This window comes from Scyliorhinus canicula, chromosome 5, assembly GCF_902713615.1.
Source record: "Scyliorhinus canicula chromosome 5, sScyCan1.1, whole genome shotgun sequence".
Lineage (NCBI taxonomy): Eukaryota > Metazoa > Chordata > Chondrichthyes > Carcharhiniformes > Scyliorhinidae > Scyliorhinus > Scyliorhinus canicula.
Genome location: NC_052150.1, coordinates 54,923,835 through 54,995,923, shown reverse-complemented (window position 1 = coordinate 54,995,923; position 72,089 = coordinate 54,923,835).

Below are 72,089 nucleotides of genomic sequence, written 5' to 3'. Positions count from 1 at the left end.
CTCTGTTGTAAATGTATTAAAGCCTCTGTTCAGATCCAACTACGCGTGTTCGCTGAATTGATGGTTCCATCAGCCTGTATATTGGAAACTAAATTGTGATACTGCTTGACACTAGTATCGGACCGCTCGTGCAGAAAAGGTTGTTAGGAGTCCTTTGATGTGCTAAACAATAAACAGCAACGTTACAGCAGTTTTTTTTATCAATTTAAAAGTTTTGGGAGTGAAATTATTAATCATCAGAATGAATACTAACAAGCTTACATTTATGAAGCATATTGTCACCTATTTGGGACATCCAAGTACATATAATTCCTGAAGTAATTTCTTGCAAGTTAAATCACCGTCATTTTGTTGGCAAACTAAGCATACATTTGGTGCAAAATTAGTTACCACAAAAAACAAATATGTTGGGTTAAATTATTCTCTTTTGTTGTTGTTGGTTGAAGGAGAGATGTTGAACTGGAGTAACTACTTGCTGATCTTCAAATAATGGAGATACAATGAATAACGGCAGGAGGTGAATTTTAAAACCGTTCTGTTTCCCATTTGAAATCAGCAGTATTGAAGGCTAGCTGGCCATGGGGTGGGGGTGGGAGGCTGTGGTTTGGGTGCTAAATCTACAGCTCCAACCACAATTTGTGATCTGCAAGGCTCGGGGAAAGGGGCATGTTCAGATTAAAGGGGTGGAGAGCAAAGGTATGACACAGATTTTGTGTGTTTTACAGATGTACTTCTTGGCGAGGGGAAAAGGACTCCTTTTCCTCTTGGCCCAGAAGCAGTTCTTGGGCGTGATCCTCCATCGACCGACACCAAAATGGTAAAGGTGATTGGGCGGCGCAACGGTTTTGACGCCAAAATCGTGGTCGACGCCGGATTCACACCAAGGGTGGAATTCTCCGACCCTCGCCTGGGGCTGGCGTAAATCCCGCCCCGCCGTGGCCAGAATTCTCCGCCACCTGGGAATCGGCGGGGCCGGGAATCACGCCGCGCCAGTCGGCGGGGCCCCCGCGGCAATTCTCCGGCCCGCGATGGACCGAAGTCCTGCCGTTGTCAGGCATCTCCCGCTGACGTGGTTTAAACCACCTCTGGTGCCGGCGGGAGCAGGCGGCGCGAGCGGGCCCCGGGGTCCTGGGGGGGGCGCGGAGCGATCTGACCCCGGGGGGGGGGGGTGCCCCCACGGTGGCCAGGCCCGCGATCGGGGCCCACCGATCGGCAGGCGGGCCTGTGCCGTGGGGGCACTTTTTTTCCTCCGCCGCCGCCACGGCCTCCACCATGGCGGAGGCGGAAGATACCCCTTCCACCGCGCATGGGCCGGTGTGACGTCAGCAGCCCCTGACGCTCCGGCGCATGCGCGGACTCAAGCCGACCGGTGAAGGCCTTTCGGCCAGCCCTGACGCTGGTCGGCGTGGCGCCAAAGGCCGTTGCCGCCGGTCGGCAGAGCGGGAGCCACTCCGGCGCCGGCCTAGCCCCTAAAGGTGCAGAGAATTCCGCACCTTTGGGGAGCCCCAACGCCAGAGTGGTTCTCGCCACTCCGGTACGCCGGGACCCCCCGCCCCGCCGGGCAGGGGAGAATCCCGGCCCAAATCACAATTCTCCGGTGCCTCGATCGCCCCCTCAATGCGTATCGCTTCGCATGTACAGTAAAGGCATATCATTAGCGGGTCTGACCTAGTATTCTCCGGGGCCTCCGCGATCCTCCACTGCTGCCGGAGGGAATTTCAAACGGCGAGGTTCACTTGTGCTTTTGAAAATCGGAAAACAGTGGCTACTGAGGGGGAGAGAGGGGATATGGAAAGACGGAAAGTGTCCAACATCATGACAGTGTGCTGACAGTTGTGCCGCTTGCCGGGGGGGTCAGTTTCTGCCAGGGCTGGGGCGGGTAGCAAGGGTTTCCCAGGAGGTGGGCTATGGGGTCAGGGTGGACAGGCACGGAACACCATTGCCGCAGCCGGCAAGGCAGCCATGCAGCTTCCCACGGTAACTTAGTGCCACACGTCGTATGGGTGTACCCCCAGGCCACCCCCACTCGGTGCCTTCTGGCCACAGCCGACCCATCAAAGGGATGGGTGCGCTCCAGGGCAACTAGTGCCGTCATGTTGGCTGGGGTAGTGTGTGTGGGGGGTGCAGTGTGTGTCTGCAGCTGCAGCTTGTCAGCCTCCAGTGTGTCAATCAGGGACCTGGCAAATCTGGCACCGTTTCTCAGTTGAATCAATAATGCTCCACATGGTGCCGGTGCTAGCCTCTCAATGGTCGCTGAATCGGTTCAAGTGCGACGCCAGTTTTGCTGTCGTATCTTGCCCCGGCGTCAACACTTAGACTCAGGGACGGACATTCCAGCCCCTTATCTTTTGGATTTGAATTTCCCTTTTGCTTCAAATTCAAAATCCTTCAGTTCCCCAGTTTTCTGAGGCTTGTGAAATCCGGACTGCATGTGTCAAAAATTAAAATTACGAGGGCGTCATGTGGCACAGTGGTTAGCACTGGGACCGCGGCGCTGAGGACCCGGGTTCGAATCCCGGCCCTGGGTCACTGTCCGTGTGGAGTTTGCACATTCTTCCCATTTCTGCGTGGGTTTCACCCCCACAACGCAAAGATGTGTCGGTTAGATGGATTGACCATGCTAAATTGCCCCTTAACATAGAACATAGAACATAGAACAGTACAGCACAGAACAGGCCCTTCGGCCCTCAATGTTGTGCCGAGCCATTATCACCCTACTCAAACCCACGTATCCACCCTATACCTGTAACCCAACAACCCCCCCCTTAACCTTACTTTTATTAGGACACTACGGGCAATTTAGCATGGCCAATCCACCTAACCCGCACATCTTTGGACTGTGGGAGGAAACCGGAGCACCCGGAGGAAACCCACGCACACAGGGGGAGGACGTGCAGACTCCACACAGACAGTGACCCAGCCGGGAATCGAACCTGGGACCCTGGAGCTGTGAAGCATTTATGCTAACCACCATGCTACCCTGCTGCCCTTAATTGGAAAAAAAATTGGGTACTCTAAATTTTAAAAAATAAATAAATAAAAGTTACCTTAAAATGGAGGCACCCAGTCACCTTGAAATATTTTGAGGACCGACCCACCCAGTGAAAGCAGATTAGTTCCCCAACCATGGCCCACCTCTCTTAAAACAGGAAGTAGACAGGTTGGGATCAGATTGCCCATTGTTAAACGTTTATTTACCCCAGCTGCACTTGGAGGTTAGAAGAACATAGAAATATAAAAAATAGGAGCAGGGGTAGGCCTTTCGAGCCATTCATTACAATCATTGCTGGTCATCCAACTCAGTAATCTGTTGCTGCTTTCCTCTGTATCCTTTGATCCCTTTAGCACCAAGTGCTATATCTAAATCCTTGAAAACATACAAAATGTTTTGACCTCAACAACTTCCTGTGATAACAAATTCCACAGGATCACCACTTTTTGGGTGAAGAAATTTCTCCTCATCTCAGTCCTAAATGGTGTATCCCTTCTCCTCAGACTGTGACCACTGGTTCTGGACACCCCCACATCGGGAACATCCTTCCTGCATCTATCTTGTCCAGTCCTGTTAGAATTCTATGGGTTTCCTTGAGATCCCCCCTCATCCTTCTGAACCCAGCGTATACAATCCTAACCGACTCAATCTCTCCTCATACATTAGTCCCGACATCCCAGGAAACAGTCTGATAAACCTTTGCTGCACTCCCTCTATAGCTAGAACATCCTTCCTCAGATATTCCAGGTGTGGCCTCACCAAGACGCTGTATAATTGCAGTAAGACATCCCTGCTCCTGTATTTGAACCACAAGGGTGGTAATGGATGGGGATCTGTCTGCATGTGTGTGTGTTTCCTTCCATACATAGTCGATTGATGGAAAATCCAAAGCATGTTAATTACTGTCAGCAAATGTGCTGTTAACAAGTCATTGTTAAAGCATTTTATTTGTCTCACTGTGCAGCTGTATTTACAATCATTTAAAAGGACTGTTGATTAATTAATTGATTACCTGCTTGACAAACATGAAAATAGCCGAGGTTTTCAAACCCATGGCGACAAGAACCCCAGATATAGTTTGATAGGTAGAGGATGTGGTGATATGCATCACTGTAAATACACAAGGGGTTAATGTAAATACATGTAGGCTAGATAAACACTAGAGGGAGCACCAGAGACATGACACACAGATATTCAACCAATAGGTCAGAAAGATAGGACACGACCAATGGGCATTCACGACACACACAGAGGTGACACTATCACAGGAGGGCGTTACACCAACCCATATAGAAAGGACACAACACACATGATCTTCCTCTTTCCAGTGGAGACACTCAGTGAGTACATAGGGTTGATTTGGAACACATCACACCCACCACCTGGATTGTAGCAGACTGGTTCGTCAGTCTGAGTAGCTATAGCAGGATTAACAGGAGAGTCGAATCCAAGTAGGAGAATTGTTAACAGTTTAATAAATGTGTTTATTAAAGGAGCCTCAACTGCTTCACTGGGCAAGGAATTCCATAGATTCACAACCCTTTGGGTGAAGAAGTTCCTCCTAAACTCAGTCCTAAATCTACTTCCCCTTATTTTGAGGCTATGCCCCCTAGTTCTGCTGTCACCCGCCAGTGGAAACAACCTGCCCGCATCTATCCTATCTATTCCCTTCATAATTTTAAATGTTTCTATAAGATCCCCCCTCATCCTTCTAAATTCCAACGAGTACAGTCCCAGTCTACTCAACCTCTCCTCATAATCCAACCCCTTCAGCTCTGGGATTAACCTAGTGAATCTCCTCTGCACACCCTCCAGTGCCAGTACGTCAGGCGTTTGATAAAGTTTCCCATGGCAGTTTGATGGAAAAAGTGAAGTTGTATGGGGTTCAGGGTGTATTAGCTAGATGGATAAAGAACTGGCTGGGCAACAGGAGACAGAGAGTAGTGGTGGAAGGGAGTGTCTCAAAATGGAGAAAGGTGACTAGTGGTGTTCCACAGGGATCCGTGCTCGGACCACTGTTGTTTGTGATCTACATAAATGATCTGGATGAAGGTATAGGTGGTCTGATGAGCAATTTTGCAGATGGTACTAAGATTGGTGGAGTTGCAGATGGTGTCAGAGAATACAGCAAAATATAGATAGATTGGAGAGTTGGGCAGAGAAATGGCAGATGGAGTTCAATCCAGGCAAATGCGAGGTGATTCATTTTGGATGATCTAATTCAAGAGCGGACTATATGGTCAATGGAAGAGTCCTGGGGAAAATTGATGTACAGAGAGATCTGGGAGTTCAGGTCCATTGTACCCTGAAAGTGGCAACGCAGGTCGATAGAGTGGTCAAGAAGGCATACAGCATGCTTGCCTTCATCGGACGGGGTATTGAGTACAAGAGTCGACAGGTCATGTTACAGCATGCTTGCCTTCATCGGACGGGGTATTGAGTACAAGAGTCGGCAGGTCATGTTACAGTTGTATAGGACTTTGGTTAGGCCACATTTGGAATACTGCGTGCAGTTCTGGTCGCCACATTACTAGAAGGATGTGGATGCTTTAGAGAGGGTGCAGAGGAGGTTCACCAGGATGTTGCCTGGTATGGAGGGTGCTAGCTATGAAGAAAGGTTGAGTAGATTAGGATTGTTTTTGTTGGAAAGACGTAGGTTGAGGGAGGACCTGATTGAGGTCTACAAAATTATGAGAGGTATGGACAGGGTGGATAGCAACAAGCTTTTTCCAAGAGTGGGGGTGTCAATTACAAGGGGTCACGATTTCAAGGTGAGAGGGGGAAAGTTTAAGGGAGATGTGCGTGGAAAGTTTTTTACGCAGAGCGTGGTGGGTGCCTGGAATGCTTTGCCAGTGGAGGTGGTAGAGGCGGGCACGATAGCATCATTTAAGATGCATCTGGACAGATATATGAACGGGCGGGGAACAGAGGGAAGTAGATCCTTGGAAAATAGGCAACAGGTTTAAATAAAGGATCTGGATCGGCACAGGCTGGGAGGGCCGAAGGGCCTGTTCCTGTGCTGTAATTTTCTTTGTTCTTTGTTTTTTTAATTCTTTGCTCTAAGAGCATAACAAAACAGAGGAAACAGAATTTGGCAACTTTTATGATTATGACATGACACATGGCTGAGAAGACATTTCAGATCAGAGAGTATGTCTGGGTCATTGTCAGGTTAGCAACTTGTAACTAGTGGAGTGCCACAGAGATCAGTGCTGGAGCCTCAACTATTATGATCTATATTAATGGGTTGGATGAATTAATCAACTGTATTGTAGCCAAGTTTGTTGATGGTACAAAAATAGGTTGGAGGGAAAGTTATGAGGAAGATACAAAGGCCTGTACTTTGCAGAGTCGTGTAGAGTCCAGGTCCATTCCAAAATGGTGGTGGGACCTGGAAATCCTGTCCTCATTTCTAACAGATTCCATTTTTGCTGGAGGGGCAATGGGGACATGATGTGACGCCCTTCTTTGGGAAACCTGATCTCAGCAGAGCTCTTCGAACTCAATGCTGAGTTCAATGGGTGGCATGGTAGCACAGTAGTTAACACTGTTGCTGCACAGAGCCAGGGTCCCAGGTTCGATTCCCGACTTGGGTCACTGTCTGTGCAGAGTCAGCAAGTTCTCCCTCTCTGTGTGGGGTTCCTCTGGGTGCTCCGGTTTCCCCCCACAAGTCTCGAAAGACGTGAGACTGGATTTTCCGCGAGACCACGGCAAAATCGTGTTTGGTGGGGGGGACAGAGATCCAACTTCACGCCAAAATCGGGCCCCGCGCTGGTCCGGTGATTTTCCGGGACCCGAGAATCGGCGTGTTTGTGGAGTAAACCGCGTGGCTGGGGGGCCATTGCCAGAAGCCCACCCAGCGATTCTCTGCTCCTGACTGGCCGTTCATGACGGCATGGTTCTAACCACCTATTGCCGTTCGGGGGGGGGGGGGGGGGGGGCTTATAGGCAGCCGGGGGACAGATTGGGCTGGTTGGCAGCCGATCGGGGGACCTACATTTCTCATCTGCCTCCGCGGTCCGAGTCCGCTATGGCGCTCGGCGCAGCCGCTGGACGCTGCTATCGTGCACATGTGCAGACTCAAAACCGGAAGTGCGGGGGTCCGTATCAGCAGCTAAAGCTGCGTGAATCACTCTGGGTCCTTGTTCACCCACTTCAGGTCAGTGAATTGGCTGATCTTTTTTAAGGAATCTTCGGATTCCACCATTTTTATGCCGTGTGGAGACATAGTACCATTTTGGGAAAATCCAGCCCGTGCTGTTAGGTAATGTGGACATTCTGAATTCTCTCTCCGTGTACCCAAGCAGGCGCTGGAATGTGGCAACTAGGGACTTTTCACAGTAACTTAATTGCAGTGTTAATGTATCCAGCAGAAGGCAGCAGAGCAGAGCTTCTGATTGGCTGTTCCGGGGAGATTTGCATACGTGCAGTGTGGTCAGCGTAAGTTGAAGGTGCACCTGCATCAGTGACCCGAGGAGTTCGACGGAAGGCAAGCATCCAGCAGAGGGCAGCAGAGCAGAGCTTCTGATTGGCTGTTCCGGGGAGATTTGCATACGTACAGTGCGGTCAGCGTAAGTTGAAGGTGCACCTGCATCAGTGACCCGAGGAGTTCGACGGAAGGCAAGCATCCAGCAGAGGGCAGCAGAGCAGAGCTTCTGATTGGCTGTTCCAGGGAGATTTGCATACGTGCAGTGCGGTCAGCGTAAGTTGAAGGTGGTTTGTGAAGGGGCTATTCTCGAGTGACAGCTTAAAATTGGCGAGTCTACTACTGTTGCAGGCAGGGCGTTCCACACCCCTACTACTCTCTGAGTAAAGAAACTGCCTCTGACATCTGTCCTGTATCTACCACTCCTCAATTTAAAGCTATGTCCCCTCGTGTTGGTCATCACCATCCGAGGAAAACGACTCTCACTGTCCACCCTATCTAACCCTCTGACTATCTTATATGTCTCTATTAAGTCACCTCTCAGCCTTCTCCTCTCTAACGAAAACAACCTCAAGTCCCTGAGCCTTTCCTCGTAAGACCTTCCCTCCATACCAGGCAACATCCCAGTAAATCTCCTCTGAACCCTTTCCAAAGCTTCCACATCCTTCCTATAATGTGGTGACCAGAACTGCACGCAGTACTCCAGGTGCGGCCGCACCAGAGTTATGTACAGCTGCAGCATGACCTTGTGGCTCCGAAACTCAATCCCCTTACTGATAAAGGCTAGCACACCATATGCCTTCTTAACAGCCCTATTAACCTGGGTGGCAACTTTCAGGGATTTATGTACCTGGATGCCGAGATCTCTCTGTTCATCTACACTACCAAGAATCTTGCCATTAGCCCAGTACTCTGCATTCCTGTTACTCCTTCCAAAGTGAACCACCTCACACTTTTCCACATTAAACTCCATCTGCCACCTCTCAGCCCAGCTCTGCAGCTTATCTATGTCCCTCTATATCCTATAACATCCTTCAGCACTATCCACAACTCCACCGACCTTCGTGTCATCTGCAAATTTACTAAACCATCCTTCTACACCCTCTTCCAGGTCATTTATAAAAATGACAAACAGCAGTGGCCCCAAAACAGATCCTTGCGGTACACCACTAGTAACTGAACTCCAGGATGAACATTTGCCATCAACCACCACCCTCTGTCTTCTTTCAGCTAGCCAATTACTGATCCAAACCGCTAAATCACCTTCAATCCCATACTTCCTTATTTTCTGCAATAGCCTACCGTGGGGAACCTTATCAAACGCCTTACTGAAATCCATATACACCACATCAACCGCTTTACCCTCATCCACCTGTTTGGTCACCTTCTCAAAAAACTCAATAAGGTTTGTGAGGCATGACCTACCCTTCACAAAACCGTGTTGACTATCGCTAATCAACTTGTTCTTTTCAAGATGATTATAAGCCCTATCTCTTATAACCTTTTCCAACATTTTACCCACAACCGAAGTAAGGCTCACAGGTCTATAATTACCAGGGTTGTCTCTACTCCCCTTCTTGAACAAGGGGACAACATTTGCTATCCTCCAGTCTTCCGGCACTATTCCTGTCGACAAAGACGACATAAAGATCAAGGACAAAGGCTCTGCAATCTCCTCCCTGGCTTCCCAGAGAATCCTAGGATAAATCCCATCTGGCCCAGGGGACTTATCTATTTTGACATTTTCCAAAATTGATAACACCGCCTCCTTTTGAACCTCAATTCCATCTAGCCTGGTCGACTGAACCTGAGTATTCTCCTCGACAACATTGTCTTTCTCCAGTGTAAACACTGACGACAAATATCCATTTAACCCTTCCCCTATCTCCTCTGATTCCACACACAACTTTCCACTACTATCCTTGATTGGCCCTAATCTTACTCTAGTCATTCTTTTGTTCCTGATATACCTATAGAAAGCCTTAGGGTTTTCCTTGATCCTATCCGCCAACGACTTTTCGTGTCCTCTCCTCGCTCTTCTTAACTCTCCCTTTAGAGGGCAGCACGGTGGCCTAGTGGTTAGCACAACCGCCTCATGGCGCTGAGGTCCCAGGTTCGATCCTGGCTCTGGGTCACTGTCCGTGTGGAGTTTGCACGTTCTCCCCTTGTCTGCGTGGGTTTCGCCCCCACAACCCAAAAATGTGCAGAGTAGGTGGATTGGCCACGCTAAATTGCCCTTAATTGGAAAAAATAATTGGCTAATCTAAATTTTTTTTTTAAATTTTTTTTAAAAACTCTCCCTTTAGGTCCTTCCTGGCTAACTTGTAACTCTCAAGTGCCCTAACTGAGCCTTCATGTCTCATCCTAACATAAGCCTTCTTCTTCCTCTTGACAAGTGCTTCAGCTTCCTTAGTAAACCACGGTTCCCTTGCTCGACAACTTCCTACCTGCCTGACTAGATAGAGGTGACAATGTCCCTGGTCAGGCGGAGCTCTTTTCGACACTGAACCTCAGATATGTCCATCTACCTGCTGGGTAATGGTGCCTTCTTCAGACCTGTTATAACCTGCAAGTACATTTTAGGTTTTGAACAATTAACTTCTCCTTGGACCCTGCAAAATATGAGCTCCCCTGTTAAGGGGGCAGGGAGACCTCTAAACAATGTCTAGTTGGAATATAAAGCCGACCAGTTAGGCACTGGGAAGGCGGGCCCAGTTGCGATCTACCGTGCGATGTATACAATAGTCATCGTAAATAAACCAAGTTTCTTTGACCTACTCGGTGTGGACTCCTTCGTAGCCTATAAAAAGACGCTTCTGCCTTGCAATTCTTGCTGGCTCTCTACCCCTGTCTACGTCTCTTGTTCCACAGGGCCAATTCTGGAACAGTGTCCATGGGCAACTGGCCTCCAGTCCCTTCTGGTCCTCTACTGCTCTTCTCAGTGGTCCCTCCAATGGAGCACACAATTCCCATTTTTGTACAGAAGTTGGTTTCTGCACTGAAGGGGCCGCTCGGCAGAACACCTCAGCAAATGTTTAAAAATCAGAGTTCTTCAGAACTTCAAAAAAATGCCAGAAACTATCTGGAAACCAATTCCAAACAACTCACAGCCAAAGTCCCAACTACTCACCACACCGACATCCCGAGGGGCTTTTATCCCACCCTGTATCTAGAATGCATGAAAAACATGAAGACCAACTGGCTGAGTTGTCCATGCACCAAGTGTAAAAGCACATGAACCACTCAAAATCGCTCTTGATTGTTATTTAATGGACTTTGCTTCATCCTTTAACTGTTGATGGGTACGGTTCCGACTTCAGCACATGCTTGCCAACCAAAACATCCTGAGGCGGCGCAAACACATTGGGGCACCTTCCCGACGTCAATCATGCCCCATTTCACAGTCAATCGTGTTCGCCGCGTCCCCTCTCAGTGAGCGCAAAATTCTGGCCATGGTGAGATCTGAAAAACATACCCAATGAAAAGTATCTGCGGTAAATAGTGTGATTATTTTGGGTATCTGGGGACCACAAGACATAACATGCAGAAGCATTACAAGTGAGGTTTATTGATGTTCCAGCTGGATTCTGAAGTTAGTTTTAGGAGATTTGACAAATAAATGAAGCAATTTTGCCAGCTGAATTATTCAAGTCTTGCTTCACACAGCACACACAGGATAAAAATTGATAACTGTTAGTTATTCCTGTCAGCTTTAGTATACACTCCAAACTCGCTGAATTACACATTGATTTTACACACGTACACCAACAAGATACAATGCAACCTGCTAGCACTTATATTGAAGGATATGTAACATTTTCTTGTCCTCATATTATAGCTGGATATAACTGAGACTCCTGAGTGGCCAGGATAAAAACAACCGATCAGTCAGGTCAAAAAGTGTAATTGAAAATTGCTTAACTTGCTGAAGGGGATGTGATCTTTACCCTAAACCTGTGTGATGTAGGGCCCGTTATTACCTTATTGTGAATGGCCTATGAAAGAGCACTGAAGCACAAGCTTCTCCAGCCAGAAGCATTCACTGGCTGTGTGTCTCACTACAAAAGAACCTGAGACTCTGTGTAGTACTAATTGAGATTTGTTGATTAAAAAGGCTAAGTAATTGTTGTAGACTAATTATACTGAGCCTCCGTTCTAGCACACCTCACAATGCAGCCAATTAGAACTTACTTCCTTTCCTTCCACCAGATTAGGGACTTACAATGAATGCAGTTCAGAAAATAAAGCAAGAGATCCCCACTTTGAGATTAGAGGTAACACAAGATACTGGCTGGATTTCATAAACACAAAGTCTAACTCGAGGAACCTCAATAAATCCAAACATTTAAAAGTTATGTTTAAGGCCTAAAAAAAAACTTTTAAAAAATAAAATTAGAGCACCCAATTATTTATTTATTTATATTTTCCAACTAAGGGGCAATTTAGTGTGGCCAATCCACCTAACCTGCATATCTTTGGGTTGTGAGAGTGAAACCCACGCAGACACGGGGAGAATATGGAAACTCCCCATATTCAGTGACCCAGGGCCGGGATCAAATCGTGGTCCTCAGGTGACCACTGTCTCACCGTGCCGCCCAGGAATAAGAAAACCTTAAGAATCAGTTTACCGATGCGCTGCCATCAGTTTTCCATGTACCATCTTATGCTTTCCAAAATCCGTAGTTAAAATATTGGCCGTAATTCTCCAGTTGGCGGGATTCACAGTTCCTGCTGGCAGCACCACCCTGCCAGCGTGTTTCACAGTGGCGTGTGGCGGCTTCCACAGGAAATCCCATCGACAAGCAACGGGAAGATAGAATCTCTCTGCCAGCGAATGGCACACGGCTGTGAAACCCGACTACTATGTTATTTTTCCCATGTCGATGGCGTTAGAGGCTCAATGAGCGTTGTATTAGACCACCACCAGGGTAGAATAACATAAGCCTGTCAACTGTGAACACATCCCTCAGAAAGAAAACAAAACTTACATTTAGAAGAACTTGCACTGTTACAGCATCTTCACATTGCAAAATGTCCCAACGTGCTTCACAAAGCAACAATGAGGCAGAAACTGATACAAAACCACAGAAGGAGAAGGGGGAGAAGAGGGGCAATTAAAACTTGGTTAAAGGCATAAGTTGTGAAGAGGATTTTGAAGGAGGAGCAAGGGAGACATTTAGAGAGGAAATGCCAGGGTCTTAATTGTTGAAATCTAGCTACCAATAGTGGGTCAGAGCAAGTGGAGGGTGCACATGCGACCATTGGCCATCAGCAAAATTCATTTCAAGTCGCTTAATTTAAATTACTGGATAATTTGAGATTGCCTTTTTGACAAAAATGACTTTGGATTATCAATGGTAGATTGTGGTGGTTTAGCACATCCATACATTGTTCCAAAACATTTTACAACCAATGGATAACTTCTGGTGTGGAGATAGAACGAAGGACTGATGAGTTGTTTTGAATTGACAGCATGAAGCCAGTTGGAAAGGAGGTGACTAGGACAGTGGTTGTCACCTCCTTTGTATCCCTAGGTACCACCACAGTGCAGAATACATTCACTGGTGTAGCCACGACCTGCTCACCCTCATCCTTCCTTCAGTATCTTCATATGTCTGGTACACACCTTCATACATCACCCTTTGGAATACGAGGCAGGCGGGATAGGGGCTTGGTGCCACACCAACTGGCGCCGTAGGACCTCCGCCAGCCGGCGCGAGTCGGCACATGCGCGGGAGCGCCAGCGTGTGCTGACATCATCCCCACGCATGCACGGGAGGGTTCGTCTCCGCATCGGCCATCGCGGAGGACCACAACGGCCAATGCGGATCGGTGGGCCCCAACCGCGGGCCAGGCCACCGTGGGGGCACCCCCCGGGGCAAGATCCCCCTACGACCCTCCAGGAACCCCGGAGCCTGCCCGCGCCATCGGATCCCGCCAGTAAGGGACCTATTCTGATTTACGCCAGTGGGACTGGCTACAGGCCCATCTCGGGTCGGAGATTTTGGGCGGCCCCGGTGCCCATTGAGTCGCGCCAGACCCTGCCATTCTCTGAGGCGGGCGGCGTGACTCACGCCGGGCTGGTTTTTGGGGGGGGGGGGCGGGAGAATTGGGAGGATGGCCAGGTCAGGATTCACTCTGACCCCCGGTGATTCTCCCACCCGGCGGGGGTCAGAGAATCCCGTCCCTGGAATGGTGCTGGAACCCACAACATTCTGATTCACAAACGGAGTGAGATTACAAGGAAGTAACTAAATCATTGGGTGCGACCCAACAGTCACGCTGTGCCAGAAAAGCAGCTCACTGCGGTGCAGCGTAGCCATTGAAAGCCGGGAGCCCCCCCTGTATCTACCTGGCTCGCAATCTCGTGAGACGCTGCAATCTCAATCCCGCCCACAATGGGTGGGACCATATTTTAGCAAATCTGCAGTAAGCCTCACTCTAATGTACAGATTCCTGAGGTACCTGAGGCTTTGGGATGCAACCCCTTTGCTTCAGAAACGTCGGGCAAACGCCGTTCAGCATTGGTCCCCACAAACGGGGACCAGACAGAATGGCACTCATGGGGGTCTCCCAGGGGGATCGGAGGCCCCCAGCTATATGCCCTTTGGGCACGTTTGTGCCCTGGCACTGCTGGTGCCACCTAGGTATCCTGGCGGTGCCACCAGGGTGCTAGTCTGGCACTGCCAAGATGCCAAGCTGGCATTTTATGTGCGTCTGCGATCAGGCGGGGTTGCTGGGTGGTGGGGGTGGGGAGAAGTTGCTGAGGACCCTCCCATATTACATTCAGGCTGGGGGGAGGCCAAGGATTCTTTCGGGGGTCTGGGAGGTCGGAATCCAATCTCTCATTACAATGGGGAGTTCTGCACGCCGGAACTCCCCATTACACAAAACAGATTTTTGTGCAGCCTCGGCCACGTGTTCCCCATTCAGGCCCCTTATTCAAAGTGAGTCACGTTGAATAGCTATGTGTTTCTCAGTACTGCGAGTACCGGGAAACACATGGCTAAATGTGCTCGCTCGGGGACTTTGTTCCCTTTTAGGAGAATCGCGCCTGTTGATTTTATCAGGGTCAGTAAAGATTGCTGTTTGCAACAAATAGAAATGACTATCGTATTCAGCATAATTCAGTTCTGATGTTTAATGCATTTTAACCACTTTCCTTCAAACTTCTTTTTGTTTGAACTACCTTTGATAGTCCCCTCCCCCTTAATTTCCAAAGCGGCCTGAAGTAAGGATTCTAACATTCAGGACAACTGGAAGCTTGGGTGGCTCTGATTACACATTTATGGATAAGGTTTATTTTGATGCTGTCCAAAATAATATTTTATCAACAAATTTGATCAACTTGTTCTTTGTTCAGTTAATAATTTGGGGAAATGGAGCCATTGTCTTGCACTTACCATTCAAACAGGAACTGGGCAGAATGGGCCATGCTCTGTTTATTTTCAGATTAGCCGGACATTTATAAAGCCCAGTCATACTTCCTGCTATTTCAACAGACTCACAGCAATTTAAAAAGAAACTGAAGGAAATTGGTGGGAACAAAGGAAAGTGGACAGTAAAGTCCCAAGTCAATACAAACTGATTTTAAAGCTATTATAACCCGCACGAGACCTACGAGGGTCGAATTAAGTCTTCCCATAAGCTTTGTTGAGTTCGAGCCCTCCTGTTGAGGGGCAGAGATCCCTTGGGTGCTCTAATAAGTGTTATATAAAGGTCGACCAGGTTTAGAATGGACAGCTCAGACCATGTTATTACTTTAAAATAAAACTAGTTTCTTTTTATCCACTCGCCTCGGACTCGTCTGAGCTCACTAAAAAACATTATTCTGGGTGTTATTTATTCGGGATTAATGCATTCAATGTAACTGGATGTCTACAGTGCCTGTTTATTCTGTTGATAAATTAATGCATCAATGATATTTTGGAGAACAAACTCATCATTATTTCCTGAAATTTTCCAATTTCTCTTCCTGTCTGCATAAGGGGTTTCAAACTGGACAACCTCCCCCACCTCAGTGTCCCTCTTCATCATTTTTTATTTTTCCCAAAACTTTTTTGTTGGTTCTCGACTTATTTTTAAAAAAATTTAGAGTACCCAATTCATTTTTTTCAATTAAGGGGCAATTTAGCGTGGCCAATCCATCTACCCTGCACATCTTTGGGTTGTGGGGGCGAAACCCTCACAAACACGGGGAGAATGTGCAAACTCCACACAGACAGTGACCCAGAGCCGGGATCGAACCTGGGACCTCGGCGCCGTGAGGCAGCAGTGCTGCCCAAGATTTCCACTGATTTTGCCCTCCATCCTGGGATGCTTTCCTGTCTCACTCTTTGAGCACCCACTAAAAATGGCAGGCCAATTTCTGTATCCTTAACAGGAGTGAAAACCAAACCAAAAGTAAATAGGAATAGGTTGGATACAAGATTTTAGATTCAGCAGATAACCTAAGAATGGTATGAAATTATTTTGTGAGGTAATGAAATCGAGTTTCTAAAATTTGATACAGACACACCTGAGGAGCAATCTTGGAAGATTGTGTGCAGGAAAAGGACTTCAAACATATTCAGGCTGGCAGTGCCTAGGCGCCCAGGTGCCAGGTTGCCTGTGCCAGGGGGTGGACCCGGTGTGCCTTGCCCTTAAGAAGTGGGGCGAGGTTGGGGGAGGAGGGGGGGGGGGGGGGGGGGGGGGTGGGCTCGAGGATGCCGGAAATCGTAAGTTGGGTACAGTGGGGGGAGCGGGGGTCCAGAGGCCACAGTGGGGGTGCTGAGGGGGTGCTAAAAGATTGGGGCTGCCTTTAAAAATGGTGCACCGGACCGCAAGTCAACTTCCTGCACTGGCGAGCTGAACTCATCAGGGCAGGAAACGATGTAATGCAGCCTTGACAGGGAATTCATCGCCGAGGCTAAAAAAAACAGCAAAGTGCCGTTGAATAGCAAGGGTGTTTCTCAGTGCTGCCCACAAGCAGACTCTGATTATTTTCCTGTTAAATCGCCCTCTGCGTTATGCATCAGTTTGTATCATTCGCTCACAATTCTTTGGGAGCATCATCCAACCATGGTCATGGTGAAAAACGTGCAACAGTGGCAGATAAATGGGATAGTACTTTCAGGCCAATCATTTAAAGTGGGATGGGCATGTTCATGCTGAGCACACAGATTTAATGCCACCTGGGTACACTTTACATGTGTATGCTGCTGTCACAGACCTCGCAGCTGTACCCCCCCACACATGGTCACCCTCCCCTTCAACCACACTTTGAAGTTCAGTTGCACCTTTTTCGGCACACTCCATCGTCTAAGCTATCTCAATCATTTTTTCCAACGTAATTGCGGTCTCCGCCAGAAGCTTCTTCTGGATATTAAGGTTATGGATCCCACAAACCAGCTGGTCGCACAAAATGTCACAAAGTGCGGTCCCAACCTCACAATGCTCAGTGAGCTGGTGAAACTTGGCTGTGAAACCTGAGACAGAAGCTTCATCGTCCCTCACTACAGAGTTAAACTTGTAGGGCGCTATCTACCTGAATCCCATAGTGTGTCATTAGCCAGGTGTTTCCCAGTGCTTGGACCACCGAGAAATGCCCTGCTATTGAACGGCCATTCGGGGAGATTGGGGGCTTCAGCGGGGAATGCCCGGCCGAGGTCGCACTTAGTCCTGGTTTCTGCACTGAGGAGGTCCACTCGCTGGAACATCACAGTGAAGGGATAGAATGGCGTCCCGATCTATAGACTTTGCAACGCAACCACCCCCCCCCCAGCCTGAACTCACCTATAAGGGTGACCTTGGTGCCCCCCCCCCCCCCCATGCACTCCTCCAGACCCGTGCAGAGCACCCCCAGGCCAGAACCCCGTTGCATGAAAAATGCCAGCTTGCCACCCTGGCAGTGCACCCATGTGGCAGTGCCAGGGTGCCAGGCTTCCCAGAGGGCAAGCAACTAATGGCCTCCAATCTCTCGGGGATCCCCACGAGCGCCATTACATCTGGTCCCCGTTTGTGGAGACCAGCACTGAATGGCATTTGCCTGAGGTCTCCAAGGCAAGGTCTCCCACGCCTTGGGCAGATCTCGAGAATGAGTATTAGAGTGAAACCAGCTGTCTCACTCTAATATGTAGGTTTGTCAGAAAGTGATCCTGACCACAATGGGCGGGATTCACATGGCAACGTTGCGCGAGAACGCATTAGATCTCCCGAAGCATGGCGAGCCGGGTAGATCCCGGAAGCAGGATTTCTCGGCATCAACTTGCCGTGACACGCTGCTTTTCAGGAGCAAAGGGCCTGTAGTTCTCACCCATAACATTGGAGGATAATCGAAAGCCTGGATTGTAATGTTCTTTAACCAATTTCATTATCTGGTCAAAGGTCTTTTGTGTGCCTCTGGGGACTTGAGGTTCCTAATTAAATTATATGTTTGGTCAGCCCCCCCTAGCCAGCCAAACTGTCAGGAGTATCATCTTCTGCTTGTCCTCACTGTGATTTTGATCGCTGTAAAGAAGAACCGGAGCTATTCGATATACTGACTCCATGGTTCAATCCCTTGGCCAAATGGGTCTAGTTTCCCAATGACAGGCATTTCCCCACATAGATTAAATGATTCCGACTCTTGCTGAAGCTTCTCAACTGTTCCTTCCTGCCCCCTCGATTCACGTTGACTGTGACTGAAAGCTTTTACCTCATTGTCAATGTGGTGGCTGGAGACATACACTGGAGACTTCCAGTAATGACCAAAGAGGGTTATTGATGAAAGGAAAAGCAGTTAGATAACAGGCACAGAACACAGGTCTTTACAATTCAGCTTCCAGTCCACACTGCTCGAGGCCCTGCTCCCAGAGTCCCGCACAAACTCCTCATTGACCGGGATTTGCGCGATTGGATTCAAACCAGTCATTTGGTTCGAGGAGTCCACTCCCTTAAAGGGGCCATGCAACCACACCTATCAGAAAATCATTACATGGAAAGAGCCCATTCAATTCATCAAGTTTGCCCTGATTCTTTTGAAAAGCCATTCAGCTTTGACAAATAGTCATCTGGACTCGAAACATTCGCTCTTTTCTCGCCCTATGCTGCAAGATGCTGCAAGACTTCCTGAGATTTTCCAGCATTTTCTCTCTGGTTTCAGATTCCAGCATCCACAGTAATTTGCTTTTATTCAGTTAGCCTCACTCTCCTGCCTCTTTTCCCCATATCCCTGCAATTTGTTATCATTCAAGCATCGATCTAATTCCCTCATAAAATCCGTTATCGCACTGCATCCAACCTATCAGACAGTGCGTTCCAAATCCTAACCACTCATTAAGCGAGAATTTTTTTCTTGACATCATCTCTGGATCTTTTACCAATGACCTTTGGGCAGCATGGTAGCATTGTAGATAGCACAATTGCTTCACAGCTCCAGGGTCCCAGGTTCGATTCTGGCTTGGGTCACTGTCTGTGCGGAGTCTGCACATCCTCCCCGTGTGTGCGTGGGTTTCCTCCGGGTGCTCCGGTTTCCTCCCACAGTCCAAAGATGTGCGGGTTAGGTGGATTGGCCATGCTAAATTGCCCTTAGTGTCCAAAATTGCCCGTAGTGTTGGGTGGGGTTACTGGGTTATGGGGATAGGTTGGAAGTGTTGACCTTGGGTAGGGTGCTCTTTCCAAGAGCCGGTGCAGACTCGATGGGCTGAATGGCCTCCTTCTGCACTGTAAATTCTGTGAAAAATCTTAAATCTGACTCCCCCTGGTTACTGACTCCCTCTGGTTACTGACTCCCTCTGGTTACTGACACTCTGGTTACTGACTCCCTCTGGTTACTGACTCCCTCTGGTTACTGACCTCCTCCGGTTACTGACCTCCTCTGGTTACTGAGCCCCTCTGGTTACTGACACCCCCTGGTTATTGACTCCCTCTGGTTACTGACTCCCTCTGGTTACTAACACCCCCTGGTTACTGACTCCCTCTTGTTACTGACCTCCTCCGGTTACTGACCTCCTCTGGTTACTGACCTCCTCTGGTTACTGACTCCCTCTGGTTACTGAGCCCCTCTGGTTACTGACACTCTCTGGTTACTGACACCCCCTGGTTACTGACTCCCTCTGGTTACTGACTCCCTCTGGTTACTAACACCCCCTGGTTACTGACTCCCTCTGGTTACTGTCCCCCTCTGGTTACTGAGCCCCTCTGGTTACTGACTCCCTCTGGTTACTGACTCCCTCTGGTTACTGAGCCCCTCTGGTTATTAACTCCCTCTGGTTACTAACACCCCCTGGTTACTGGCACTCTCTGGTTACTGACACCACCTGGTTATTGACTCCCTCTGGTTACTGACTCCCTCTGGTTACTAACACCCCCTGGTTACTGACTCCCTCTGGTTACTGACTCCCTCTGATTACTGTCCCCCTCTGGTTACTAACACCCCCTGGTTATTGACTCCCCCTGGTTACTAACACCCCCCGGTTACTGACACTCTCTGGTTACTGACACCCCCGGTTACTGACTCCCTCTGGTTACTGACTCCCTCTGGTTACTGTCCCCCTCTGGTTACTGATTCCCCCTGGTTACTGACTCCACCTGATTACTGAGCCCCTCTAGTTACTGACACTCTCTGGTTACTGACACCCTCTGGTTACTAACACCCCCTGGTTACTGACACCCTCTGGTTACTGACTCCCTCTGGTTACTGACACCCCGTGGTTACTGACTCCCTCTGGTTACTGTCCCCCTGTGGTTACTGTCCCCCTCTGGTTACTGACTCCCTCTGGTTACTGACCTCCTCCGGTTACTGACCTCCTCTGGTTACTGACTCCCTCTGGTTACTGACCCCCACTGGTTACTGACTCCCTCTGGTTACTAACACCCCCTGGTTACTGACTCCCTCTGGTTACTGACTCCCTCTGGTTACTAACACCCCCTGGTTACTGACTCCCTCTGGTTACTGACTCCCTCTGGTTACTGAGCCCCTCTGGTTACTGAGCCCCTCTGGTTACTGACACTCTCCGGTTACTGACTCCCTCTGGTTACTGACTCCCTCTGGTTATTGACTCCCTCTGGTTACTGAGCCCCTCTGGTCACTGACTCCCTCTGGTTACTGACACACTCTGATTACTGAGCCCCTCTGGTTACTGACTCCCTCTGGTTACTGAGCCCCTCTGGTTACTGACTCCCTCTGGTTACTGACCCACTCTGGTTACTGAGCCCCTCTGGTTACTGACTCCCTCTGGTTACTGACTCCCTCTGGATACTGACACTCTCTGGTTACTGACCCCCTCTGGTTACTGACTCCCTCTGGTTACTGACCCACTCTGGTTACTGACACCCTCTGGTTCCTGGCTCCCTCTGGTTATTGACTCCCACTGGTTACTGACTCCCTCTGGTTACTGACACCCCCTGATTACTGAGCCCCTCTGGTTACCGATTCCCTCTGGTTATTGACCCCCTCTGGTTACTGACGCCCTCTGGTTACTGACCTCCTCTAGTTATTGACTCCCTCTGGTTACTGACACCCCCTGGTTACTGACTCCCTCTGGTTACTGACTCCCTCTGGTTACTGAGCCCCTCTGGTTACTGACTCCCTCTGGTTACTGACTCCCTCTGGTTATTGTGCCCCTCTGGTTACTGACTCCCTCTGGTTACTGACTCCCTCTGGTTACTAACACCCCCTGGCTACTGACTCCCACTGGTTACTGACTCCCTCTGGTTACTAACACCCCCTGGCTACTGACACCGCCTGGTTACTGACTCCCTCTGGTTACTGACTCCCTCTGGTTACTAACACCCCCTGGCTACTGACACCCCCTGGTTACTGAGCCCCTCTGGTTACTGACTCCCTCTGGTTACTGACTCCCAGTGGTTACTGACTCCCTCTGGTTACTGACCCCCACTGTTTACTGACACTCTCTGGTTACTGACTCCCTCTGGTTACTGACCCCCACTGGTTACTGACCCCCACTGGTTACTGACACTCTCTGGTTACTGACTCCCTCTGGCTCCTGACTCCCTCTGGTTACTGACTCCCAATGGTTACTGACTCCCTCTGGTTCCTCACTCCCTCTGGTTACTGACTCCCAATGGTTACTGAGCCCCATTGGTTACTGAGCCCCTCTGGTTACTGACCCCCACTGGTTACTGACACTCTCTGGTTACTGACTCCCTCTGGTTACTGACCCCCACTGGTTACTGAGCCCCTCTGGTTACTGATTCCCTCTGGTTACTGAGCCCCTCTGGTTACTGATCCCCTCTGGTTACTGACACTCTCCGGTTACTGACTCCCTCTGGTTACTGACTCCCTCTGGTTACTGATCCCCTCTGGTTACTGACACTCTCTGGTTACTGACCCCCTCTGGTTACTGACTCCCTCTGGTTACTGAGCCCCTCTGGTTACTGACACCCCCTGATTACAGAGCCCCTCTGGTTACTGACACCCCCTGGTTACTGACACCCCCTGGTTACTGACACCCCCTGGTTACTGAGCCCCTCTGGTTACTGATCCCCTCTGGTTACTGAGCCCCTCTGGTTACTGATCCCCTCTGGTTACTGAGCCCCTCTGGTTACTGATCCCCTCTGGTTACTGACTCCCTCTGGTTACTGAGCCCCTCTGGTTACTGAGCCCCTCTGGTTACTGACACTCTCCGGTTACTGACTCCCTCTGGTTACTGACTCCCTCTGGTTACTGAGCCTCTCTGGTTACTGACTCCCTCTGGTTACTGACACTCTCTGGTTACTGACCCCGTCTGGTTACTGACTCCCTCTGGTTACTGACTCCCTCTGGTTACTGAGCCCCTCTGGTTACTGACCTCCTCTGGTTACTGACTCCCTCTGGTTACTGACTCCCTCTGGTTACTGACACCCCCTGATTACTGAGCCCCTCTGGTTACTGATTCCCTCTGGTTATCGACCCCCTCTGGTTACTGACACTCTCTGGTTATTGACTCCCTCTGGTTACTGACCCCCTCTGGTTATTGACTCCCTCTGGTTACTGACACCCCCTGGTTACTGAGCCCCTCTGGTTACTGACCCCCACTGGTTACTGAGCCCCTCTGGTTACTGACTCCTGCTGGTTACTGACTCCCTCTGGTTACTAACACCCCCTAGTTACTGACTCCCTCTGGTTCCTGACTCCCTCTAGTTACTGACTCCCTCTAGTTACTGAGCCCCTCTGGTTACTGAACCCCACTGGCTACTGACACCCTCTGGTTACTGACTCCCTCTGGTTACTGAGCCCCTCTGGTTACTGACTCCCTCTGGTTACTGATCCCCTCTGGTTACTGAGCCCCTCTGGTTACTGATCCCCTCTGGTTACTGACACTCTCCGGTTACTGACTCCCTCTGGTTACTGACTCCCTCTGGTTACTGAGCCCCTCTGGTTACTGACTCCCTCTGGTTACTGACCCCCTCTGGTTACTGACTCCCCCTGATTACTGAGACGCTCTGGTTACTGATTCCCTCTGGTTATTGATTCCCTCTGGTTACTGAGCCTCTTTGGTTACTGTCTCCTTCTGGTTACTGACTCCCTCTGGTTACTAACCCTTTCGCCTTTGGAAACAGATGAGCTCTGTGTGGTAAACCACTGTTGCACCTATATTAGGTGATGTATTGTTGGACCTGTACTACAGGTACAACGGTAGTCCCTGCCTGCTGGCTCCGCCCAGTAGGCGTAGTATAAATATGTGTGTCCTCTGTGCAGCAGCCATTTTTCTAGCTGCTGTGGGAGGCCACACATCTTAGAGCAATAAAGCCTCAGATGTATCCAACTCTCACCTTTGTGCAATTGATCATGCATCAATTTATTGCTCTAACATTTTCAGAAGATGGACCTCCGTATCAAACCAGATCGCCTGCAGCTGGATCCGCAATCAAGCGACGCCATAAAGGACTTTCAGAACTGGCTAGCTTGTTTCGGGGCGTACATCAATTAGGCACCAAGCCCTGTTCCGGAGGCTCAGAAAATACAGATCCTGTACTCGAGGTTGGGCTCCAACGTGTTTCCGCTGATCCAGGACGCACCAAACTACACCGAAGCATGGACGCTACTTAAAGAAAATTACGCCCAGAAGACGAACACGCTCTTCGCCAAGCACGTGCTCGCCACTCGCTCTCAATTCCCTGGTGAGTCCATAGAAGACTTCTGCCGGGCCCTAATCCCACTCATCTGGGACTGTGACTGTCAGGCCGTTACGGCCACTGAACATTCTAACCTCTTTATGCGGGACGCTTTTGTTATGGGGATTGGGTCGGACCTCATACGCCAAAGACTTTCAGAAGGGGCCACGCTCGATCTCGCAGAGACAATGAAGCTGGCGCTCCCTATGACGGTCGCCTCGCGCAATGTTCAGGCCTACACCCCCAGCCGCGCGGCCCACCCCTCCTACACATCGTGGACCCCACAGATGGCCGCCCCAGTGGGGGCCTCACCCAGCCAATACGCATGCGCCACGCACCAGCCAGCGAACCCCCGGGGGTCCCCGATGTTACTTTTGTGGCCAACAGAAACACCCCAGCAAACGCTGCCCGGCCCGCGCTGCCCTTTGTAAGGCTTGCGGTAAGAAGGGGCACCTCACCGCGGTGTGCCAGGCCCACGCTGTCGCCGCTATCACCTCCACCCCCCTCGTTTACAGACAATGGACACCGCCATCTTCACCCCCCCGGAACTCGTGGGGCCAGTGGGCGCCGCCACCTTCTCCCCATCAGACCAAGCACGGCCAATGGGCGCCACCACCTTGTCCTCCGCAATTTCCCCGTCAGACCAAGCACGGCCAGTGGGCGTCGCCATCTTATCCCCTCAGACCAAGTGCGGCCAGTGGACACCGCCATCTTCCCCTTCGCGTGACATTTGCGGCCCATGGGCGCCACCATTTTTCCTCCCAAGACATTCAGGCGCCGCCATCTTGTCGCCCCCATGGCACATGGGCACCACCCGCGTTCCAGGACCCGTGCCCCCTGGGCACCCTGCCATCCGACACCAGGAACGACCAACCACGACTCGCCTCAGTGACTATCGACCATTCTCGTCCGCACAACCTGGCCACCTCATCAACCAGCGTTAAGATAGATGGACACGTGACCTCTTGCCTGCTAGACTCCGGGAGCACCGAAAGCTTCATCCACCCGGAAACGGTAAGGCGCTGCTCCCTCACGGTACACCCCGCCAACCAAAGAATCTCCCTGGCCTCTGGATCCCATTCCATGGCGATCCAGGGGTACTGTCAGTCACATTCACGGTCCAGGGCGTAGAATCCAGCAGCTTCCGCCTCTACGTCCTCCCTAATCTCTGTGCTTCCCTACTATTCGGCCTGGACTTCCTGTGTAACCTCCAGAGCATAATCCTGAAATTCAGCGGCCCATACCACACGTTACTGTCTGCGGCCTCGCGACCCTAAAGGTGGATCCACCTTCCCTCGTCGCAAATCTAACCCTGGATTGCAAACTCGTCGCCACCAGGAGCAGACGGTACAGCACCCAGGACAGAACCTTCATCAGGTCCGAGGTACAGCGGCTGCTTCGGGAAGGCATCATCGAGGCCAGCAACAGCCCCTGGAGCCCAAGTGGTAGTAGTTAAAACTGGGGAGAAACACAGAATGGTCGTGGACTACAGCTTGACCATCAATCAGTACACGCAGCTCGACCCGTACTCCCTCCCATGCACATCTGATATGGTCAATCAGATTGCACAGTACCGGGTCTTCTCAATGGTAGACCTCAAATCTGCGTACCACCAGCTCCACATTCGTAAAGCGGACAGTCCATACACGGCCTTCGAGGCAGACGGTCTCCTGTATCACTTCCTCAGGGTTCCCTTCGGCGTCACCAACGGGGTCTCGGTCTTCCAAAGGGAGATGGACCAAATGGTCGATGGGACGGTTTGCGGGCCACCTTCCCATACCTAGACAACGTCACCATCTGCGGCCATGATCAGCAGGACCACGATGCCAACCTTGCCAAATTTCCCCACACCGCCACTCTCCTAAACCTCACCTACAGCAAGGAGAAGTGCGTGTTTAGCACGAACCGCTAAGGCATCAGGCGTCACCCTAGCCGCCACCCTCAATCAGGCAGGCAGGCCCGTGGCATTCTTTTCCAGCACCCTTCATGCCTCAGAAATCCGGCACTCATCCGTCGAAAAAGAGGCCCAAGCTATCGTTGAAGCTGTGCGGCATTGGAGGCATTACCTGGCCGGCAGGAGATTCACTCTCCTCACTGACCAATGGCCGGTAGCCTTCATGTTCAATAACACACAGTGGGGCAAGATCAAGAATGATAAGATCTTGAGGTGGCGGATCGAGCTCTCCACCTACAATTACGAGATTTTGTATCGCCCCGGCAAGCTCAACGAGCCCCCAGACGCCCTATCCCGAGGTACATGTGCCAGCGCACAAGTAGACCGACTCCAGACCCTGCCCGACAGCCTTTGTCACCCGGGAGTCACACGGTTGTACCATTTCATAAAGGCCCTCAATCTGCCCTACTCCGTTGAGGAAGTACGGACAATCACCAGGGACTGCCAGGTCTGTGCGGAGTGCAAACAGCACTTCTAGCAGCCGGACCGCGTGCACCTGGTGAAGGCCTCCCGCTCCTTTGAACGCCTCAGCGTGGATTTCAAAGGGCCCCTCCCCTCCACCGACCGTAACACGTATTTTCTCAGCGTGGTCGATGAGTACTCCAGATTCCCCTTTGCCATCCCATGCCTCGACATGACGTCTGCCACCGTCATCAAAGCCCTCAATACAATCTACACTCTGTTCTGTTTCCCCGCCTACATCCACAGTGACAGGGGATCCACATGCATGAGTGATGAGCTGCGTCAGTTCCTGCTTAGCAGGGGTATCGCCTCCAGCAGGACGACAAGCTATAACCCCTGGGGAAACGGATAGCTAGAGAGGGAGAACAGGACACTATGGAGGGCCGTCCAACTGGCCCTATGGTCCAGGAATCTTAGCCTCCCACTGGCAGGAGGTCCTCCCTGATGCACTACACTCCATTCGGTCACTACTATGCACCACCACTAACAACGGCCACCAGGATACTGTCTCCCTCAGGGACCTGGCACCAGCAGCTTCCCCCCACACACACCCTTCCGGCACGGCGTCACCCTCCCCTCCCCCGGCGCTCCCAGCAGGAAACCCCCCCGCCCAGGACCATCTGTCCTATCCCTGCCCATGCCCGAGGATGAAGAGGATTTTGGCACGCTGCCGGAGCCACCGAAGACCAGACCAGCATCGGCATCGCCGCCACCACTGCGTCGCTCCCAGTGGCACATCAAGGCCCCGGACCGGTTAAATCTCTAACTGGTCCACTGGATTTCAAAAGACATTTTTTGTTTCTCACAAAAATGGTATATGTAACATTCAATTGTTGTATATCATTCTCCACCACCCCCACCGGACTCATTTTTAACAGGGGGTGAATGTGGTAAACTACTGGTGCACCTATATTAGATGATGTATGGTAGGACCTGTACGACAGGTACAATGGTAGTCCCTGCCTGCTGGCTCCGCCCAGTAGACGGAGTATAAATATGTGTGTTCTCCGTGCAGCAGCCATTTCGCCAGCTGCTGTGGGAGGCCACACATCTTAGAGTAATAAAGCCTCAGTTGTATCTAACTCTCATCTTTGTGCAATTGATCGTGCATCACTCTGAAATATGATAACCACAAAAACAGCCACATGAATCACAGTGTTCAAAATGGCTGTTGCATCTGATGCAAGCAGCATGTAAACTCCGTGTTGTCTGAGAATGTAATACATTACTGTATTCAGCCTGTACTAAGCTCACTGCTGAGTGGCTACATCTTCAAATGAAATGTAAATCATTGGGCGTGATCTTCCGGCCTTGTTTACGCTCTCGTTCAAGCGTAACAAGGCCGGTGAATAGCGGGAGAGGCCAAAAACGAGATCCGCGCCAGGCGCCAAACAATTTGCGATGCAACCAGCCCACTCCTGTCGGCGAAATTGGGATCTCACCGTAGTGTGGTGAGAAATTAATTATTACATGGGATCCCCGATACGGGGGAACCATCGGTTTGTTCCGGGGAGAATTGATGGCGGGTTCCTGAGTTGGCACAGGGCAGGTATCAGGAGGTTGGGGGACCTGTTTATAGACGGGAAATTTGTGAGCCTGGGTGAGCTGGAGAGGAAGTTTGGGCTCCCCCCGGGGACGCCTTTCAGTACATGCAGGTGAGGGCGTTTATCAGGCGGCAGGTGGCGGGGTTCCCTCTGCTGCCGCCGCGTGGGGTCCAGGACAGGGTGCTCTCGGGGGGGGGTGGGTTAGGGAGGGGAGGATCTCGGCGGCGTACCAAGTGATGCAGGAGGTGGATGAGGCCTCGGTGGAGGAGTTGAAGGGTAAATGGGAGGAGGAGCTGGGTGAAGAGATTGAGGAGGGAACGTGGGCGGATGCCCTGGGGAGGGAGAACTCCTCCTCTTCTTGTGCGAGGCTTAGCCTCATACAGTTTAAGGTGCTGCACAGGGCTCACATGACCGGGACAAGGATGAGCCGGTTCTTTGGGAGTGAGGACAGGTATATTAGGTGCTCTGGGAGCCCAGCACATCACGCCCATATGTTCTGGGCATGTCCCGCTCTGGGGGAATTTTGGAAGGGCGTGGCAGGGACGTTGTCGAGGGTGGTAGGATCCAGGGTCAATCCGGTCTGGGGGCTTGCAGTATTTGGCAAAGGGTCCGGGAGGGTTAGTCGGCATTGTGGAAGAAGTGACAGAGGCATCACAATGGTTATGTGAAAAATTGTTTCATGTGCTGTCCAATACCACATTCCTGATAGTACCGCCCCCCCCCCCCCCCCCGTATCCCATCCCTCCCCACCCCCTACCTATCCCCCACCCCCTACACCCTACCCTGGTGCCCTCAGTGATCCTCAATGTGCCTGGCCTCCGTGCTTTAGGTGTCCCTCCAGGCTGCATATCTGAGATGAAGGCAGCAATTGCTTACCTCATCCTTTGGCCCTCAATGCCGCTGGCGGGCATCCTCTGAGGGCGCTGGGGCCGAATGGTCCCGGCTCACTTGTCGGTAGCACATGAACAGTCATGCCGCCCTGTCCCGTGTGCTGCCAGCGAGACGGGACCTCATCAGAGGGATGGAACTCGGGGGAACTGGTGGCCCCCATTGATTGCCACTCCATGGGACTGTTACGGTTGGCACCCAGCACCCCCTCCTCCAGATCGGTTCCCAGAGGGCCCTGGGGTTCACCTTGGGCTGGAGGGACAGCTGGTTCGAGCCCCGGCTGCCGCTGCATCATCTGCCTCTGCCTACAACTCGATCAAGCAGCTATAGATCTGCTGAAGCGATGCTGATATCACCGTCTGAATGACCCAGCCACTCCCTAGTGTCTCCATCAGCTCTGTGACAGAGGCTCAGCATCAGGCTGGGACACAGTTGGTCCTGGGATCCAGCAGCCCTCCGACTGCTGCCTCGCCTGGGAGTTTCTGCCTCCACCTGATGTATATCAGCAGCGGTGTGGTCCTCCCAGATTGTGCCCCAGGGGCCCTGACCACTCACATATCCCAACAAGATGTGTGGATGTGTGAGGGTGGGGGGGGGGGGGGGGGGGGGGGGGGGGGGGGGGGGGGGGGGGCGACAGCTGTGCCGCGACCACGGTTGCATCCTCGGACCTCTCCTCTGAGGTCTTCTCCTCGGAGTCAGGAGAGGGTGTCACCCGGGATGGGCCGGTTTCATTGGCTGGAGGACCTGCGGGAGAATGGACATGTGGTCAGTGAGAGGGATGGGTCAGTCAGTCAGTAAGGCAACGGCAACTCACGTTTGACAGGTCCACCGGGTGGAGCCTGGTGGATCATCACCTCTGCAGCATCCACCTTCCTCCGCTTGGCTGACTGATCTGTCATCGAATTTCATATTATTTACAGTGCAGAAGGAGGCCATTTGGCCCATCAAGTGTGCACCAGCTCTTGGAAAGAGCACCCTAGCCAAGGTCAACACCTCCACCCTATCCCCATAACCCAGTAACCCCACCCAACACTAAGGGCAATTTTGGACACTAAGGGCAATTTATCATGGCCAATCCACCTAATCTGCACATCTTTGGACTGTGGGAGGAAACCGGAGCACCCGGAGGAAACCCACGCTCACACGGGGAGGATGTGCAGACTCCGCACAGACACTGACCCAAGCCGGAATCGAACCTGGGACCCTGGAGCTGTGAAGCAATTGTGCTATCCACAATGCTACCGTACTGCCCAATATTATTGTCTTAGACACACATCTTACTGCTCAATGCCAGGACCCGAAACACATCTTATTAGAATATCGTAGAATTTACAGTGCAGAAGGAGGCCATTTGGCCCAGCGAGTCTGTCCCGGCCTTTGGAAAGAGCACCTTACTTAAGCCCACACCTCCACCCTATCCCCGTAACCCGGTAACCCCACCTAACCTTTTTGAACACTAAGGGCAATTTAGCGTAGGCAATCCACCTAACTTGCACATCTTTGGACTGTGGGAGGAAACCGGAGCACCCGGAGGAAACCCACGTACACATGGGGAGAACATGCAGACTCCGTACCGACAGTGACCCAAGCCGGGAATCAAACCTAGGACCCTGGAGCTGCGAAACAACAATGCTAACCACTGTGCTACCGTGCCGTCCTCGGCCACCCCAGTCCGCTCCAGGGCCTGCTCCTCGAAGGAGGTGAGGATTTTCAAATCTGGCACCTCTCCGCCAGTCTGAGCAAGTGCAGTTTAAGTGCTGCTCGACCTAGTTAGCGGGGGAGCTGGCGAGCGCAGTCTCAGCGAATCGGCTGGCGAAGCATTATTTGCGGCGAGAAGCCCGTAAGGCCTGGTTAAGTGGACCAATTAACGTTGAATTATATTGCTGGTTTCACTGGGCCAAGCGGCGGTAAACTCGTGGCAATTCCTGCTCGCTGCAACACTTGGAAATTTTTTGGGAGAAGCGCGCCCATTGTTTATTTGTGCAATTATAAATTCTGGGCATCTCTGGCTGCTCCTGTCCCAGGAACCTCGCAATGATGTTGAGGGTGATGAAAGATAAGAAACATTCCTTCCAGGTATGAATCTTTTGGAGGATTTTGCCAAAGAGAAAACAGTATTTAGTCGTAGAGTCAGAGACACGCTCAGGCTGTGTGCAGTACACACAAGCTCAGATCCAACAAACAGGAGAACTTGCATTGTGTGCACATGCACACTGATCTTACAAAAACAATCATCCTGATCAAAAGAAAACATTAATCTTGGATCACTACAATAAAGTTTCATCGCCACTTTGCTGATGTATATGATATTATCTGTGCCCAATTTACCACCTTTTGATGTATATTCAGAGCCATCACTGACATGATGGAAGGTTTTTCAACCACAGGTTACAAAACGAAAATGGCCTTACTTCTGCAAAGTGCTGAAGAGTTGGAAGATATCGTTGAGACACTTATGCCTGAGTTAAATGATTACCACTCAGAAAACTCATTAAAGGCGCAGAAGGAGGCCATCATGTCTGCATCGGCTCTCCCAATGAGAGCTTACTGCCATTCCCCTGCCTTTTCCCCATGACTGTGGACATTGTTTCTCTTCAAGTAATCATCTAATGCCCTTGACTGAACTTTTCTCCACCATACTCCCAGGTAGTGCATTACAAAGCACTCTCGTTCTCGAGCCTTTTACGAGCGGGAGCAGGAGCAGTATCCCTCTATCTACTCTGACCAGCCCTCTAGTGATTTTCAATATCTGTCATTTAAAAAATTTTTTGATAAAACATTGCAGTTAACATTACCTGACAGCATACAAAAAGAAGAGGTATTTATGGCGGTAGCTGAGCATTTAAAATTGCCTGAGATACATACCGACTCATTAGAAATGGCAAAAATTAGGTTACGGATTAAACAACCTGAACATGCAAAAGAATTAACGCAGCTTGAATACGAAATTAGGGAAAAAGAAAGAATAGCCCTAGCAGAATGAGAAAGAGAAAAGGAGGTACAGATCAGGGGAAAGAAAAAGAGAGAGAAAGAGATAGAGAGGAAAAAGAAAAAGGGAGAGAAATAGATAGAGAGGAAAAAGAGAAAGAGAAAGAAAGAGGTAGAGAGGAAAAAGAAAAAGAGAGAGAGGAAAGGGAAAAAGAGAGAAAATTTGAACTTCAGAAAATGGTCATGAAACATGAGTCAGTTAAAATTGGTGGATGTAAAGGGAAACGTTCAGTTGGAGGATAGTGATGAGGATAAAGAGAAAGAGCGACATAGTCGAAGGCTTGGTGGGGATCTATTTAAATATGTCCAAGCATTGCAAAGGTTTGATGAGAAGGAAATAGGTTCATTTGAGAAGTTAGCTAAACAAATGAAATGGCCACAGGACATGTGGGTATTACTGATTCAAACAAAGCTGGTAGGTAGGACTAGTGAAGTGTTTGCTTCACTATCAGAGGAGGTAGCTGGGACATATGAGGAGGTGAAAAAATCCATCTTAGGTGCATATGAACTAGTGCCTGAAGCCTACAGACAAAAGTTTAGAAATTTAAGGAAAGAACCTGGTCAAACATACATGGAGTTTGAAAGGATGAAACAGAGTAATTTTGAGCTTTGAAAATAGGCCAAACGTATGAAATTATATTTTTGGAGGTGTTTAAAAATTCAATTCCTGATGTAGTGAGAACTCATGTGGAAGAGCAGAGGGTTAAAATTGCGAGGTTAGCAGCAGAAATGGCAGATGATTATGAATTAGTTCATGAATCAAAGTTTGGTTTCCGACATCAGTTTCAGCCTGTGAGGGATACATACTGGGAAAAATAGAAATACTCAAGTGGTAGAGGTAAAGGAGATCTGATGGGAGATAATAAAGAGAGTGTACCTCAGATTAAAAAAGAAATTCAGGAGGGTGGAAGAGAAATGAAAAGTTTCAAATGTTTCACTGTAATAAACTAGGCCATTTAAAGTCACAGTGTTGGTGGTTGAAGAAAAGCATTGGGAAGGCTGATGTGATAAAACAGTATAAGACAGTGGGGTTTGTTAAAGCGGTAAAGGAAATCCCAAGTGAAGCGAAGGAGGAGTAAAAGATTGGACAGCCTGATCAAGAGGTGATCGATAAGAAGGTGCCAGATCTCTTTAAAGAATTTACTTGTGTGCGTAAAGTTTACTCAGGTATACTTGGAGGAGTAGGTAAAGAAGTCACAATTTTAAGAGATACGGGAGCTAGTCAATCTTTGATGGTCAGAGATGAGGAGTTATGTAGTTTGGGAGAAATATTGCCAGAAAAGGTGGTAATATGTGGAATTCAGGGTGAGAAGAGTAGTGTTCCATTATGTAACGTAAAGTTGGAAAGTCCACTGAAGAGTTGTGAAGTGGTAGTAGGCGCAATAGAGAAACTATCTTGTCCAGGAATACAGTTTATCTTGGGTAATGATATAGCTGGATCGCAGGTGGGAGTGATGCCTATTGTGGTTGATAAGCCAGTGGAAAATCAGACAACTGAAGTGTTGAAGGACGAATATCCTGGGACTTTTCCGGATTGTGAGGTAACAAGGTTAAAAAGTCACAGATTAAGACAGGAGGAAAAATCAAAGAGTGAAGATAAAGTTGAAGTTCAATTATCAGAAATGATTTTTGATCAGATGGTTGGAAAAGAAGAAGAACAGGTGGAGGATGAGGTGGATATTTTTAGTTCAGGAAAATCGGCGGAGATACAACAGAAAGATATAGAAATAAAACGGATGTGTCAGAAAGCATACATGGAAGAGGAATCTGAGTATATACCAGAATGTTCTTACCGTAAAAGTGATGTCTTGATGAGAAAATGGAGACCTTTACATATGCAGATGGATGAAAAGTGGACAAAAGTTCATCAAGTGGTATTGCCGGTAGGGTATAGAAAGGCGATGTTGCCAGCAGCACATGAGGTACCAGTGGGAGGTCATCTGGGAGTAAGGGAAACAAGCTGAAATACAAAAACATTTATATTGGCCTGGACTACAGAATATTGTAATTAAATTTGTTGATCATGTCACACATGTCAAGTGATAGGGAAACCTCAAGCAATGATAAAACCAGCGCTGTTAATACCTTTTACAAGCACCTTAATTGATTGTGTAGAACCGCTTCCTAAAATGAAAAATGGGAATCAATATCTTGTGACTATAATGGATGTGTCTACTAGGTTTCTACTAGGTTTCTACTAGGTGGCTAGCACGAGGGGACATAGCCTTAAATTGAGGGGTAATAGATATAGGACAGAGGTCAGAGGTGGGTTTTTTACGCAAAGAGTGGTGAGGCCGTGGAATGCCCTACCTGCAACAGTAGTGAACTCGCCAACATTGAGGGCATTTAAAAGTTTATTGGATAAGCATATGGATGATAAGGGCATAGTGTAGGTTAGATGGCCTTTAGTTTTTTCCATGTCGGTGCAACATCGTGGGCTGAAGGGCCTGTACTGCGCTGTATCGTTCTATGTTCTATGTTCTATGTTTCCAGAGGCCATTCCAGTGCGCAATATTACAACTGGAAAGATTGTGGAGGAGTTACTTAAGTTCTTTACTAGATATGGACTACCCACAGAAATACAATTGGATCAATGATCAAATTTCACCTCATGGTTATTCAAAGAAGTTATGGATAGTTTAGGAATAAAACAATTTAAATCAACTGCGTACCATCCAGAATCGCAGGGAGCGTTAGAAAGGTGGCATCAGACATTAAAGACAATGTTGAGGGCTTATTGTCAAGATTATCCAGAGAATTGGGATAAAGGAATTCCATTTCTACTGTTTGCAAGTAGGGATGCACCTAATGAGTCAACCAAATTCAGTCCTTTTGAACTAATTTTTGTCATGAGGTAAGAGGGTGACTTAAATTGATTAAGGAGAAATTGGTGAGTGAGCAGTCGGAACTTACATTATTGGATTACGTCAGATTTTAGGGAACGATTAAATAGAGCAAGGGAATTGGCTAGACAACATTTAAAGGTTGTACAACATATGATGAAATGGGTAGCGGACATGAAAGCAAAAGTTCGTAGTTTTGCCTGTGGAGATAAAGTTTTAGTATTGTTACCAGTGGTAGGTGAACATTTAAAAGCAAGGTTTCGTGGACCTTATCAGATTGAAAGGAAATTAAGTGAGGTGAATTATGTGGTAAGAACGCGAGATAGAAGGAAAACTCACCGGGTGTGTCATGTGAATATGCTTAAAAGGTACTTTGAAAGGGAAGGAAAGCAAATGGAGGAGGTTTTAATGATTCTAACTCAAAGTGAAGAACCAAATCCAGATGACTTTGAATTTGACATCCCTCAAATTAAATTGGAAAACAAGGATGTTCTTAAAAATTGGGATAAATTGTTGAGTTAATTTCCAGATGAAAAACAAACTGACCTGAAAGAGTTATTGATATCACATGGGCATATTTTATGAGATAAGTTGGGAAGTACTAAAATGGCTATACATGATGTAGATGCGGGAAATGCTGTTCCAATTAATCAACGTCCATATAGACTTAACCCTTCATAATTGGCACAGGTTAACAAGGAAATTGAAAGTATGCTTAAAAATGGCAAAATTGAAGTGGGTTGCAGCCAATGGAGCTCACCCAAAGTGATGGTACTAAAACCAGATGATACCCAACGGTTGTGTGTGGACTGTAGAAAGGTTAATGCAGTTACAAGAACAGACTCTTATCCTATACCACGTTTGGAGGATTGCATTGAGAAGGTGGGACAATCAGCTTTTATTTCCAAACTGGATTTACTTTGGGGCCTCACGGTAGCATGGTGGTTAGCATCAATGCTTCACAGCTCCAGGGTCCCAGGTTCGATTCCCGGCTGGGTCACTGTCTGTGTGGAGTCTGCACGTCCTCCCCGTGTGTGCGTGGGTTTCCTCCGGGTGCTCCGGTTTCCTCCCACAGTCCAAAGATGTGCGGGTTAGGTGGATTGGCCATGCTCAATTGCCCGTAGTGTAAGGTTAATGGGGGGATTGTTGGGTTACGGGTATACGGGTTACGTGGGTTTAAGTAGGGTGATCATTGCTGGCACAACATCGAGGGCCGAAGGGTCTGTTCTGTGCTGTACTGTTCTATAACAACTTAAAGGTTACTGGCAGGTACCTTTATCCGAAAGGGCGAAGGAGATTTCAGCTTTTGTGACTCCAGATGGTATATACCAATTCAACGGTATGCCACTTGGCATGAAAAACGCTCCAGCCACATTTCAACAGTTAATGCACAAAGTTGTTTCAGGATTACTTAATTATGCGGTATAGATCGACGATCTGGTAATTTTTAGTCAGACATGGAAAGAACATTTGAAGCTGGAATTATTCGATCGACTTCAGGAGGCGGGTTTGGTGGTAAACCTAGCCAAAAGTGAATTTGGAAATGCCCAAGTCACTTTCCTTGACCATACAATCGGACAGGGTCGAATGGTCCCATAGGATGTGAAAACAAAAGTTATTGGGGAGTTTCCAATACCTTCGGCACACGGGAAATAATGCGATTTCTTGGCATGAGTGGATTTTACTGGAGATTTGTGCCGAATTTTAGCAGTGTGGTCGCTCCACTGATGAACTTGCTAAGGAAGCGTAACAAATTTCAGTGGACAGTGGAGTGTCAACAGGCATTTGACGGCCTGAAGGCTGTGTTAACCACTGCTCCTGTGTTGGAGAATTACAAGAGGCTCTGTGATCTATTGAACTAAAGTATCTGACTTTAAAGAGAAATGCCGGGGCGTAGAGAAATGGATGGATCGTACAGAGACCTTCTTGTCCAAAGAGACTGTCAATCAAGAGGGATTCCAGTTGCAGGGAGAAGAACTAAAATGGACGATGTTATTGTAAATGTTGCCGTGTTTTGTTTTGTTAAACAAAAAGTACATTTACTGTCAATGTTGTTTAAAAGAAAGTGAAAAGATAAAAAATGGAACCATCTTAAAGTTTTTTTTCATAAATATTTTTAGTCTCCTCCTTTTTCACATTATCTCCCGAATTTACACCCACCAACAATAAACAATAATCAGCAACAGATATGTCAATCCCCATAACAATAACAACATTCCTATCTTCCCACCAACCCCGAAACATCAGCCTGCATGTTTACATAAACAAATGACAAAAAGGAATCAAGGATTACCCATAGTCACCGTTAATACACACAGACCCCTCCCCCCCAACCCTCCCACCCATCCCTCCCCCATCTAATGTTCGATGTTATCCAGTTTTTGAAAGTGCACAATAAATAATGCCCATGACTTGTAGAACCCCTCTGAGCTTCCCCTCAGTTCAAACTTAACCTTCTCAAGGGTCAAGTATTCCAACAGGTCCCCCCGCTACGCCAGGGCACAGGGTGGAGAGGCCGCTCTCCATCCCAGCAGGATCCGCCTTCGGGCGTTCAACAAGGCGAAGACTACGATATCTGCCTCCACATCTGTTTCCAACCCTGGCTGGTCCGACACCCCGAATATGGCCTCCCAGGTACCCGGGTCCAGTTTCACATGCACCACCTTGGAAATTACCCAAAAAACCTCCTTTCAGTAATCCTGTAGCTTTGGACAGGACCAACACATATGAACGTGATTAGCGCCCCCCCCCCCCCCCCCCCCCCCCCGCAATGCTCACACATATCTTCTACTCCTTCAAAGAATCGGCTCATCCTCGCCCTCGTGAGGTGTGCTCTGTATACCACTTTCAGCTGTATCAACCCCAACCTCGCACAGGAGGTGGAGGCATTCACTCTCCGGAGCACCTCACACCAGAACCCCTCCTCTATACCCTCTCCCAACTCTTCCTCCCACTTTGCTTTGATCCCTTCCAGTGGTGCCTTATCCTCTTCCAAAATAGCTCCGTACACCTCTGACACTACCCCCTTCTCCAGTCCCCTCGTCGTCAGTGCCTCCTCCAGCAATGTGGAGGCCGGTTCCTCCGGGAAGCTCTGTATCTCCTTCTTTCTGGCAAAATCCTGAACCTGCATGTATCTAAACATTTCTCCCTGCTCCAGCCTATACTTCGCTTCCAGCTCCCTCAATCCTGCAAACCGACCCCTAAGAAACAAATCTTTCAGCGTCTTAATCCCCTTCTCTTCCCATTTCCGGAAATTTCCATCCCACCTCCCTGGCTCAAATCTGTGGTTCCCCCGAATCGGCCTTTCCCTTGACACTACCCCCAACCCGAAGTGTTGGCGAAACTGCCTCCAGATTTTCAATGAAGCTACTATTACCGGACTCCTTGGGTATTTCCCTGGATCTATCGGGAGCGGCGCTGTTGCTAGTGCTTTCAGCCCCGACCCCCTGCACAAACTCTCCTCCATTCTGACCCACTGGGAATTAACCCCTCTGACCCAGCTCCGCACCTTCTCCACATTCACCGCCCAGTAGTAGTACATCAGGTTCGGGAGACCCACACCTGCCTGCCTTCCACTCTATAGCAGCACCTTTCTAACTCTGGCCACCTTACCTCCCCATATGAACGACATAATCCTTCCCTCAATTTCCCTGAAAAAAGCCTTTGGCAGGAAAATTGGTAGGCATTGAAAAATAAACACATTCATTTTAACCATCTGTACCCGACCCACCAGTGACAGAGGGAGACCATCCCACCTTGCCAGATCAGCTTGCACTCTCCCCACCAAACTAGTGATGTTGTACCTGCAAAGCCTTCCCCACTCCCGGGCAACCTGCTCCCCCAAATACCTCAAGTGAGTCCCTGTCCCACGGAATGGGAGCCCCCCCCCCCCCCCCCACCCCTGCCCCCACCCCCGGATGAGACACCACAAAATACTCACTCTTGTCCAGGTTCAGCTTGTACCCCGAGAAAGACCCAGATACTCGCAGTAGCTCCAATATTCCTCCCATCGACGCACTCGGTTCCAACACATACAGCAGCAAGTCATCGGCATATAAGGACACCCTATGCTCTATCTCCCCCCCCCACACTATTCCTTTCCATGCTCCCGAACTTCTTAATGTGATGGCCAACGGCTCAATCGCAAGTGCAAACAGCAGGGGGGACATAGGACATCCCTTCCTCGTCTCACGGTGGAGAGAAAAGTATCTCAAACTGATATTGCTTGTGTGGACACTCGTCTTCAGCTCCTTATATAATAGCTTTACCCACCAGTTCACAAATCTGGTCCAATCCCAAACCGCTCCAGAACTGCCATCAGGTACCCCCATTCTACCCGATTGATGTACCATCAATTGGATGCGAGGCACCATGAAGGTCCAAACTTAGGCTTTAATCAGCTAGTTGTTAGCCCGGTGGTCGACTACAGAGAAAGGCCGACCGCCGGGAACTCTGGGTACTTATACCCCGCCTCGGAGGCGGGGTCTACTGGCCTCTCGACCAATTGGTGAGCAGTCAGATGACTAGTCACAGCCAATCAGACGAGAGGCACATGACCAGCCAGAGCCAATGGGAAACCAATGCTCTGCACCAATGGCAGTGCTCCCATTCATACCACCACACCGGTCAAACGCCTTCTCGATATCCAATGCCACAACCACCTCTGTTTCCTTCCCTTCTGCCGGTCCATAATGATGTTCAAAACCCTCTTAATGTTCGAAAACTGCTGCCTCCCTTTCACGAACCCCGTCTGATCGCACCTATCACCTTCGGGAGTCACTCCTCCAGCCTACTCGGCAGCATCTTCGCCAGTACTTTTGCGTCCACATTCAGAAGTGATATGGGCCTATATGACCCACACTCCGTCAGATCCTTATCTTTTTTTAGCAACAATGAAATCGATGCCTGCCCCAAGGTTTGTGGCAATACCCCCCTTTCCCTATCACCTCTTCAAACATCCCCACCATCAGGGGTACCAACTTATCCTTGAAGTTTTTTTAATATTCCACCAGAAACCCATCCGGCCCTGCCACCTTCCCCGACTGCATCCTCCCAATTGCATCCTTTATCTCCTGCTCCACTATTGCTCCTTCTAATGTAGCCCTGTCCCTCTCCCCTAGCCTCAGGTACTCCAACCCATCTTGAAATTCCTGCATCTCAGGGTCTCCCCCGGGTGGCTCTGACCTGTATAACCTCTCATAAAACTCCTCAAAAAACCTTGTTAATCCGCTCCGGAGCCACCACCAACTTCCCTGCACTATCTCTCACCTGAAGAATTTCCCTTGCCGCTGCCTCCCTCCGGAGCTGACCTGCTAACATACGCCTTATCTCCATGTTCATAAACTGCACCCCTTGCTCGTCTCAGTTGGCGCACCGCCTTCCTGGTAGACAGTCAGTCGAAGCTCGCCTGTAGTTCCTTCCTCTTTTCCAGCTTTGCTGGGTCCCCATCTTCTGCATAACTCCTATCTACCTCCAACATCTCATCTATTAGCCTCTGCCGCTCCAACCTCTCCTCTTTGTCCACCCTGGCCTTAAACAAAATTACCTCCCCCCTCACCACCGCCTTTAGAGCCTCCCAGCCAACTGCCTTTGACACCTCACCCGTACAGTCGAAACCTACATATTCATTAATTACCTTTTCAATTTTCTCACAGAACACTTGGTTCCCCAAAAGCCCCACATCCAGTTTCCACCCCGGCCTCTGCGCTACCCCCTTCTCCAGCACCATATCCACCTAATGTGGAGCATGATCTAACACTGCAATTGCAGAGTATTCCGACCCCTTGACTCCAGCCAGCAAAGCCTTTCCCACCACAAAGAAGTCGATCCGCGAGTATACCTTATGGACTGCTGAGAAAAACAAGTACATAAGAACATAAGAACATAAGAACTAGGAGCAGGAGTAGGCCATCTGGCCCCTCGAGCCTGCTCCGCCATTCAATTAGATCATGGCTGATCTTTTGTGGACTCAGCTCCACTTTCCGGCCCGAACACCATAACCCTTAATCCCTTTATTCTTCAAAAAACTATCTATCTTTACCTTAAAAACATGTAATGAAGGAGCCTCAACTGCTTCACTGGGCAAGGAATTCCATAGATTCACAACCCTTTGGGTGAAGAAGTTCCTCCTAAACTCAGTTCTAAATCTACTTCCCCTTATTTTGAGGCTATGCCCCCTAGTTCTGCTGTCACCCGCCAGTGGAAACAACCTGCCCGCATCTATCCTATCTATTCCCTTCATAATTTTAAATGTTTCTATAAGATCCCCCCTCATCCTTCTAAATTCCAACGAGTACAGTCCCAGTCTACTCAACCTCTCCTCATAATCCAACCCCTTCAGCTCTGGGATTAACCTAGTGAATCTCCTCTGCACACCCTCCAGCGCCAGTACGTCCTTTCTCAAGTAAGGAGACCAAAACTGAACACAATACTCCAGGTGTGGCCGCACTAACATCTTATACAATTGCAACATAACCTCCCTAGTCTTAAACTCCATCCCTCTAGCAATGAAGGACAAAATTCCATTTGCCTTCTTAATCACCTGTTGCACTTGTAAACCAACCTTCTGTGACTCATGCACTAGCACACCCAAGTCTCTCTGAACAGCGGCATGCTTTAATATTTTACCGTTTAAATAATAATCCCGTTTGCTGTTATTCCTACCAAAATGGATAACCTCACATTTGTCAACATTGTATTCCATCTGCCAGACCTGAGCCCATTCACTTAACCTATCCAAATCCCTCTGCAGACTTCCAGTATCCTCTGCACTTTTCGCTTTACCACTCATCTTAGTGTCATCTGCAAACTTGGACACATTGCCCTTGGTCCCCAACTCCAAATCATCAATGTAAATTGTGAACAATTGTGGGCCCAACACGGATCCCTGAGGGACACCACTAGCTACTGATTGCCAACCAGAGAAACACCCATTTATCCCAACTCTTTGCTTTCTATTAATTAACCAATCCTCTATCCATGCTACTACTTTACCCTTAATGCCATGCATCTTTATCTTATGCAGCAACCTTTTGTGTGGCACCTTGTCAAAGGCTTTTTGGAAATCCAGATATACCACATCCATCGGCTCCCCGTTACCTACTGCACTGGTAATGTCCTCAAAAAATTCCACTAAATTAGTTAGGCACGACCTGCCTTTTACGAACCCATGCTGCGTCTGCCCAATGGGACAATTTCTATCCAGATGCCTCGCAATTTCTTCCTTGATGATAGATTCCAGCATCTTCCCTATTACCGAAGTTAAACTCACTGGCCTATAATTTCCTGCTTTCTGCCTACCTCCTTTTTTAAACAGTGGCGTCACGTTTGCTAATTTCCAATCCACCGGGACCACCCCAGAGTCTAGTGAATTTCGGTAAATTATCACTAGTGCATCTGCAATTTCCCTAGCCATCTCTTTTAGCACTCTGGGATGCATTCCATCAGGGCCAGGAGACTTGTCTACCTTTAGCCCCATTAGCTTGCCCATCACTCCCTCCTTAGTGATAACAATCGTCTCAAGGTCCTCACCTGTCATAGCCTCATTTCTATCAGTCGCTGGCATGTTATTTGTGTCTTCCACTGTGAAGACCGACCCAAAAAACCTGTTCAGTTCCTCAGCCATTTCCTCATTTCCCATTATTAAAACTCCCTTCTCATCCTCTAAAGGACCAATATTTACCTTAGCCACTCTTTTTTGTCTTATATATTTGTTCTCCCGTTCCCTTGGGTGCAGGAACCTCCAAGGGTCCACCCCTCCCATTTCCACCATTAGCCCAGCCAGCGTCTTCTCCCCCCCGATGGGACCAGCGAGCGTGGCCGTGATCTGTCCAACCTTGGCTCCTGCACCAAGTTCCAGTTCCCCCCACAATCAGTTTGTGTGTGTCCAAGTCAGGGATGGCCCCAAACACCTTCCTCGCGAATCCCACATCGTCCCAATTGGGACCGTATACACTTAACAGCGCGACTAATCTCCTTCCCCCCCCCCACCACCCACCCCCTCAGCGACCCTGTCACAATCACATATCTACCCCCCTGATCTGCCACCACCTTCTCCATCTGGAAGTGTACCCTTTTGCTGACCAACAGCGCTACCCCTTGAGCCCTTCCATCAAATCCAGAGTGAAACACCTGACTAACCCAGCCCTTTTTAAGTCTCACCTGGCCCTTCACCCTCAAGTGAGTCTCCTGCAGCATTGCCACATCGGCTTTCAAACTTTTAAGATGCGCAAGCACCCTTGACCTCTTGACCGGACCTCCTAGCCCTCTCACGTTCCACGTGACTATCCTTACTGGGGGCCTCTCGCCAATCAACCCAACCATTAACTTGAACTCTGTAACAATGCAAAGAGAAATAAATTACAATACATATCAGGAAACAAAAGTTGTAGCATTTATACATTTTCCAGCTGCTCAAACACAGTCCACAGTCTCTCTTCCAGTTCCACTCCTCACGTCTGTCCCAAGCCTTCTGCTCTCACGAACGCCTCAGCCGCCTCCGCGGTCTCAAAATAAAAGTCTTTGGCGTTATACGTTACCCTCAACTTTGCTGGGTACACCATACCAAATGGCAGCCGCTTTTTGTACAACGCCACCTTCACTCGCCCAAACGGCGCTCGTCTTTTTGCCAACTCTACTGTCAAGTCCTGGTAGATCCGACCCGCAGTACCATCCCACAGCACCTCCCGCTTCTGCTTCGCCCAGTTTAATACCTTCTCCTTCATGCAGAACTTATGGAAACAGATAATTACTGCTCTTGGCGGCTCATTCACTTTGGGCTTCGGCCTTGATGACCGATGGGCTCGGTCTAGTTCGTACCAGGAGGGGTCCTCACCCTCCCCCATCAGCTCCGCCAACTTCTTTGCAAAGTATTGTGTTGGCCTTGGGCCCTCTGTCCCTTCGGGCAAGCCCACAATTCTCAAATTGTGCCGCCTTGAGCAGTTTTCCAAGTCTTCAAGCTTTGCTCAGAGTCCTCTGTTGACCTCCACCACCGTCCGCACCTCGTCCCCCATCGAGGTGACCTGGTCGATGTGTTGCGACACGGCCTCCTCCACTTCCTTCATCTTCTGGCCCTGCTCTCTCACCTCGGCCGATGCTTTTGCCACCGCCACCCTCACCGGGGCGATTGCCTCCTCCACCAATGACTTCAATGCGACTGCCGTCTCCTTCCTCAAGGCCTCCATGTGCCTCGCAAACTGTTTTTCCAGCACCATCGCCATCACCATGGTCATCTTCTCCACCATAAGTAGTGAGGACCCGCCTTGCGGTTTGGCTTCCGCCATCCTGTCAGCACTTTTGCTCTTCCTCTCATTCAGCGGCGAACCTGCGTTTCCGCCTTCCTTCGACGCTGCTCTTCGCATCGTTTAGCGGCTTATTGTCTTTTATTTCCTTTCTCTTCTCTCCCCTTTCACCCTCCTGTCCTTCATCAATCTGAATTATTCTTTTTTTTTTAAAAGGGGGAGAAAAAAAAAACTTTCACCCAACTTCAGTAAACCTTCTTTCTCCGCTACATTCCCCCAGAGCTCCCCTGGGACAGGACTTCAGCATTCTTTCTTCATCCTAGGTGGGAGCCATCCGATGTGGGACACCCTCCCTACATCGTGCCCTGGCCTCGGGCCTGCCACCTCGGCCTCCTTGTAGCTCCGCCCCCGCTGTTCCGAACTCCACGCAGCGCTGGGCCCAGTGCCTCAGCCCCCGCCGCCTGACACCTGCGCGGGGTTCTTCGCCGGTTTTTAAACCGGCCCCGCTAGCTGCCCGTGACGGCCCCAAAGGCCACCGATAGTCGGGGGGTGAATGATGACTCGGGGAAATCCCCGAAGATGCCGCAATTCGTGGCCACCGGCGGGAGCTTTTCTTACTACGGCCGCCCTGCTCGCCCATGCCACCGGAAGTCCTCATCTTAAAGTTGATGGGTTTTTTTTTCTTGGGGGGGAGGTGTCATGGGAATGTCACTTTAAGAAATGTTTGTCTTCTCAAGTGGCTGCAGTGATGTCATTGTGTGGGTGGAGCTGGGCTCTTGACTCTGCTTTTTACTTTCATTTTGAGCTGGAAGCTGTTTTAGGCTCTGAGTTTTAATTTTGTTTTCAGTTGGAGAGCTGCATTCAAAGGAGGTGTATTTTGGTCTCTTTCTCTGCGTGCTGAAGAGTGTTTCCAGATCACATGATGATTTCAAAGTAATACCTGTTTCTATAAGGAATGCAAACCTACTGGCTTTGTTAAAATGGGTCTTTGGCTTATGGATGTTGTTAGGAAAGTTACTAAGGGTTACCTGTAGAGTACTGTATCTTTGGAGGGGGGGGGGGGGTATCAGTGTTGGTCGATCATAAGATGTTTACTGTGTGTTTATAAAATGTTAACTGGATTCATAGAATAAACATTGTTTTGTTTAAAAATACTTTAGATCTCATACCTGCATCATACCTGGAAAGTGGGCTCTTTTGCGCCCCATAACCAAAATCTATTAAAAGTTGTGGGTCAGGTGAACTCCATGATATACTTTGGTGTTCTCTAAACCTTGGCCCTTATATCCCTACGTTCTTCCAACCAAAATGCATCACCTCACACTTCTCGGCATTACGTTTTATCTGCCACCTATCTGCCCATGCCACCAAATTGTCTATATCCTTTTGAAGTTCGACACTGCCTTCTTCACAGTTTACAATACAGTACTTTGAAGTTTTGTGTTATCAGCAAACTCTAAAATTGTTTCCTGCACACCAAGGTCTGGATCATTAATATATTTCAGGAAAAGCAAGGCTTACAATACTGACCCACAGGGAAATCCACTACAAACCTTACTTCAGCTTGAACAATAACCATTGCTCTCTGTTCCCATTATTCAGCCAATTTATTATCCATGTTGCTACTGTCCCTTTTATTCCATGATCTCTAACTTGTCTCACAAGTCTGTTGTGTGGCACTGTATTGATCCAACCTTCCTGTTGCTTGCCATTTCAATTCAGCATCTTGCTCTCATGCTGTAATGTTCCAGTGATGCTGAATGCAAACTGGCAGAACAACCTTAGATTCTGATTAGGCACATTACAGCCTTATGGCCTCAACATTGAGTTACATAGAACATACAGTGCAGAAGGAGGCCATTCGGCCCATCGAGTCTGCACCGACCCACTTAAGCCCTCACTTCCATCCATCCCCATAACCCACTAATCCCTCCTAACATTTTTGGACACCAAGGGCAATTTATCATGGCCAATCCACCTAACCTGGACGTCTTTGGACTGTGGGAGGAAACCGGAGCACCGGAGGAAACCCACACAGACACGGGCAGAACGTGCAGACTCCGGACAGACAGTGACCCAGCAGGGAATCAAACCTGGGACCCTGGTGCTGTGAAGCCACAGTGTTAGCCACTTGTGCTACCATGCTGCCCTAAAGTTCAACAAGTTTAGGCTGTGAAATTACCCCACCACCTTCACTCCTCCTTTTGATTTCTGTTATTGTTTCTCTGGCATGCCCCAACACAACCCACCCCTCCCCTACATGCCCATTGTCCCTTGTTGTTCAGTTTTGTCCCCACTGAACACTGACCTTTGTTTTCCTATAAATACATTCTGCTATTCTGCTACCGTGGGCAGCAGGTTGCATGGTGGTTAGCATAAATGCTTCACAGCTCCAGGGTCCCAGGTTCGATTCCCGGCTGGGTCACTGTCTGTGCGGAGTCTGCACGTCCTCCCCGTGTGTGCGTGGGTTTCCTCCGGGTGCTCCGGTTTCCTCCCACAGTCCAAAGATGTGCGGGTTAGGTGGATTGGCCATGCTAAATTGCCTGTAGTGTCCTTAAAAGTAAGGTTAAGGGGGGGGGGGGGGTTGTTGGGTTACGGGTATAGAGTGGATACGTGGGTTTGAGGAGGGTGATCATTGCTCGGCACAACATCGAGGGCCGACGGGCCTGTTCTGTGCTGTACTGTTCTATGTTCTATGTTCTATTCTACCTTTGCAACCAATAACACTCTTCAATCCCGAATGACACAATTAATGCCCCATTGTCTCATGTCCCTGATATTTTTGCCAATCTCTCCAAAGGAATATAGAGATTTCGAAATGGTCACTCCAGTCAATGTGACCTTATTTCTCCTTGATGATTTTAAAAGGGATGTTTATCTGTTGTCTGGGCCTTCCAGAACAAATACGTCAATCCGATGGTTATGTGACTTGTAGCAACCACCTTGTTGGGTTCAGAAAAAATATATTTTGAAAAATGGCAAAGGAAGAATAAAGTCTGATGTGCATAGTTTGGATTTTTTCCTATTTTATTGACATAACAATATTCTTTTTGTCACATCTCATCACCTCTATCTCCATAAGATCATAAGACATAGGAGTAGAATTAGGCCATTTGGCCCATCGAGTCTGCTCTGCCATTCAATCATGGCTGATATGTTTCTCATCCCCATTCTCCTGCCTTCTCCCCATAACCCCTGACCCCCCTATTAATCTCACATTAAAGAGCAATTAGGCATGGGGAACAAATGCGGTAACAAGTTTGGCAACCAGGGGCTTTTCACAGTAACCTCATTGCAGTGTTAATGTGAGCCTACTTGTGACACTAATAGAGATTATTATTATTAAGCTGGGTTAGGAGGTCTTGTGGCGCAGTGAGTAGCATCCCTGCCTCTGAGCTAGAAGCTCTGGGTTCAAGTCCCGCCCAGAACCTGATGGCCAAGGAAGGTGCATTCATGACATGGCCAAACAGGTTGAATGTCAACCTGCAAATTCTTTCCAACACACCAATGGTTGGCGATAAGAGCAAGAGCGAGTCTGGTCAGCCATGCTTGATGCAGAATAGCACCCCTCAAGCTAAAAGCCTCTGACTACAGGCTAGCGACCTGTTCTTGGAAAAACCTCGCCACGGGAACAGATGAAAGTCCACTAGATGCAGGAAGAGAAACAGCACACAAACAAATGCTGGCCTTTGCCAGCCAGGCCCACATTCCATGAAAGAATAAATGAAAGTTATCCCCTCATCTCTTCAGATTGTGGAAACCTGCACCTCTAGCTTCCCTCCATCACTCGTCTGCCTCACTCAATCCTGTGCTTCTTTCTTTTCAGACACCTATCTACATACTGGCCAGATAGTGGGAGATGGGAAGGAGCTGAAATAATAGGAAGATTATAGTGACGAAGAAACCCAGCCACTCACTATCACCTTCACAGCTGCCAGCTCAGCCACAGACACTCCAAATACCATAATGATAGCTGTGAGGCAGGAGCTGTGCTTTTTTTATTCACTCATAGTGTCTGTGTCTCTGGCAAGATCAGCATTTATGGCTGATCCCGAATTGCTATTGATAAAGCAGTGGTGAGCCACACTTCTGAAACATTGCAGACCGTGTGGTGTAGCTACACCCAGGGTGCGAGTTCCAGGATTTTGGCTTAGTGACAGTGAAGGAACAATTTTTTTTTAATGTTAAAATTTTTCCAATTAAGGGGCAATTTAGCATGGCCAATCCACCTACCCTGAACATCCTTCGGTTGTGGGGTTGAGACCCACGCAGACACGGGGAGAATGTGCAAACTCCATATGGATTGTGACCCCAGGGCCAGGATCAAACCCGGGTCTTCGGCGCCGTGAGGCAGCAGTGCTAACCACTGCGCCACCGTGCCACCCTGTGGAGGAACAATGATATAGCTCCAAGTCAATTTGCTGTGTGACTTGCTGGGGTATTTGTAGATTGTGATGTTCTCATGCATCTGGTGCCTTCACCTTCGAGAGGGGAGAGGTTGCAAGTTTGCAAGGTGCTGTGGTGAGTTTCTGCAATGCACTCTGCAGCCAAATGAATAGTACTGAACATTGTGCAATCATCAACAAATATCCCAACTTCTGACCTTATGTTGGGGGAAAGGTAATTGATGAAACTACTGAAGATAGTTGGACCTAAAACACTGCCCTTACCTCACCTCTGGAATTAATCTCTTTTCTACATTTTTGTACCAAGGCTGAAATGAATTCACCAGGATGTTGCCTGGGATGGAACATTTAAGTTGGGTAGCTTGGGCTGTTTTTGCTGGAGCAGAGAAGATTGAGGGGCGACTGATGGAGGTGTACAAGATCATGAGGGACATGGATAGGGTGGATAGAGAGCAGCTGTTCCCCTTAGTTGAAGGGTCAATTACGAGTTCAAGGTCAGGTGTTTTAGGGGGAATTTAAGGAAAAACATTTTTACCCGGAGGGCGGTGATGGTCTGGAATGCATTGCCTGGGAGTGCGGTGTAGACTCACATCCTTTAAAAAGTACCTGGATGAGTACTTGGCACATCATAACATTCAAGGCTATGGGCCAAGTGCTGGCAAATGGGATTAGGTAGGCAGATCATGCATCGGTGTAGACTCGATGGACCGAAGGGCCTCTTCTGTGTTGTATTATTTTGTGAATCTGAGGTTTGGAGTCAAGTGGCCCAGGCAGAATCCAAACTGAGAATCAGTGAGCAGGTAAGTGCCACTTGAGAGCACCATTGATGATATCTTCCACCCTGTTGCTGATGATTGAGAATCGACTTGAGCTTCAATAGATGTTCTTTCTGCCTGCAATTTAAAATTGCAGTCAGGTAATTTGGTGGGGGGCAAGACGGTGGGTAAACCGCCTGCTTCAAATTAACTGTCCACCAGCTGTTTATAAGGGTTCATATTTCCCCCTCAAATTCTTATTTAACAATCGTCCGATCTGAATTCTGTGTATCTGGGGGGGGGATTTTCAGCCCTGTTCGGTGTGGATGCAAATTCCGGTATGGCCGCTAACTCTCACGAAAGAGCCAGAATGGGATTTTCACTGGTGAGAGCCCAGAACACAATGCTCCTGGGCCATTCCCGCTGACGTAATCAGGTCTGCGCCCAGCGAGGGCATGAACCTGATTACCATGCTTTTGAATGTATTTAAATATTCAAAAATGGCTTTACGTCATTGCTTCTGGGTTCGTTGCTTAAGCTGTATGTTGTCCACTGGATGGCGTGATGTCACGCTGGTAGGAATCACTACTGGTTTCCACGATATCCACGCTGGGGGCACGGAGTATAGTCTCCGGATGGTGAGGGACATGGCTGGACAGTGCCCCAGCTCTTCCCCTTGGCACCCTGTCAGTGTCAATGACACTGTCAGATTGGCATTGCCAGATTGGCACTGTCAGTGACAGGGCCTCCAGGGAACCGCACTGGGGTTTCCCATCATCCCATTTATATGGGGGGGGGGGCAATGATGGTGAGGGGGATATGAGAGGGGGTGTGCCTATTTTGCGGGAATGAAGGGGGTGCCTGCATTGGAGGAGGGGAGGGGCCCCCAATGCCTTGATACCGGCCATTTTGGGGGCATCCTGACCTCTGTGGAGCTGGGCTTGCCAACATCTTTAGGCCCCATCACTCAGGAATGACGGTGTAAAACATACCGCCCCCCACCCTGCTTTTTTCTGACAAAGATCTGGAGAGAAAACCTGCCTGTCTTTCTGGGGAGAAACACTGGTTTTCCAGTCATACCCTGACACTTTGTAATCTTTGGGGAAAATTACACCCTGGATGTTTAGAATTAGTTATTTTTGGTGTAGTTAATTCATTGATAAATAAATCCTAAATCAGAATAATAATCTTTATTATTGTCACAAGTAGGCTTACATTAACACTGCATTGAAGTTACTGTGAAAGTTCCCTCGTCATCACATTCCAGTGCCTGTTCAGGTACAGTGAGGGAGAATTCAGAATGTCCAATTCACCTAATACCAAGAAATGTTCGGAATAGAAATGAATGGCTTAATCAATTGAAACTTTATGACCCCTGAGGCTTCTTACGAATCAAGGTTTACACCCACATGGCCAATGAAAACAAAAAGCCTCGATATCACTGACAGAGTAATGTTGCATTGTTTTTTTCCGACAGTACTCTTTTGCTAACATGAGCAAGATTGAGCCCCTCAGAAATGAAATGAGTTGTAGTGGCACTGAGGGGATAGGGAGGAGGTAGAATGCATTTAAAATCATATCTACAACCAAGCAGGAACAAGAGCGGGAAAGAGTGAAACCTGCTGTGGGGAGAGTCAGGGTGGAGGCTGTGCAGCTTCAATTACAAAAGCACAAAGCAAGCCTCACGGCTAATTCCATGAATCTGGAGCTCCTAGTCAGAAGTACAAAACGAACATAGGTTGGAGGTAGGGTTAGAATGGTATATTTTTGATTCTTTGATCTCCATGGCTGTGCACGCGGAGTATAGGATGACTGAATTAGCGCTTTGAGGCTCACTTGTATGTGTGAGTCATTGCTATGGAAACAGTGTTCACAAGGGGGTGTGGCTTTGTGAGATGGCAGGTCGGCAGCCTGTTACATCTTTTCCACTTTTATTGTATTCGTTTAACATTATCCCACAAAGTCAAAAGCTGCTCTAAGGTACTTTACGCTGTTGTGGCTTTCTTTGATACTTTTCTGGATTTAAAGATTTAGGGTCGAGATTGTATCAGTATTGTCACACATAAAAGCTGTTACTCCTTTGCCAAAAGGCATGAACTTCATTAACTTGCTTCAGACAGCTCTTTAATCTGTAGCCTGTGGCAGATGTGGAATAACTGTTTGATTATCTTATTTGGTAATTACACAGGCTGCAATATATAAAAGATAATTTAATAGCTCCAAGGCTAATCAGTCGACTTTGTCACATGATTGCTTTCACCTGAGGTGTGGAACACTCCCATCTTGGTAAACATACAGGGGGCAACAAATTATTTCAGATAATTGTGTTTTGATCATCCAAAATAGGCCAGAAAAAAAAGAACAGGTAACTGTTAGATCCAAGCCCTACAGATTTACAGGAGGTTTACTCATCACACAGACCTGCTGTGATTTTCTAGCATTTGCTGTTTTGGTTTCAGATTCGCAGTAATTTGCTTTTACCTTAAGATTCATTCATCATTCGTGTTCACCTAAATCTTAATCGCTTTACAGATTCTGTTCGATGTGCCGCGTGATGTTTCTTTCCTTTTTCAATTCTTTAACTAGTTTCACGCTGGCTTGTAATGGTCATCGCCCAGAAGAGAGTAAGTGGCATCACCAGAACTTAGAAAAGGCAATGTACTGAATTACCACACAAACACCTGACACATTCTTAACTTTTCAATGAAGGCTGGATAACAAGGTAGGGACTGAGAATTGTGGAAATTTACCCTGATTAAATAAAGGAACAGACGAGTCCAAGATAAATGTACTGAGCTGCTGGATCCTACCATTCTGGCCAGCAGGGCAGGAGCTACCAGAGCCGCCCATCACCGTACTTAGCCTCAAAATGGGAGGACTCCGCCCAATATTAATCCACCCCTCAACAAGTGACACACTTTGTAATATTTACTACTACATAATATAGTAAATTAGCTCGCCAAGCTTAGTTCTACTTTATCTCGTAGCACTGCGCCTCCCCCAACCAACCAATATCACCATGATGGGCAAAATCAACAAGATCACAGGGACTCCACCACACCAAGTTCCTCTCCAAGTCAAACAACATTATGGGCAGGATTCACTGTTGGCTCATGCAGGAATCGCGTTTCGCGATTGGGAGGAGAATGGGTTCTGTTGCCAAAATCACGGCGGGCGCCGATTTGACGCCAAATCGCAATTCTCCGTCACCTCGACAATGGCATCAATGCAGTCCGGAGTGCACGTATAGTAAACAGCGTTTGCATGTCATTAGCAGGTCCGATCCGGTATTCTCCAAGGCCTCCACAATTCTCTGCCTCTAATGGGCCAGGTTCCCAACGTGAGTTTTTAAAAATCGTGAAACCAGCTTTGTGGCTGCTGAAGGAGAGAGTGGGAGTATGGAAAGTGTCCAACACCGCCATAGTTTGCTGACAGTTGTGCCACTGGCCGGAGCCTTCTGCCAGGGGGGAGTAGCGGGGAATGGCCAGGAGGTGGGCTGTGGGTTTGGGGTGGACGGGCATGGTACACCATTACCACAGCGGGAAAGGCAGCCATGCAGCTGTGCACGCCACTGACAGCCCATTTAGGGCCACCGGTCGTATAGGTGTCCTACCAGGCCACCCTACTAGGTGCTCTCTGGCCCCAGCAGATCCGTCAGCTGTACGGGGGTGCTCCAACACAACTAGTGCCATCTTGTTGCCTGGGATGGTGTGTGTGGGGACTGTAATGTGCATATGTGGCTGCAGCTTGTCAGCCTCCCGAATGTCAATCACGGACCCGACAAATCCTGCACTGTTTTTCATTGGAATCGATTGTGTTCCACGTGGCGTCAGTGCTAGCCCCTCAATGGTCGCTGAATCAGTCCGTGTGTGGCGACAGTTTTGCTCTCGTAAAAGTCCACGAATCTTGCCCTGGCATCAACACTTGCGCTGGATTCTTCGTCCATGCCCACCACAAGAATGGCATGGGCAATCCGCGGACCATGGAGAAGTCCATTGACCTCGGGCGGGATTCTCTGCGGGGTCTGCCTGGTCTCAGGAACTGAGAATCCAGCCCAATGACTTGGTGGGAGGTTGCATACGGATGAAAATTCGGAACTCAGTTTGCAATGTTTTGATGCAAATGGGTTGAATGTGAACAGCACTCGCTCCATCCATTTGAGCTGTTGTTCAGTGGTCTAACCAGCAGAAACTGTAGAAAGCCAAAGGAAAATGGTCCAGAACAGTTTATTTGAAAATTACTAGGGACCCATGAGAGGTTGAGGTTCACTCGTGAAGCTCACCAACTGCCAATCTCTCAATAGGACGTGTTGGAAATCTCCAGGGCCTGTCCCTATAGGGGTGTGGACTCTGATGTCTGACACCCCGCCGCACATCTGGGCCCAGTCCCATCTGTTGTGGGCCAACTTCTCCTGCAAGGACAAAGAGATGCATCACAGGGGGGGAGTCGCTAGGGCAGGGGACAGCTGCTGGGAATGGGTGGGATGTGCTGGCAGGTGCCAGGGTGTGCTGGGCACAGGTGCAGTATTGTGCTGGGGGGGAGCGGTTTGCGGAACGTCGAGGGGGGGAAGGATGTAGGGGGTGGGATCGGTGCCAGGGTGTCGATGCCAACTTACCTGTGGACCCTGGGCCCCATGGAGGTCGTTCAGCTTCTTGTGTTGCTAGGTGGCAGTCCTCCTGGTGATACTCGCCGCGCTGACGGCCACTACTATTGACTCCCAGGCGGCACCGGCTGCCCTGTGGCTGACCCGCCGACCCCCCTCAGGGGACTAAGATATCCCGTCTGGACTCCACCGCATCCAACTGTCTGGCAACTCAGAATTGTGGAGCTGGTCTGCGCGGTGGCATGGCTGCGTGCTGTCTGGGATTTACTCTGCAGAATAGTTTAAGAGCTGTCCTCACTCATTAGCAGGGAGCTGCTGGGCACGATCTAGGTGAATTAGCTGGCAGGACAATAATTTCCAACATGAAGCACATGGGGCATCATTACCGGCCCTAATTGGCGTTAGATACCTGGATAGGCCATCGGGAAGCACCTGGCAATTCACACTCGCTGCCACATTAGAAACCTTTCCATTGAATCAGAATCTCAAAGTTCCATCCTGAACACCTTTGTGGGAGCGGAAGACCAACCACCACCACAACAGGAAATATATGAGAACCAGTGTTAAAAAAAAGCGTGCCTGTTGGCATGGTTAATTTCACTTTAAAGCCTCTGGTTCACTGTTAGGAAAATCGGCCTGCAATAAAATGACCTAAAATAGGACAGCTTATGTCAATTCAAACACCTGAATTCAGAGATTTGTGTTGGACCTTGCTTCAGAAGAACATGTGCACAATCCTCATTTCATGCTCCACATGGTGCCATTAATAGGCTGAAGGCACTTTTACGGGTTTATTTTGAACCATTTTTAGTTTAAGCTGCCTTTTTGTGCTGAGGAGACATGTGGCCAAGGCCTGTAGAATGTTTGCGAACTGCATTAACTGTTAAGCAAATCATCCCACAATATGCTGCACTTAACTCAACTTCAATGAAAAAGATGATGGAACAAAGTGGAAAACAAACGTTTGATTTATGGAATGTTTTCTATAGCCGCTCGAGGCATACCTCACGACCTTCATCTCTGCAATTAGGCTGTCATTTATATCATGACTTTGTTTTGTGATTATTATGTAGTTCTAGGAGCTGCTCCTGAGGGTGCTCAAAGGGATAGAAATCACAATAAAATTGGGGAGTAGAAGTAATGTGAATGATATGATTGCATGGAGCAGCAATAAGGAAATATACACATTGTGAAGTCCCATTATAATACGTTCCAAAGGGATGTCTAAAGGGGTAATTGGTGTTGGGCTGGACTGCAAAAAAGTGTGATCATGAATGGAAATGAAAATTGAGCAACAATTAAAACTGGCGATTAAACACCACCAACTTTACAGTACCACCCAAGCCAATTCCACTCCAGTCCCCACCCATGTTTTTATATTTCATCACTTTGTAAATCAAAAATTCAATGTTAAAAGACTCGGCAGCAGCTCTCAAACGAACAGTCGCTATAAGATCTGTCAGAACGCAAGCCAAAACCCTCAACAGCTGTTGTTTTATGTTCAATACTTCAATGTTACTACTTTCTATCCCATGGTACTCACTCCTTGTTATTTATTTTCTATAAAATAAAAGGATAGTTTGAGATTTTCCCAGCTCCAGAGCTCCTTATTATAAAGATTGGAATAGAAACAAGTCCTTTAAAATAAAATACTTTAAAAAAAAAGCATCTGGTGATCAATACAGAGCAAAAGGAGAGGATCTCGTTACACAGCAGAATGCCGTTTGTGTTGAAAGGTATTAAAAGCTATCTCATGCTCCTGAGTATAGTAGACCGTGAGAAATGAAGCTCGACAGCAACACACAAAAGAGCAAAATAATTAAACAAGGGCGGCAGAAGGGAGTGTCAATGGTGCTGACACCATTCCCGCAGACGTTACTTGCAACATTTGGACATGAACAAACGAGCTGCCTTGGTTTCTCAAGATGGAGGGGTGTAGATGGTTTTCTGTGTGTTAGTGTGCACTGCAGTTCAATTTAACTTCTGAATGATCATTGAGGTTATTGATAACTTAAACATGCAGACTGAAGGAGACCAGAAAAAAATGTCAGATGTATTGCAATGGGGCAATTTTTAACTGACCTACTTCCATTTCTCAGAAGGTTGGCAGTGGATAATTAGGGTGAGGGTGGGGGGCAGGGCAGACACCTCGGATACCCAAACCAGCCTGATACATTTTTTCAAATAGGCCTCTGAATAGATGCACTGCACACCCTGAAAAAGGTGGGAAGTTGCTCACATATGTAAATTAGGAACTCGATTTGCAATGTTCTGGTGCAAAATGGGTCGAATGTGAACAGCACTCGCTCCCCTCATTTGCATGTTGAATGGTCTCATCAGCAGTCCTTAAAGAGACTGTAGAAGGCCAACGCAAAAAATGGTCCAAGACATTTTATCTGAAATTTGTATGGACACATGAGAGGTTGAGGGTCACCCGTCAAGCTCACCAACTGTCAACCGCTCAGTAGTTTGTGTTGCCTGCTGGCATTTACTGAATGCTCAGTTTTACAAAATGGTGCTGATGAGGCCCATTCCTGAAAATAGTCTCTTAATGTTTGGTTCATAAGATCATAAGTTCTTAAAAAAAGGGGAGCAGCATTAGGCCATTTAGCCCGTCAAACCTCTAGCCTGCATCACCATTCGATAAGATAATGACTAAGAGAGCATGGGCAGCACGGTAGCCTTGTGGATAGCACAATTGCTTCACAGCTCCAGGGTCCCAGGTTCGATTCCCGGCTTGGGTCACTGTCTGTGTGGAGTCTGCACGTTCTCCCTGTGTCAGCGTGGGTTTCCTCTGGGTGCTCCGGTTTCCTCCCACAGTCCAAAGATGTGCAGGTTAGGTGGATTGCCCTTAGGGCTAAATTGCCCTTAGTGTCCAAAATTGCCCTTAGTGTTGGGTGGGGTTACTGGGTTATGGGGATAGGGTGGGGGTGTGGGCTTGGGTAGGGTGCTCTTTCCAAGAGCCGGTGCAGACTCGATGGGCCGAATGGCCTCCTTCTGCACTGTAAATTCTATGTAAATTCTATGTGATTGTAGCCTTAACTCCAAGGGGCGGTACGGTAGCACAATAGTTAGCACTGTTGTTTCACAACACGAGGGACCCTGGTTCGATTCGCGGCTTGGGTCACTGTCTGTGTGGAGTCTGCACATTCTCCCCGTGTCTGTGTGTGGGTTTCTTCCGGGTGCTCTGGTTTCCATCCCCAAGGCCTGAAAGACGTGCTTGGCCAAGGAGAGCCAGGGCTGGGATGGGCCCGATATGAGCCCAGGCTGGGAGTGGGGATTGGGGGGAAGAGGATTTGGGCCATGAGGGTCTAGGACATGCAGACTCTACACAGACAGTGACCCAGCCGGGAATCGAACCTGGGACCCTGGAGCTGTGAAGCAACTGTGCTAACCACTGTGCTACCGTGCTGTCCTGATGGTGAGGGAATGCATGTGAGAGGGTGAGGGTGGGTGGGCGTGAGTGGGTGAGGGTGTGAGTGGGTGAGGCTGAGAGCAGGTGAGTGACGATGAGGGTATGTACGTGAGTGGGTGAGGGTGTGGGCGTGAGTGGGTGAGAGTATGAGTGGGTGAGGCTGAGAGCAGGTGAGCGACGATTAGGATGTGTGTGTGAGTGGGTGCTCCCATTGAAAATGACAAAATAAGGTAAGTCTTAAAAGTATTTGTTGAACAGTACTCTTGGGAGATCGAAAGAGTTCCGCAGCTGGGAAAATACAGGAAGCCCTGCTCACTTTAGCTCCTTGCTTCTTTGTTCTATACTAGTGGAAGGTTTTACTGTCTGTTTTCATATTTCTTGTGAGTTTTCTCTCATATTTTCCCTCTTTATTTTTCCAGTCATCCAAAGCTGATTTCTAAAATGGTTTCAATCTTCTGGAAATACACTGGGCTGGATTCTCCGTTCCTGAGGCTAACCCGGGGCAGGATTCATGGACTTCCACGACAGCAAAACTGGCACCGAACCTGGACCCATTCACCGACTGTTGAGGGGCTAGCACTAGCGCAATGTGGAACACAATCGATTCCAATGAGAAACGTTGCGGGATTCCCCGGGTCCGTGATTGGCACTCAGGAGGTTGACAAGCTGCAGCCGCACATACACATTACACTCCCTACACACACTCATCCCAGCCAACAAGATGTCACTAGTTCTTCTGGAGCACGCCCATACAGAACATAGTATAGCACAGTACAGGCCCATCGGCCCACGATGTTGTGCCGAACTAGTCTGAAACTAAGACCAAATCAACCGACTCCCAATTATTCCAGTGCACTCCATATGCCTATCCCTCACCCTGTAATCTGCATTTAAATTTGCCCTATCAAAATGAATCACCTCACACTGATCAGGGTTAAACTCCATCTGCCACTTTTCAGCCCAGCTCTGCATCCTATCAATGTCTCTTTGCAGCCTACAACGGCCCTCCACATTATCCACTACTCCACAATTCTTAGTGTCATCAGCAAATTTACTAACCGAACCTTCAACTCCATCATCCAAGTCATTGATTAAAATCACAAATATCAGAGGACCCAGCACTGATCCCTGTGGTACACCGCTGGTGACAGGGCTCCAGGATGAAAATTTACCATCTACCACCACCCTCTGTCTTCTATGTGATAGTCAGTTACTGATCCAATCGGCCAAATTTCCCTCTATGCCATGCCTCCTTACTTTCTGCATGAGCCGACCATGGGGCACCTTATCAAACGCCTTACTAAAATCCATGTATATGACATCAACTACTCTACCTTCATCTATTTACTTAGTTACCTGCTCAAAGAATATAATCAAATTTGTGAGGCAAGACTTACCCCTCACAAATCCGTGCTGACTATCCTGGATGAAGCTGTATCTTTCCAAATGATGATAAATCCTATCCCTCAGGACCCTTTCCAATAATTTACCTATGACCGAAGTGAGACTACCCGGCCTATAATTCCCAGGGTTATAACTATTCCCTTTCTTGAACAAGCGGACAACATTTGCCTCTCTCCAGTCCTCTGGCACTATTCCTGTAGACAGTGAGGACATAAAGATCAAAGCCAAAGGCTCTGCAATCTCATCCCGCGCCTCCCAAAGAATCCTAGGATACATCCCATCAGGCCCAGGGGACTAATCTATCCTCAGGCTTCTCAAAATTTCTAACACATCTTCCTTTCGAATATCCACCTCCTCCAGCCTACCAGCCTGTATCGCACTATCCTCCTCAACAACATGGCCCCTCTCCTTTGTGAACACTGAAGAAAAGTATTCATTGAGGGCCTCTCCTATATCTCCAGACTCCATGCACACGTTCCCACTACTGTCCTTGACTGGCCCTAACTTCACCTTGGTCATTCTTTTATTCCTCGCATAAGTGTAAAAAGCCTTGGGGTTTTCCTTGATCCTATCCGCCAAGGACTTCTCATGCCCCCTCCTAGCTCTCCTGAGCCATTTCTTGAGCTCCTTCCTAGCTATCTTGTATCCCTCAAGTGTCCTAACTGAACCTTGTCTTCTCATCCTTACATAAGTCCCCTTCTTCCTCTTGACAAGACATTCAACCTCTTTTGTAAACCATGGTTCCCTCACTCGACCATTTCCTCCCTGCCTGACAGGGACATACATATCAAGGACAGGCAGTAGAACATAGAACATAGGACATACAGTGCAGAAGGAGGCCATTTGGCCCATCGAGTCTGCACCAACCCACTTAAGCCCTACTTTCATTCCATCCCCATAACCCAATAACCCCCTAACCTTTGGTCACTAAGGGCAATTTAGCATGCACAGACAGTGACCCAGACAGTGACCAAGAGGGGAATAGAACCTGGGACCCTGGCGCTGTGAAGCCACAGTGCTATTCCCTTGTGCTACCATGCTCCTTGAACAAGCTCCACATCTCAATTGTGCCTATCCCTGACAGTTCCTGTTTCCATCTTATGCTCCCCAATTCTTGCCTAATTGCATCGTAGTTACCCTTCCCCCAGTTATAAACCTTGCCCTGTGTATCTTCCTATCCCTTTCCATTGCTGTAGTGAAAGTCACCGAATTGTGGTCACTATCTCCAAAGTGCTCTCCCACAACCAAATCTAACACTTGGCCCGGCTCATAACCAGTACCAAATCCAATATGGCCCCGCCTCTTGTTGGTCTATCCACATATTGTGTGAGGAAACCCTCCTGAACACACTTGATAAAAACAGCCCCATCCAAACTATTCAAATTATAGTGGTTCTAATCAATATTTGGAAAGTTAAAGTCATCCATGACAACTACCCTGTGACTACCGCACCTATCCAAAATCTGCATTGCAATCTTTTCCTCCACATCTCTGTTACTGTTTGGGGGCCTATAGAAAACTCCTAACCAAGTGGCCGCTCCTTTCCTATTTCTAACTTCAGCCCACAGTACCTCGGTAGACAGATCCTCTTCAAACTCCCTTTCTGCAGCCATTATACTATCTTTGATTAACAATGCGACTCCTCCACCTCTTTTACCACCTTCCCTAATCTTACTGAAACATCTAAACTCCGGAACCTCCAACAACCATTGCTGCCACTGTTCTATCCACGTCTCCGTAATGGCCACAACATCGTAGTTCCAGGTACCAATCCATGCTTCAAGCTCACCAACCTTATTCCTGATGCTCCTCGCATTGAAGTAGACGCACTTCAAACCACCTTCATGCCTGCAGGTCCACTCTTGTGACCTTTGTGCCTTCCTCAGTACTGCACTACCCTCAACTTCCTGAATTCCAGCAACGCTATCTCCTGGACTACAAATCAGTTTCCCATCCCACTGCCAAATTAGTTTAAACCCCCCCCCCCCCCCCCCCCCCCCCCCCCGGAAGAGATGTAGCAAATTTCCCTCCCAGGATATTGGTGCCCCTCTGGTTCAGATGCAACCTGTTCTGTTTGTCCAGGTCCCACCTTCTCCAGAATGTGCTCCAATTATCCAAGTAACTGAAACCCACCCTCCTACACCATCCCTGTAGCCACGTGTTTAACTGCACTCTCTCCCTGTTCCTCACCTCGCTAGCATGTGGCACTGGCAGCAATCCAGAGATGACAACATGGTCTGTCCTGGTTCTCAGTTTCCACCCTAGCTCCCTGAATTCCTGTTTTACTTCCCCGTCCCGTTTCCTACCTCTCGTTGGTACCGATGTGTACCACGGCTTGTGGCTCCTCCCCCTCCCCCTTAAGGATCCTGAAAACACGATCAGAGACGTCACGGACCTTGGCACCCGGGAGGCAACACACCAACCGTGAGCCTCTACCATTGCCACAGAACCGCCTATCTGTACCTCTAACTATAGAGTCTCCAATAACCAATGCTTTCCTGCCCTTCCCCCCTCCCTTCTGAGCCACAGGGACAGAGACCTGGTCACTGTGGCTGACCTCAGGTAGGACCCCCTCCCCCCCTCCCCCCTCCCCTCCCCAACAGTATCCAAATCAGCTGGATTTGTTTATTGGATTTGTTTATTGTCACGTGTACCAAGGTACAGTGAAATGTATTTTTCTGCGAGCAGCTCAAACAGATCATTTAGTACGAAAATAAAATAAAAAGAAAATACATAATAGTGCAACACATTCCAGGACCAGCCTCCCCGAACAGGTGTCGGAATGTGGCAACTAGGGGCTTTTCACAGTAACTTAATTTGAAGCCTACTTGTGACAATAAGCGATTTTCATTTTCATTTCACAAGATCCACAATGTAAATACATAGACACCAGCATTGGGTGAGGCATACAGGAGTGTAGTATTAATTAGGTCAGTCTATAAGAGGGTCGTTTAGGTGTCTGGTAACAGCGGGGAAGAAGCTGGTTTTGAATCTGTTTGTGCGTGTTCTCAAGACTTTTGTATCTCCTGCCCGATGGAAGAAGTTGGAAGAGTGAGTAAGCCGGGTGGGAGGGGTCTTTGATTATGCTGCCCGCTTTCCCCCAGCAGCGGGAGATGTAGATGGAGAGAATGGATGGGAGGCAGGTTCGTGTGATGGACTGGGCTGTGTTCACGACTCTCTGGGCTGAGCAGTTGCCATACCAGGCTGTGATGCAGCCCGATAGGATACTTTCTATGGTGCATCTGTACAAGTTGGTAAGAGTCAATGTGGACATGCCGAATTTTCTTAGTATCCTGAGGGTAGCGTCGATGTGGGTGGACCAGGACAGATTTTGGGTGATGTGTACACCTTGGAATTTGAAACTGCTAACCATCTCCACCTCGGCCCTGTTGATGCTGACAGGGGTGTGTACAGTTCTTTGTTTCCTGAACACAGTAAGAAGTCTTACAACACCAGGTTAAAGTCCAACAGGTTTGTTTCAAACACGAGCTTTCGGAGCACAGCTCCTTCTTCAGGTGAATGGAAAGGCTTGTTCCAGAAATGTTTATATAGACACAGTCAGAGATGCCCCGGAATGCGAGCACCTGCAGGCAATCAAATCATCAAAGATGCAGAGAGAGAGGTAACTCCAGGTTAAAGAGGTGTGAATTGTCCCAAGCCAGTTCAGTCGGTAGGCCTCTGCAAGTCCAGGCTTGTTGGTGGGGTGTGGAGATGCCGGCGTTGGACTGGGGTGAGCACAGTAAGAGTACTTCTTACTGTGCTCACCCCAGTCCAACGCCGGCATCTCCACATCATTGTTTCCTGAAGTCAATGACCAGATCTTTAGTTTTGCTGGCATTGAGGGATAGATTGTTGTCGTTACACCACTCCACTAGGTTCTCTATCTCCCTCCTGTATTCTGACTCACCGTTGTTCGAGATCCAACTCAATACGCTCATGTTTTCAGCAAACTTGTAGATGGATTTTGGCATCGGAACCTATTCCCCGCCCAATCCTGGTTCTCGATCCCGCCGCCGGCCGACGGACAATCCCGCCCACTAGTTTTGTAGCATTATACATCTTTTCTTTTGATTTAATGCCCACCTGAACTTGCTTAGCTAGCCATGGATGGTGCATCCTTCTCATACAGACTCCTTTCTCAATAAAATATAGCTTTGTTGAGAGTTGAGAAGTATCTCTTTACATCTCTGCCACTGCTACTCCATCATCTTACCTTTCAACTTATCTTCCCAGTCCACTTTAGCCATCTCTACCTTCATACTGCCATGAACACATAAAGGCGTTTCCTCAAAGTAGTCTGTGAGCTAAGTATTTGTGTGTGTCTATAAAGCCCCCTTTTAATTTATGAGTGGTTCAATATAAAAATAATCCAGCAGACACGATTTAAGACGCAATTCTCTGGAAAGATTTCTAAGTGCGGTAGCGAGCGGGAATTACCACAAGCTCCCCAATGCTCGTCCCAGTGTGGCCGGCAATGCTAGTCAACATAAATTGGTTCCCTTAATGAGGCCCCAAGGGCTTCTTCCACAAATGAAGGCTCGCCAGCCGATTCACTAACAAGGTCGAGGAGACCTAAACAGCACTTGCTCACCCAACCCCAGCCAGCTCGCAATAATGGCGCCCAGAAGACCGGTCCGAAGATTCGGGGATGTAGATCTGGCCAGGCTCCGAGATGCAGTGGAGGCCAGGACGGATGTCCAGTTCCCCTGAGGGTTCTGGAAGGTCAGTCACAGAGCAGCCAGTGCTGCCTGGGACGAGGTGGCGGCAGCTGTGAGCACCGGGAGTGTGACCAGGAGGACTGGCCACCAGTGTCGTAAAAAGGTCAATGACCTACACCGGGCAGCACCATTGCCCACCCAACCCACTACCCCGAGATCCGAGCATGTGACTCCAACCCTCCCTCCATCTCCCTCTCCCTTCAACTCCCCCAACCTTCCTTCGCCCCCTCCCCCTTCAACTGCCCCCAACCCCCCTTCACACACCCCTATCCCACCCACAACTGTGAATCAGGTGTGTGGCTAACGATGTTCTCTCTGTGTCTCCTCAGGAAAGGCTTTCCCACAATTGCCGGCAGAGGGCCCAGACTGACCGTAGCGTGCCGGACATAAGAATCCTCACCTGCTTCGAGGAGCGGGCCCTGGAGGTGACTGGGGTGGCCGAGGACAGAGTGGTAACCAACGCAGAGGCCGGTGGACACCGCAGAGGTGAGGAACCACCGGGCTCCATCCGGAGGACCTGTCAAGTGTAAGTTGTTATTGCCTTACTGACTGACCCATCGCCCCCACTGACCACATGTTCATTCTCCTGCAGATCCTCCAGCCGACTGCGCCGGCCCATCCCGGGTGGCCCCCTCTCAGCCTCCCAGGAGAACACCTCAGAGGAGAATTCTAAGGAAGATACGATTGAAGCATCACAGCTGAAATTCCCATCCTCCACCAGCGCACATACATGCACCTCAGACAGAAATGTTATTGGTCAGGCTTCTGGGACACAATCTGGTGAGCACCTCACAGCTGCTGATGCACATCAGGTGGAGGCAGGAACCCCAGTGAGAAGGCTGCTAGGTCCCAGCCTGGTGTTGAGCCTATGGAAGAGGTAATCCTGGAGCTGATGGAGATGATAGGGAGTGGCCGGGACATTCAGAGGGAGATGTCAGTGACACTCCAGCAAATCCATGGCCACTTGGAACAGTCCAGAAGCTACGGGCGGTGGTGATGTCTCTGGCAATGCGTGGCACCACGGCCAACACTGCAAGGGTGGCAACCACAGTGGACAGCCTGGTGCATGACATTGGCACCTTTGATGGAGGTATCGAAGGCATCGTGCAGTTGATGACGACCATGACTGAGGGCCTAGGCAGAATATCCGCCTCGCTGGCAGATGTCACCTACCAGGTTGATCTTAATGAGATTCTGCGGGACATATCCTGCTCTCAGATGGGAATGCCCCAAGGAGCTGCGGAGCTTGTCCCAGTCGCGGGTGGGCATTGCCGAGGCACTGCAGAGCGCGTCCCGGTCATCAAGGAGTGTCGCCGAGGGCATCGACACAATGGTGCGGACCATGGGGAACCGCCAGGGCTGACAGAGCCAGATGATGCCGGGGTTCTGCCCCTCCATCTCAAGGTGAACCGCAGGTCCCTATGAGCACCGAGCAGTGGGAGGGGATGCTGAGTGCCAACCTGGACCCGTCCCATAGAGTAATGACGTGGCCATCAGCTTCCCTGAGTTCCATCCCTCTGATTAGGCTGCATCTCAAAGTTAGGACTCGAAACAGGGTGGCACAGCTGTGCATGTGCTGCTGACAAGTACGCCGGGGCCCACCGGTCCCAGAGACCCCAGAGGTCTCCCGCCAGGGCATCGAAGGCTATGTGACATGGTGAGCAGCTGGCTGCCTCCACCTCAGATGTGCATCCTGCGGACACACCTAGACGTAGCAGTGGAGCGAGGAGGGCCAAGCATATTGAGGATTACTGTAGGGTGGGGGGGTGTTGGTAGGGAGTGGGGGGAAGGGGCGGCACCATCGGGACAGTGGGGAATCGGCTGGCACTGATTAGTACTCCTTTTTAAAAATGTGAACCTGGCGGAAGGGCTTTTGTGGGGAGCCAAGGAGATGAGCAGCCATCTTTGCTCAAAGGCAAAGAGCCTGGGGGTGCTGGGCTTGCCACCCCAGTGCTCGGCAGGGGATGGGAGACCCTCCACAGGGGTGGCCGCCATGGGAGGGTGGGGGAGAGGTGCTGTGGGGCAATCAGAGGGTAACTGCGCACGGCATCACCATGCCAACCCCTGGATCATGTGTACCATGTCTCAAATAAAATAAAGATTAGTTTCTTATGGACTTCTGGTGATGTAATGCAGGGAGACGATGTGCAGAAGGTGGCTCCCGCTAGCGGACTGTACTTTTTGCTCTTTTGTCTCAGTTTCAGGGGGTATTATCTTTTGAACATCCACATAATAATGGGATAATGATTGAAATACCAAAAAAGTCAAAGGAAAGAAGATGGACAGCAGAGATTCGTCGATGGAATCGGAGGCTGATCAGGGCTAGTCGGCAGATAAAATGGCGGAGGCAGCTTCTGGGGCTCCGGTCACTCCACTAACGGCCGGGGTCCTTTTGAGTACCTGGGCAAAGGAGTTTGATAAACACTGTCCGGTTGTGTCTGAGGACCTCAGGAAATCAATGGAGGAGGCCTTGGCCCCCTCTGAGCGGCTCTGCAGAAGACCAGTGGAACTGTAAAAGCCATGGAGCCACAATAAAAGACATGGAAGTGGCCCTTTCAAGACACAGTGATCAGATTGACTCACTGGAAGCGGAGATGTCTCTGGTGGCCGAGGCGAATAAATCGTTGAAGGCCGAGGTAAATGATTTAGACAACGGTCCAGGAGGCAAAACATTCAAATTGTGGGGCTGTCAGAGGGCATAGTAGGCCCAATGCCCACAGAGTACTTTGCAGAGATGTTTGGTAAGATGGTGGGGGTGAGTGGATTTACGTCCCTCCTGAGTTGGACCGAGCCCACCGTACACTCCGGCAGAGTCCTCATCCTCAGGATCCACCGTGGCAGTAATAGTGAAGTTCCACAGCTTCAAAGAGAAAGAGCGAGCTCTGAGATGGGTGAGGGAGCAAAAAGACTAACAATGGGAGGGCCACACCATCAGGTTTTACCAAGATGTGGGAATGGAGCTGGATGAGAATAGGGCTGCGTTCAACAAAGGCAAGGTTGCCCTGTACAAAAGGGGAGTCCGGTTTGGGATGCTGTATCTTGCTAAGAGTGACTTTCGAGGGAAAGGACTATTATTTTGATGCACCGGGATAGGCGTACTCCTTTGTAAAGAAGCAGGGGTCGGTACTGTATGATTCAGCTTTTTCAGTCTGGGGGTGAATTGTTGACTTGTTGGGATTACATGTTCATTTTTATATTTTCCTGTTCTTGTTGGGGATAACTTTATTACAATTTGGGTTAGGTTTGGGGTTTAGTTTCATGTGCGGTTCTGTTCTGACTGTTATGAAAATGTATAGACCCTTTCGGACACAATAGTTTATGGAGTTTTAGGATTTTGTTGTTTGTAACCATTTTTCCTAACTCTAGTTGGGAGTCTCCCTGCTAACCTAACAGTTAGCTAACGGGAGCGGTGTTGGAGGTTTGGCTTTAGTTCATTATAGTAGTTTTTCCGATAATGAGCTTAAAGTTCTTATTTTGTTTCGGTTTAGGTATGTTAGAAGCAGATTTTAGTTGATTGTGTTCACCTTGTTTCTAATTGTATGTGTATTTTGGTGTGGTAGTAACCGAGAGCGAGGACAAGGTGGGGAAGGGTGTGCTAAACCACTGTTAGTGTATTATATAGAACATAGAACATAGCACATAGAACGATACAGCGCAGTACAGGCCCTTCGGCCCACGATGTTGCACCGACATGGGAAGTCAAAAACTAAAGGCCATCTAACCTACACTATGCCATTATCATCCATATGCTTATCCAATAAACTTTTAAATGCCCTCAATGTTGGCGAGTTCACTACTGTTGCAGGTAGGGCATTCCACGGCCTCACCACTCTTTGCGTTAAAAACCTACCTCTGACCTCTGTCCTATATCTATTTCCCCTCAATTTAAGGCTATGTCCCCTCGTGCTAGCCACCTCCATCCGTGGGAGAAGGCTCTCGCTGTCCACCCTATCTAACCCTCTGATCATTTTGTATGCCTCTATTAAGTCACCTCTTAACCTTCTTCTCTCTAACGAAAACAACCTCAAGTCCTCATAAGATTTTCCCTCCATACCAGGTAACATCTTGGTAAATCTCCTCTGCACCCGTTCCAAAGCTTCCACGTCCTTCCTATAATGAGGCGACCAGAACTGTATGCAATACTCCAAATGCGGCCGTACCAGAGCTTTGTACAGCTGCAACATGACCTCATGGCTCCGGAACTCAATCCCTCTACCAATAAAGGCCAACACACCATAGGCCTTCTTCACAACCCTATCAACCTGGGTGGCAACTTTCAGGGATCTATGTACATGGACACCGAGATCCCTCTGCTCATCCACACTGCTAAGAATTTTACCATTAGCCAAATATTCCGCATTCCTGTTATTCTTTCCAAAGTGAATCACCTCACACTTCTCCACATTAAACTCCATTTGCCACCTCTCAGCCCGGCTCTGCAGCTTATCTATGTCCCTCTGTAACCTGCAACATCCTTCCACACTGTCTACAACTCCACCGACCTTAGTGTCGTCTGCAAATTTACTCACCCAACCTTCTGTGCCCTCCTCTAGGTCATTTATAAAAATGACAAACAGCAACGGCCCCAGAACAGATCCTTGTGGTACACCACTCGTAACTGAACTCCATTCTGAACATTTGCCATCAACCACCACCCTCTGTCTTCTTTCAACTAGCCAATTTCTGATCCACATCTCTAAATCACCCTCAATCCCCAGCCTCCGTATTTTCTGCAATAGACGACCGTGGGGAACCTTATCAAACGCTTTACTGAAATCCATATACACCACATCAACTGCTCTACCCTCGTCTACCTGTTCAGTCACCTTCTCAAAGAACTCGATAAGGTTTGTGAGGCATGACCTACCCTTCACAAAACCATGCTGACTATCCCTAATCATATTATTCCTATCTAGATGATTATAAATCGTATCTCTTATAATCCTCTCCAAGACTTTACCCACAACAGACGTGAGGCTCACCGGCCTATAGTTACCGGGGTTGTCTCTACTCCCCTTCTTGAACAAAGGGACCACATTTTCTATCCTCCAGTCCTCTGGCACTATTCCTGTAGCCAATGATGACATAAAAATCAAAGCCAAAGGCTCAGCAATCTCTTCCCTGGCTTCCCAGAGAATCCTAGGATAAATCCCATCAGGCCCCGGGGACTTATCTATTTTCACCTTGTCCAGAATTGCCAACACTTCTTCCCTACGCACCTCAATGCCATCTATTCTAATAGCCTGGGTCTCAGCATTCTCCTCCACAACATTATCTTTTTCCTGAGTGAATACTGACGAAAAGTATTCATTTAGTATCTCGCTTATCTCCTCAGCCTCCACACACAACTTCCCACCACTGTCCTTGACTGGCCCTACTCTTACCCTAGTCATTCTTTTATTCCTGACATACCTATAGAAAGCTTTTGGGTTTTCCTTGATCCTACCTGCCAAAGACTTCTCATGTCCCCTCCTTGCTCGTCTTAGCTCTCTCTTTAGATCCTTCCTCGCTTCCTTGTAACTATCAAGCGCCCCAACTGAAACTTCACGCCTCATCTTTGGGCAGCACGGTAGCATTGTGGATAGCACAATCGCTTCACAGCTCCAGGGTCCCAGGTTCGATTCCGGCTTGGGTCACTGTCTGTGCGGAGTCTGCACATCCTCCCCGTGTGTGCGTGGGTTTCCTCCGGGTGCTCTGGTTTCCTCCCACAGTCCAAAGATGTGCGGGTTAGGTGGATTGGCCATGATAAATTGCCCTTAGTGTCCAAAATTGCCATTAGTGTTGGGTGGGGTTACTGAGTTATGGGGATAGGGTGGAGGTGTTGACCTTGGTAGGGGTAGGGTGCTCTTTCCAAGAGCCGGTGCAGACTCGATGGGCCGAATGGCCTCCTTCTGCACTGTAAATTCTATGTAAATTCTATATCTATGTAATCTTCACATAGGCCTCCTTCTTCCTCTTAACAAGAGATTCCACTTCTTTGGTAAAGCTAGCCACTGCACCACCGTGCCACCCCTGAAAGTTATTTAAGTACAAGTGCTAATGTTATTGGCTGGGATTTTGGGCCTGCGTTTGCTGCGGGCACAAGCGGCAACATGGGTGTAAAAGCCCACGAGAGGACAAAAAGGAGAATCTCGCCAGTGGGGTCTCGCATCGCGATCCTCCGCATTCCCCGCCATTGACATAATGAGGTTCCTATCCAAGAAGGTTGGGAACCTCATTTAAATTAATTTAAATCTCCTGGGCTGGCTTCACCGCTGTATTGCCCCCCACAGGGGGACTTCCCCCCTCGCCAACGTGATGCCACTTTGGCAAGGTTTACGACAGGCCTGGATCAGCGTTATCCAGGTGGAGAGACCATGCTGGAGGCACACAGCTAAGTACAGGCCCAGGCGGGAGAGGGGCATGCCCAGGCAATACCTTGGCAATACCCTGGCAGTTAAGGCACTGCCCTGGCACTTTCCCCTGACTCTGCTCCCTGGGGTGGCAGTGCCAGCGATGTTCCGGGAGGAGTGTTGGGGGCAGTTCCAGGGTGTGTACCAAGGGGTAGTGCTGAGGAACCGCCTCTGGGGAGCTCCATGGGAGGGGTTATCCAAAGTATGTGCTTTAAGTTTTAGTTCTGGAGATCGGGGAACACCCGATCAGCATTTGGAAGAAAAAACAAATTTTTGCCCACAAAATGAATTACAGATACAAAGATAAAATGCAGATACAGTAAAATGATATTAGAGATGCTCACATCAGTCTCTGTGAGATATTGTTGTGGACCCATTGCTTAAATTCCTTCTTACTGAACTGAAGGGGCCGAAATTCATTCTTGACGGGCGTGCTCAACGGCTGAACCAGAGGCGGCAGCGAAACCTGTTCCCGCCCACATCAATTAGACCTCATCATACTATACCTAAGTGGCCTCGGGAGAATGCCCATGTGGGAGAATCAGGCAGCAACCAGTGTCATCGATGGTTGCCCATCCTTTCATCGGTGAGCAGGGAGGTGAGGACTAGGTGACCCGGTGGCACAGTGGTTAGCACTGCAGCCTCACAGCTCCAGGGACCCGGGTTCAATTCTTGCCTTGGATGACTGTGCCAACAAAGCAATGAGAACAGCAATCTACCTCGACCAACTGGACCTGGAGGAGACTGGGTTATGCCACACCTCCTCGGATGAGGAGGAGGCTGCGGAGGGTAGCAAGGGGCAACCTGCGGAGGAGGAGGAGTAAGAACCTCAGGCGATGGCTAGGGCCCATATGGACCAAAGTGTGAGGGGCACCCTTCCAGCTTCTCAGTTTTGGGTGGTGGGGTTGTTCCAATAGCTATGCTTCCTAACTGAGTCAGCAGTGTGGGAGGATGGAGAGGCATAGTGCTGTGATTCTTACACTCCATAAAGACAAAACGCCTAGAGTACGCATCTGTTTGCAAAGCATAATGTCATGAAATGACAGAGTGGATGGCCAGGGTGACCAAAGTCTCCTGGGTGGAAGACCCCAGTTTGTGTTCCTGTGATCAACAGTGTGTCCAGGAGTCTCTGAGCTCCTCCATAGGATAGAGGGACAGCTGGAGTGAGATCCAGAAGCCTCACCGTCCTCTGTCGCTGACACTTGTGGATTCCCACCAATGCCTGCACCATGCAACTGAAGCCCTGGGCCATGGAGCTCATGTCCTCAGTCATGGAGGTCATGAGTTAAACCATGGAGTGGACACCCCCTGCCATGGACTGCGCAGTCTGCGCCAAGGTATCCATTGCGGACACCACCCTCACAGTGTTGGCCTCGTTGCGTTGGACTGACGGCACCTTCTCCTCAGACAAAAGGCGATGGGATTCATCCAGTCGGCCTTGTAGTCTGAGGATGAATGATGTCATCCTTTCCTGATGTCCATTACTCTGCCTTTACAGCTCCAGCAGTTCTGAGACGACAAGACCCAGGGGCACATGATTGGCCAGGTGCTCAGCAGAGTCCTGGTCTCCCGGCATTCAGGTGGTTTAAAAAAAATTTGCTTAACAGGCTTACGTTAACATTGCAGTGATGTTACTGTGAAAAGCCTCTCATCACCACATTTCGGCGCCCGTTCGGGTACACAGAGGGAGAATTCAGAATGTCCAAATTACCTAACAGCATGTCTTTCGGGACTTGTGGGAGGAAACCAGAACACCGGGAGGAAACCCACGCAGACACAGGGAGAACATGCAGACTCCGCACAGACAGTGACCAAACCTGGGCTGTGAAGCAACAGTGCCAACCACTATGCTACCGTGCCGTTCGTCCCTTAAATGTCACTGTTGTACCTGCTTCCACCACCTCCCCCAGCAGCGAGTTCCAGGCACCCACTACCCTCTGTGTAAAAAAACTTCCTTCGCACATCTCCTCCAAACCTTTCCCCTCACACCTTAAACCTATGTGCCCTGGTAATTGACTCTTCCGCCCTGGGAAAAATCATGGCCAAGCACATTGTCATTAACATAAGACTTGAGAGCATGAAGGTGGCACAGATGTTTATCAAAACTAAATTTCATTTAATTTAAACATTTCACATTTTATGTTGGTTTTACTTTCTTCATTGTGTGCATCATTTTGTTGAGACTGGGGCCTGAATTTGCACAGGTCCAGAGAGGTTCTGTTGCTCAGCACAAATGGCACCGGAACCCCTGAATCCAGAAGTCCCATTCCCAAACCCAGCAACCACCAGATTTGAGGGTACTGGGGTGGGTCATAACAGGTCCTACTTGGATCACAAAGGCAGGTACACAAATAAAATTGCAGCTCCATTCAGTCAAATGTGATTTTAATCAATGAGGAATGTGAGGTATGACTTGTGGACCTTAAACTTTCCAGGAGAAGGCCTAAACATGCCAGCGTTCTTTGGAGAGATATACCACTGCACGGTACCCTGGAAGCTGCCATAAGTTGTTCATCCTGAAGAATTCCCAACTGCTTCAGTTTTTTTAAACACTGACACAGGTCTGTGGTTGGCTTCTGATGGACAAGGAGTGCCCCTTAAGGAGATGGAAATTGACCCTTCCCCCTTAGGTGGCAGCAAACAGAGCCTGAATGGAACTACCGTAGCCATGTGTACAATACAGCAGGCTATTGGCATTCTCAAAGTGTTCCAGGTGTCTTGACCTGCAGAGCATCCACTTAGCTGATTGCTCACATGCGATGACTGCCTTGGACCCAGTACTCATGCCTGAAGTGCATCTGGTGAACTCCATCTGATTGCTGTGTCCGACCATTGAGCTTCCCTTAAAGTCAATCATTGTTGGACAAGAAATCATGCAGGAATCATCTCAATCCACACGCCTTTGCATACCGAGCTATTACCTTATAGAACATAGAACATAGAACAGTACAGCACAGAACAGGCCCTTCGGCCCTCGATGTTG